General features: G+C 44.2%; 1 protein-coding gene across 10 annotated transcripts; it reads right to left on the reverse strand.

The window, feature by feature from the left end:
- Window positions 1-22,596: 22,596 nt before the first annotated feature.
- On the reverse strand, window positions 22,597-28,174 carry LOC123166292 (uncharacterized). Of its 10 annotated transcripts, none has more exons than XR_006483429.1 (5): window positions 26,292-28,174; window positions 26,047-26,137; window positions 25,600-25,826; window positions 25,413-25,509; window positions 22,597-23,731 (listed from the first exon to the last, which is right to left on the reverse strand). XR_006483429.1 is itself a non-coding variant. In XM_044584071.1 (3 exons), coding segments are annotated over exons 1-3 (786 nt in total). In that variant the 5' UTR covers window positions 26,850-28,174; the 3' UTR covers window positions 25,080-25,508. The 10 variants fall into 10 exon arrangements, 2 of the variants coding, with proteins under 2 accessions (XP_044440006.1, XP_044440005.1); XR_006483428.1 differs by lacking the exon at window positions 22,597-23,731 and adding an exon at window positions 24,366-24,703; XR_006483430.1 differs by lacking the exons at window positions 22,597-23,731; window positions 26,047-26,137 and adding an exon at window positions 24,366-24,703 and having other exon boundaries at window positions 25,413-25,520; window positions 26,292-27,289.
- Between the last annotated feature and the right edge of the window lie 43,915 nt (window positions 28,175-72,089).

Here is a 72,089-nt window from a genome sequence, read left to right on the forward strand (position 1 = left end):
CTGGTTTGCTCTCGCATTTCCCGAATTCCCGCCCAAGGTTGTCATTCTTGTCGGTCGTTGTGACTAGCCGCTTCAGGGGTGCGGTACGTGGGCATGCAGGGCACCTTGTCATGGGCACTACGCCATAGCGCGACCATGAGCGGCGGGAGGCTGAAGCGGAGCTTGACAATGCTAGGTCGCGGCCCGGAACGGCGTTGCTGCGCGTCGTCGCCGGAGAAGAAGAAGAACAACGGTCGGGGGGGGGGGGGGGGGGGGGAGGATGGGAAGGTCGCGGTAGGGCTCAGGTGCTGCACGGCTCGGTGTCCTCTCTTGTACCAATGCTAAGCTGGATAAGTTAGTGGGTCCAACGTTCAGGTTGTTACGTAAGGGCTCACCTGATTCGAGTTTTAAACATGTGTCTTTGGATTAGGCAGCAGTGTCGCACGGCAGCTATTTTTTCCAACGCAGATGTCGCATGAGAGCCATTTGAACCAACGACGTCGTTCTGTGGACAATTCAACTCAATGACGTCGCATGGGAGCTATTTGCCCCAATTGATGGCGACTATATACATATATTACAGAGTGTGCACAAAGCAAATATGTCCAAAAAAGGAGATACAACATTATACGGCGTAGACCAACTGATGATGGTCTCAGCCCATTGGCGTACACCAGAGCTAGGCACGATCGACGTATTGCCAGTTGAGCCGGGCGACCTGTTTGGTGCTTCAACTGGTGGTGTGAACCGTGACGTAAGTACGTACGTACACAATGCTTATCCCCGGAGCAACGACAGCTCCATCCGCGAGGCGAAGGGGCAGACCGTGAGCTGCCACGGCGAGCACTGTCGCCGCATGTAGAGGTAGCCGTTGGGCCCGACCCGTATCGGCCCCATGTAAGCGTCGGCGATGTAGAGGTAGTCGGACTCGTAGTGGAACCGTGGGCGACGCAGACGGTGGCTCTGGCTCGGGACGGCCCTCGTGTCGGTGTCGCCGATGGCGACGCACAGGGACATCAGTACGACTGCTACGGCGAGCCAGGCCGTCAGCCGCGCGAGCTTCGTTGCGCCCGCCATGTCTGCCCTAGTAGTAGTATTATAGTACAATACTGCGTAGTAATACTTGCGCGTGAGATTGCTCGTTCGTGAGGGTGAATCTGCTGTTATTGACGGGTTGCGTCGTGCTTCTTCCGCTAGCGCACGACGGTTCCTTTGAGCCACGCCGAGTCGGAATGTGTCTACGAGTCGGAACCGGTGACCCAATCCGTTGCGTAAATAGGCGGCCTTGAAACTTGAAAGGAGACAAGCATACTACGCCTCGGATGGAAGAAGAATCACGTGAAGTAATCACCGGTTTTGTTCTAGAGTTGGCCTACCACGAAGGTTGTGTGACAGCACGAGCTATACTCGTGACTCCATACAAAATGGTGCAGGCGTGCAGCTATATATACCAACATGCCCTGCCGTCCCATTGATAGTTCGATCACTGAAGCCGCAGACTACTTTTGGTTTAACAAATCTTGCCGTCCAAGGAGGTATATATAGGGGGGCGTAGGTCTTAGAAGTGTTATGTCTTCGTGAGATACTGGAGTAAGCCAAATAAATTAGACGCATTTTTGTGAATGGCAAGGCAGCCTTGATACTCTAGGACCGAGATGGTGGTTACCTGTTCAAAGTCACAGACGTGTTAGACGTTGACGGTGTAACCTTCATCTTGAATAGACACCTGCATACCTTGAAGAAGAATAGGAAGTTGCGCGAGATGATCAATCCCTAGAGAATGTCAGTTCATGGTGCTCAAAATTGGGGCAGAGAAGGCATTCTCGAATAGGCCAAGAGCCACGGATGTGCAGCCCATGGGAAGGAACAAGGCCCCGAAAACTGAAGGCTTTTCCAAGCGCTACAGGTCTTCAGCCCTCCAGGCTGACAAGCTCATAATCCCATTAGCGTCGGGCCTACAAATCTCTTCCTTCGAAGCAGACCTGCTAGGAAGGGAGTTTGTTCCTATGAAAATTTCTAGGGACCAGAATAGAGTAGCAGATCATCTGGCAAATCATGATAAAATTGATCATAGTACGGCTTGTTGGCTTCACAAAGGCCATCCATGTATAGCTGAACTTTTGTCGGCTGATTGTAACTCCACACTTTTGGAATAAAACTCCCATTTCACTCGCAAAAAAAAGCAGACCTGGTTTTTATATTTATCATGAATAGTGTATCCACCATCCAAATATGGATAGACTTTGTTGATTACTACTGTATTATCAAAGAACTAATTGCATGTGTGTTAAATTAATAAATTAAAATTAAATGGCAAATATCTTAAATCATGAGGATACTGTCAGTAGCAAGGAACTAGGAAAAAGGATATTAGGAATGTAGTTGGAACCAGCATCATGCTTATTAATGCATATCATTTCCCTGAACTAGCTAATATAATGACACTATGTACTCCCTCCGTTCCTACGTATAAGTCTTTTTAGAGATTTCAATACAAACTACATTCGGATATATATAGACATATTTTAGACTCTAGATTCACTAATTTTGCTTCGTATGTAGTTCTTTATTTTGCGATACACAACATGCCATATGGTATAGTACCATACGTTCATATTTTTGGATTTCTTATACCTTTTTGTAGTTGAGTCATAACACGAGGGGCAACGATTTATTGTGGTTGAACATGGGGTGTAGACTGCTGTACACGACGTGGTGCAGAAGTACAGCCGCAGAGGATCCTGATGAGCTGATGGATCCACTTTGCTCAATTGATCCCGAGCCAGACCTAGTGGCCTATGGTGTGGCCTATGGCGCGATTGTGTACAAGTCAACAGCCATAGAAGATCCGGAACCATTGGTCCGTGTCGTTGGTGCCAGCCCGCGCGTGGGACGCGGGCCCGAGCAGACCGCTGTCGACCACGAGCCTGGCGATGTGGCATCCGTGCGCTGGTGGGCTGGACTCTTAGCGGGTGCGCGATCCAGAGGAGATCCCCACTCACGATCCAACGACGCTAGACGTACAGGAGTTCTAGGTGGCAGTGGATCCTCCTCGTGCGCCTGCCTCATTTTCTTCGAGCACATGAAATATTGCTTCATTTTCTCCAAAATCTTCATCATTTTCTGCACCAATTTCTTATGCGTTTTCTCCAAGCGCCTGCACAGGTGAAGGCACAATACCGGTAATGGTAGATTTATCAGTTTGGTCAGTACAACTGTCGCCCCCGATCAATATTTTGGAGATTTGGTGGAAGAAGAAGAATCTCTTTTTCGAGAAGTGCTTCAGCATTAGGATGAAGGGACTCAAATGGAAAAAATAGATTCATCAAATAAGACATCTCAAGACCCTGCCACTAGAAACATCTAAGCATTTGACCCCTTTATGAATTGGACTATATCCAAAAAATACACACTTCTTTCACCGAAATGCAAGTTTGTGTGCATTGTATGGTCTAAGATTGGGCCAGCATGCACAACCAAACACACGAAGTGATTTGTAATCAGGAGTGGTATTGAAAAGACGTGTGATAGGGGTTTTAAATTTGATGACTTTGCTAGCTAGGGAGCAAGTTAATGAGATATGTGGCAGTCAAGAATGCTTCATCCCAAAACTTTAATGGCATGGATGCATTTGCTAGCAAGGCTAGTCCTACCTCAACAACATGACGATGTTTTCTTTCGGCATAACCATTCTGTTGATGTGCATGAGGGCATGAAACATGGTGTGATATGCCAAGTTGTTGAAAGAAGGTGTTGAATTTCTTGTATTCACCTCCCCAGTCAGTTTGCATAGCAATGATCTTGGTGTTAAGTTTTCGTTCAACAAGATTTTTAAAATTCTTGAAAACATGAAACACTTTTGGTTGTGTAAGAAGATAAATCCAAGTACATTTGCTATAATCATCAATGAATCTTACAAAATATGAGTGTCTACTAACTGAAGTAGGAGCTGCCCCCCAAACATCTGACAATACAAGTTGTAAGGGTGCAATGGAAATACTGGTAGAAATAGGGTATGGTAGCTGATGACTTTTAGCTTGCTGACATGGATCACAAACTAACTCATTGCTAGATTCATGAGAGTGGGGAAGTTTATTCTCACTAAGAACAAGTATAACAATAACTGATGAAGGATGACCTAGTCTACTATGCCACTTGGCTAAAGATGGCTTGACTGCAACAAAATCTTGTTTATTGGATGACGATGATGAAGATATGAGTGGGTAGAGACCTCCCACGCTCTTGCCCCTAAGAAGGATTCTCCTCGTGTCCAAGTCCTTAACCAAAAAGAAATAAGGATAAAACTCAATGAGCACACGATTGTCAAGAGTAAATCTATGAACAGAGAGAACATTTTTTTGATATTTCAGGGACATATAGAACTCTATTTAGATTAAAAAAATCATGGGGTTTTGAAAATTGAACTACCAATGTGAGTAATTTTCATACCAGAACCGCTTGCGGTGTGCACTTGGTCACCTCCATGGTATTTGTCTCTCATGGTTAGCTTGTCCAACTATCCCATGATATGATTTGTAGCACCGGTATCTGCATACCAGTTTGTGTTAATGCCATAGGAGTTGGTGGCAGCGTTAGCCTCCTTTTCCTCATACTCATCCTCCTCATAGCGATTCCAGCACTCACGGGCGCCAACTCGATGATGCTTGAAGCATATTTGACATTCAGGGTAGTCCCTAGACGGTTGGTGATGCTGCCGTTGTTGAGGGCGGCCTTTGGAGTTCCTGTCGCCACCGCCAGAAGAGGAAGGAGATCGCCTCCCTTGACCACGCCCTCTGTTGCCACGAGCACGTCCTCTTGACTTGTATTGCCCGTGCCCCCTGTATGCCAGATTTGCTGATGAGTTGAAGCCGCCTTCTCCCCCATCACCCAACATCTCCATGCGCTGGTCGAAGGCATCAATCTTTCCAAAAAGCTCGTCCACTGTGATAGACGTTTTGACAGCGCCGATGGCTGCCACCACTGGATCGTAATCCCGGTCGAGTCCAGCAAGCACGTAGTTGGCCATCTCAGGATTAGAGCCGGGCGGCCTGCTGCTGCAAGTTCGTCGCCGAGATTTTTCATCTTGGCGATGTAGGAGCTGCTGCTCATGGTGTCCTTCTTTGTGGTGGTGATGGCGATTCTAATTTGTGATTCGAGATTGGGACTGCGATGTGAAGATTGTTGTGACGGCAGTCCAGAGATCGAAGATGTTCTCCTTCCTCACGACTTGCGCGAGGATTTCCGTCGAGAGAGAATTCAACAGGTAGCTAGGAACCTGTTGATCCTTCGAGAGCCACGGTCCATAGAGCGGGTTTGGCACCATGACCATGGTCTTGTCCTGTTGCTGCTGCTCCATTTGCTTTGGAGGGGCCGCATCGGTTCCGTCCAGGAGCCCTGTCACTTGCGCTCCTCGCGGGGCAGGCATAGCTGGGCCTTCTAGAGGAGATAGTTTCCCCTTGATAGTTTCTCGGACGGTGGCAGCCCGAGGTTGTGGACGATCGGAGTTGAAGAGGGAGACAGGATCGATGGCAGGTGGTTTGGTTGTTTTCTGTAGCTAGATTGGAAGAGGATTGGCTCTGTATATCATGTAGGATTGAAGCGTTCCTACTCTCCAGGAGGAGAGCCGCATTGTATATATATATATTGACGAGAGACAGAAAGATCCCCTGTCGTGGCTTACACGGTTTGTCGCCGATCGCTAGGATTCAGTGTTTACAGGAGATACGGGAGAGAAAACTTGCAGGAGAGAAAAGGAGGTTGAGATTACAAGCATATATCTCTTAACTTAAATGTGACGCCCCCGATTCGACCGTACACTAATCACACACGCAAATGTGTACGATCAAGATAAGGGACTCATAGGAAGATATCACAACACAACTCTAGACACAAATAAAATAATACAAGCTTTATATTACAAGCCAGGGGCCTCGATGGCTCAAATACAAAAGCTCGATACACAAGAGTCAGCGGAAGGAACAATATCTGGGTACAAACATAAGTTAAACAAGGATGCCTTAAGAAGGCAAGCACAAAAACAACAACGATCGAAGAGGCAAGGAATCCTGCCTGGGACCTCCTAACTACTCCTGGTCTTCGGTGGCCTCCATGTAGTAGTATCCGACGACGGTGGCATCTGGCTCTAGTGATCCACCAACTAGTTGCAACAACTGGAAACAAGAAGAAGGGGGAAATGGGATAGCAAAGCAACCGTGAGTACTCATCCAAAGTACTTGCAAGCATTGGATCTATACTAAGTATGCATTGGTACCAAATAGAAGGGTTGTATCTGTGGACCGAACTGCAGAATGCCAGAATAGAGGGGAAGGCCTAGCCTATCGAAGGCTAGCATCTTCAAGCAGCCCCAAGCATCTTGCAGCATTCAGAAGAGTAAAGAATAGCAGTTTAATTAACAAGCATGTTGTAGAAACAACGCCCAGAGATCCTTCCTTGACTCCCTGCGAGAAAGCAATCCCGGAGCCAACATATCCATCACATATCTTAAGTATCCAGTTCTAGTTGTAATAGATCAAGATACAAGTCTGAACGTCCATTACCATGGATATGGTATTCGAGTAGATAACTGCCCTGCAGGGGTGCACCACGTTACCCAACATGCTTGATTACTCTGGCCGGACACACTTTTCTGAGTCAATGCCCGGCCTCGGAAGATCAACACGTCGCAGTCCTACCTAGCCTCAGCAGAGAGGTCCCCGCCGGTCTACATCCTAAGCACTCCGGGGTCTTGGGCCCATCGCCCGTTGCACTACGGGTCGTTGCGTGTAGGGCGGACCTAGGCACCACCTCTGGGGTGCCGGCCCAGCCGTGCCGCAATGCTGAACTGGACGTCTGACAAAGCTTCGGCTGATACTGCGACGCTGAGGCCCATAACTATTCCCGCGTGGTGGTTAGTGCGTAAAGGCCAGAGGCTAACTCAGAACAAATACCCAAACCTTTAGTGTATTAGAAGCTCGTGGAGACGAGCAGAACTCATGATCGATGTGACCCCGTCGCCCCGTCTCGTGGACATACGGCAAGTGCCCAGAATGCCCGGCCGTGCCACGTAATTATCTCGCGGGTGCTCTCCGGGCCCGCCCGACTTTCACGCCAACTCACGGGTACCCCTCAGGACCGACCCGACTTTAACAATGGTCTGAATTAAAGCCAGTGTAACTGTGTGTCCAAAACATCAAGGGGGAATCCGAGGAATCACCCTCGGTGGAATCCACTTGATGTAATCGTCAAGGTGAACGTATGAAGAATCACGCTCGAGGTTCACACTTGAGGGGTTGCACGATAGAGTCGTATTGGGAGTGGTGAAGGAGGAATCACCCTCCATGGCCACGACCGAATAGCTACACTACAGAGTTATCATCAGGAGTGCATTACGAGGTATCACTCTCGGCACTCGATGGTACCTCTGCAGAGTCGAGCAACAAAGGGGGTGAGGTGATGTGTCGGTCTCTGGTCGTCGATCACGTTGATCGAATCGATGATGAAGTGTAGCGACCAAACCTCAAACAGTCTAGTCTCTCTGCATCAGTGTCATTCCTGGATCGGTAATGCTGACACGCATAGTACTTTGAAGAATTTATAACAGAGTAGCAGTCACACACTTATTACATCAAATAGTTCAAGAGAACTCAATACAATAAATATGGCTTAAGGCCATCTAAAATACGATAACAGCGGAAGGCTTGGAAGATAAAGTGAGTCCATCAACTCCAACGGCATCACTGAGTATAAGACCACGACCTAAGGCTCCTTACTCGTCGTCTGAAAAGTCTGCAACATGATACCTTGCTGCCCAAAAACGGGCCAGCACATGGAATATGCTGGCAAAGTAACACATAGAGAGTAATGAACAGAATAATGCTATCACTACATGCATATTTGGCTGGTGAAAAGCTCTATGGTTACAGTTTTGCGAAAAGCCAATTTTTCCCTACCACAAAGGAATAAATTTTATTTAACTATCATTGTGGTTGTTAAACATTGAGAAGGTACCTCCAACTCAATCCCAATTAAGAACGTGATTAACCCAATCAAATTAAATTAAGTAACATGATGATGAGATTCACATGATAATCCAAGAACTAGATACTCAAGATGTCCATAACCGGGGACACGGCTAATCATGATTAGTTTGTACACTCTGCAGAGGTTTGTGCACTTTTCCCCACAAGACTCGATCGCCTCCGCTTGATTTCTCGCACTACATGGTGTTTGAGAAACGGATGACCGAGACACAGTCTTTCAGAAACACTACTCTTTACTCCGGGTGGACAGTTACACCTACTTTCCCCTACATCTGCTAGCCCACCTCTTCAAGAGGTCATGTAACCTACTCAACTATGCTAGAGCCCATAATAGCTTGTGGTTCCACACGAAAGTTTCTAGCATGAATAATCTCATGATCCCTTTGAGTCTGGGTGGCGGTCCATAGGATGATCACACGGGTACTCCGGGATATCCAACAATACAGACAACACTGGTTTCTCCAGGTGCCTCAATCCACCCAGATGTAAATTAAAGTAGCCACCTTAAGTTGAACCATAAATTAATAATCTCACATCTGTCATGAAGAATTCACTCAAATTCAATCCACGTCTACGAGCATAGCATAGCGATATAAGCAAACGTAGAAGTAACTCCCAAAGGTTTGATAGTAAACAGGACAATAGGTACTACCTCATCTACTTCCCAAAACCCACATATAAATCAGATCCTAATCATGCAACTGTTTGAGGATTGATCTAATGCAATAAAACTGGGTGATGAAAAGTATGGTCAAAGTGTTACTTGCCTTGCTGATGATCCATGAAACCTAGAGACTCGTAGTAGCACGCTTCGCACTCCGGGTACTCTATCGCAAACAAACAATACATACATAAGCAATCAAGCAAGGGTGCACGAAATAAAACTCAAAATAAGAGATCTAACCAGAAAGTTCAACTTAAGAACTCCGGTTTGCAAAAAGAATCAATTCAAACGAAGCAACGAAGGTCAAACGGCAAAAGAAACAAGCTTTGTTTACTAAACTGGATCTAAGTCAAATTTTACAGTAGCAAAACTTGTTTGAGTTGGCTAAACGGAAAGAGAATTTCGAGACGAAACTCTAGGCGCTTGAATCGCCTGATTCCAATAAACGAGCGAAAAGTTATACTAAAACGAAAAACAGATCGGAAATCGCGATCAGGAATAATCGCGGAAAATCCGAGAAAATGAAAAACTGACGAACAGGCTAACGATCGAACGTTCCCTGTCTGTAAAAAAATGAAAACCGTTCGTTAAAATGAACGAACGAACGGGCATTCGCTATTTAACTAAACCGGAAAAAAAAACTGATCTAATATAAAAAAAGCATCTCGGTTTCGAAATAAAACCGAACGGTTTTTCGAGAAAAACCGGCGGCTACCTCGGTTCGCGTGACGGCGGCGGCGGCGAGCGGCTCCGGCAGGTGGCGGCGGGGCTCCGGTGGATGGCGGGTCGGGCAGCGGGGCGACGCGGGCGGCGCGGGGCGGCGGCGACTTGGGCTGAGGCGGGGCTCGGGCCACGGCTTTAAAGGCCGGCCGGGCTGAGGTTTCTGGGTCGGACACGGCCCGTAAGGCGGTTGACTTTTTAAAAAAAAATCGGACGTGCAGAAAAAGTAAGAAAAGAAATACTAAACGGACTCCAAAAATCCCGAAATAAATTTTCCCCGTCCTCTAAAAATAAGTCGGATAAGATGAACATTTATTTGGGCCTAAAATGCAAATTTGAAAAACGCGTATTTTTCCTAATTCGAATAAAATCAAATATTTGTTTTTAATATTTTCCTCCAATATTTCATTATTTGTGGAGAAGTCATTTTATCCCATCGCATATATTTTGATATGAAATATTTTCGGAGAGAAAAATAATTTAAACAAATGATCCTATTTTCAAAATTTGAGAAACCCAAATATGAAAATAACGAAATCCCCAACTCTCTCCGTGGGTCCTTGAGTTGCGTGAAATTTCTAGGATCGCAAATCAAAATGCAATAAAATATGATATGCATGATGATCTAACGTATAACATTCCACATTGAAAATTTGGGATGTTACAAACCTACCCCCCTTAAGATGAATCTCGCCCTCGAGATTCGGGTTGGCTAGAAAATAGGTGAGAGTGGTCCTTCTGTAGATCTTCCTCTCGCTCCCAAGTGGCTTCATCCTCGGTATGGTGACTCCACTGAACTTTGCAAAACTTGATAACCTTGCTGCAGGTGACTCGGCTGGCATACTCAAGAATCTTAACTGGTTTCTCCTCATAGGTCAAGTCACTATCCAGCTGAATCGCTTCCAATGGCACTGTGTCTCTCAGTGGTATCTCAGCCATCTCTGTGTGGCACTTCTTCAGCTGGGAAACATGGAACACATCGTGAACTCCCGACAATCCTTCGGGCAATTCCAACCTGTAAGCAACTTCCCCCATACGCTCCAAAACTTTGTATGGTCCTACAAAACGTGGCGCTAACTTTCCCTTAACTCCAAAGCGCTTTACTCCTCGAAGTGGTGATACTCGAAGATAAACTCTGTCTCCGACTTCGTAAACTGTCTCCTTGCGTTTAGAATCCGCATAACTCTTCTGCCTGGACTGGGCTACCTTGAGCCTATCACGAATCAGCTTCACTTTCTGTTCAGACTCTTTAATCAAATCTGGTCCAAACAACTGGCGGTCTCCAACTTCGTCCCACAAAAACGGTGTCCTACACCTCCTTCCGTACAGAGCTTCGAAAGGGGCCATCTTCAAAATGGATTGTAACTGTTGTTGTAAGAGAACTCTGCATATGGCAAATTGTCGTCCCAACTAGATCCATAATCTAGCGCATAAGCTCTCAGCATGTCCTCCAAAATCTGATTGACTCTCTCGGTCTGTCCGTCTGTCTGTGGATGAAAAGTTGTACTGAACTCTAGCCTGGTACCCAAAGTCTCGTGCAACTGATTCCAAAACTTTGAAGTAAACTGGGTTCCTCTATCTGATACAATGGTCCTCGGAACTCCATGCAGACATACGATCCTGGTCATGTATATCTTTGCCAACTTAGCACTTGTATAAGTGGTCTTTACTGGGATGAAATGAGCTACCTTCGTCAAACGATCGACTACAACCCATATCGTGTCATAGCCTGAACGAGTCCTGGGCAATCCTGTGATAAAATCCATGCCTAGCTTATCCCACTTCCATTCGGGTATCGGCAACTTGAGGGAGTCAAGATCGTCATCATCTAGCTCAAGTGGACCATATGCAAGGCAAAGGTTTGCTCTTGATAGGTTTTCTATTTTACCGGTCTCATGATGGTAGTTGGGAGACCGGGTTATAGGATCGATTGCCGTACTATCAAGGGGGGCTCTCGATGAGTAGCTTGATCGTATCGTTCATAGAGAGCTCAAACCATTGCATCCTTGCATCATCTTTATTGGTTCTTGTTTGGTTCTTCTCTTTGTGAGTTTTGGAGCTTATGGTCATCTTGATGACAAGCTCGAGTTCATCGAAAACGGAGTTCACTCGCATCTTCTATGATGTTTTCGATGTTGGAGGTTATGCCGGTTCTTCTCGGTTGGAGGTTTTACTTCTCGGTCGCTGTTTTGATGCTACTCGTCTTTCTCAATCCAACAAGCTTGAGTTTGCTCAATTCGGAGCTCATATGAAGAAGTTATGGCAGCTCTGGTTTTCTCCCTGCGGTAGTACCGCGGCCAGAGCGGCAGTACCGCTTATTGCCCCAAGCGGTAGTACCGCTGTCCAAAGCGGTAGTACCGCCTATGGCCATAAGCGGTAGTACGGCTACGGTTCCGCGCTGGTACCACCTCGATTTTGGGTCTTGCATTTTTCGTGTCGAGTTTTGCAGTAGTTGCACGGCAGTAAGGCACGGCAGTTCCGCCTGTAAGCGGTAGTACCGCTCCGGTCGGGCGGTAGTACCGCTACTGCATTTTTGGTCCCGTGTTCTGCTCCTCCAGCGGTAGTATCGCTGGGGTGCGCGGTAGTACCGCTTATATGCGGTACTACCGCCCCAAGGTTCATGTTTGGTTGCTCCTTTTCCCTGCTTCTTCCGCCAGAGCGGTAGTACCGCTCGTGGAGCGGTAGTACCGCTCGTGTGCGGGCTGAGCACATAACGGTTGGATTTTTCCCCTTCTATAAAAGGGGGTCTTCTTCCCCAATGAACCTTATCTCTTGAGCTCGTGTTCTTCCCCCATTGTTGACCTTCTTCGAGCTTGCTAACTCTCAATCCCTCCATGGATTCTTGCTAGTTTTTGAGGGAAAAGAGAGAGGAGATCTAGATCCACATTTCCACCAATCACTTTCTCCTCTTTCTGAGGGGAACCCCTTGGATCTAGATCTTGGAGTTCTTGGTGTTCTCCTTCTTGTTCTTCCTCTCATTTTCCTCCCTAGCATTAGTTGCTTCGGTGGGATTTGAGAGAGAAGGATTTGGGCACTCCGTGTGCCCTTGCCATTGCATTTGGTGCATCGGTTTGAGTTCTCCACGGTGATACGTGGAAGTTACAAGTTGAGAAGCTTATTACTCTTGGGTGCTTGGTGCCCTTGAGCTTGTTCCTCTTGGGTGCTTGGGCGCCCTAGACGGTTGGTGGTGTTCGGAGCTCAATCATTGTGGTGTAAAGCTCCGGGCAAGCGTCGGGGTCTCCAATTAGGTTGTGGAGATCGCCCCGAGCAATTTGAAGGGTTCCGGTGACCGCCCCCAAGGGTTGCCAAAGTGTACGGGTTCGGTGACCGCCCCCAAGGGTTGCCATTTGTACAGGTTCGGTGACCGCCCTCAAGGGTCCCTTAGTGGAATCACGGCATCTTGCATTGTGCGAGGGCGTGAGGAGATTACGGTGGCCCTAGTGGCTTCTTGGGGAGCATTGTGCCTCCACACTGCTCCAAACGGAGATTAGCATCCGCAAGGGTGTGAACTTCGGGATACATCGTCGTCTCCGCGTGCCTCGGTTATCTCTTAACCGAACCCTTTACTTATGCACTTTACTTTGTGATAGCCATATTGTTTCTTGCCATATATCTTGCTATCACTTAGTTGTTTATCTTGCTTAGCATAAGTTGTTGGTGCACATAGGTGAGCCTAGTTGTTGTAGGTTTTGTGCTTGTCAAATTAACCGCTAGGTTTATTCCGCATTTGTTCAAGCCTAAACCGTAATTATTTTAAAGCGCCTATTCACCCCCCCTCTGGGCCCATCGCCCTATGCACACCTGCACGTTGCGTACGCGGCCGGAAGCAGACCTAGCCTAGTGGCGTTCCAGTCCAATCCGGCGCGCGCCACTCAGTCGCTGACGTCACGAAGGCTTCGGCTGATACCACGACGCCGGGATACCCATAACTACTCCCGCGTAGATGGTTAGTGCGTATAGACCAAATGGCCAGACTCAGATCAAATACCAAGAACTCGTTAAGCGTGTTATGTCGAAGTAACCGCGGACGCCGTCCAGGGCCAGGCCCACCTCTCACCTAGGCGGTCTCAACCTGCCCTGTCGCTCCGCCATAAAGTAAAAGTCGGGGGCCGTTAGGAACCCAGGCCCACCTCTACCGGGGTGGAGCCACCTGTCCTTTCAGCCCCCTCATTAGAATCACTTGCGGGTACTCCTCGAGCCGACCCGACTTTAGTCACCACATGTGTCATGTATAATGTATATAGAATATACCCGTGATCACCTCCCAAAGTGATCACGGCCCAGTAGTATAGCATGGCAGACGGACAAGAGTGTAGGGCCACTGATGGAACACTAGCATCCTATACTAAGCAGTAGGATAGCAGGTAAGGATAACAACTGTAGCAACAATGACAGGCTATGCATCAGAATAGGATTAACCGAAAGCAGTAACATGCTACACTACTCTAATGCAAGCAGTATAGAGAAGAATAGGCGATATCTGGTGATCAAGGGGGGGGCTTGCCTGGTTGCTCAGACAAGAAGGAGGGGTCGTCAGTGATGTAGTCGACCACAGGGGCATCAGCATCGTCACGGGGTCTACCGAAGAGAAGAGGGGGGAGAAACAGTAAATACAAAGCAAGCAAGTGCATAACAGGACAACAGGCAGAGCTAGACGTGTTCTAACGCGGTATGAGGTGATACCGGTGAAGGGGGGAAACATCCGGGAAAGTATCCCCGGTGTTTCACGTTTTCGGACAGATGAACCAAAGGTGAAATGTTGCAGGTTCACTATGCTAGGGTCGTGTGGCGAACGAACGGACTGCGTATTCGGATTCGTCTCGTCGTTCTGAGCAACTTTCATGTAGAAAACATTTTCATCTGAGCTACGGTTTATTTTCTATGAATTTCTAAAGGTTTAAACATTTTCTGGAATTATTAAATTAACAGAAAAGGAATATGACGTCATCATGACGCCATGCTGACATCAGCAAGTCAACAGCGGCTGTACAGGTCAAACCTGACATGTGGGTCCAGTGGGACCCACATGTCAGCCTCTGTTAGTATTAAATAGAAATAAACTTAAACTAATTTACTAATTAAGCTACCGGGCCCACCTGTCATAGGCTTATTAGGGTTTTTAGTTTATTTTTTATTTACAGAAATCATTTAGTTAACTAGAAGGGCCGGTGGGGCCCGCGTGTCAGTGACACCGGATGGCCACGTCAGCGCGTTGACTGGTCAACCCAGCCAACGGGGCCAGTGGGGGCCACTGGCAGTGAGCCAGGGGTGGTCCCCACGCATTGCCACGTCGGCGGCCGGCGTTTAAACGCCGACGCACGCTCCGGCGACCACCCGAGACGGCGGCGTTGCGCGGAAACGGCGCACAGGGGGCCATTTGGCCCGCGGTTTCTTTCTACGGGACGGGCGCGACACGTCCGTTGGTGGCCGCGAAAAGCACGGGGATGGCCGGAAACGGCCGCTACCTCGACGGCGGCGGGTGGTGCATTCGGGTGAAGCTCGGGGTCGGCGCTACGGGGCTCGACGGAGTGCGTGGATGGGTGCATCTGGCCCGCACAGACGTGCTGAGCACGAAGCCGGGCTCAGCTGAGCTCGACGGCGAGCATGGCCGCGACGGTGAAGCGCCTGGCGGCGACCGGAGCTCGGCAACGACGGCAGCTATCTACGGAGCGCTAGGGGGCCAACGAGGAGCAGCAGGGGGAGGAGAAGCTCACCGTGCGGCACTCACGTAGGCCCTCGACGGATTAGTAGCTGCAGATCGGCGCCGGGGAAGAAAGGGATCGCCGGCGACCGAAGTTGAAGACGAGCTCGGTGTGCTCGTTGCAGGGGCTCCCAGGTCCAACTGGTGGTGGCAAGCGGTGTAGGGGACGGTGGCGGAGCGAACAGGCATGTTGGAAGGACGCGTGGAGGACGGTGGCCGCGAGGGCGACGGCGGCCATGGCGGCCGTGGCGTTCGGATGCGATGGGGAGGGGATCTGGGGTGCGAGGGAGAGAGCGAAGCGGGCGAGGGGAAAGGACTGGCGCGAGTGGGGTGGCAGAGCAAGTGGAAGGGGAGCCCGAGGCGTCGCCCTTATCCTCTCCCGGCGAGGCCTGCGAGGTGGTCGGGTGTCGCCGAGGTGCCCGGTCGGTCGAACAGTGGGAGGTGGGAGACGAAAGGGGAGGGGTAGTGGGCCACATGGCCTGTTGGGCTTAGCCCGGAGGGTTAGGCCGAGGGGTGGGGGGTCAGGGGCCTTTTCTCTCTCTCCCTTTTTCCTTTCTTTTGCTCTTTTCTTTTCACAGAAAAATGCTATGCAATATTTGTGCTGCCAAAAGGAGTTCTGAAAAATGTGGGACTAGGCCAAATAAATACATTACAATATTTGGCACCTGCCACAAAAAGTTTGGGAGGAGTTTGAAATGATTTGGATTTTTCACAATTGGAAAAACATTTAAAAATGCTGATTTGGAACTGCTTTCATTCCCAGGGGAAATTAGCTACCTCAAATGATGTTGAATCACTCATGACATTTAGTCAGTGAGTATTTTCAACCCAACGAACATTTTTGTTTTACTGTTTGGAGGAATAATTTATTTGACTTTATTTTAAAATTGAATTTGAATTGGTTTTGAATCAACGTGAGATTAGCAACAGTAAGAGTGATGACATGGCGCCATTAACGGAGATTACTGTAGCACGACACTGGGGGTGTTACAAATAGTCCTCGACGAGAAGCGTCGCAATATACTTCATAATCCTTGCGTTGATCTGGCAGAATCAACACTGGCGCTGTAACCAAACGTTTCTTCAATTCCTGGAAACTAGCCTCACATTCCTCAGTCCAAATGAATTTGGTGTCCTTCTTCAACAACTCCGTCATAGGCTTTGCAATCTTCGAGAAATTCTCGATGAATCTCCGGTAATATCCTGCGAGTCCAAGAAAACTCCGGATTTCTCCAACTGTCGTGGGTGCTCCCCAATTTGTCACAGTGTTAACCTTGGTGGGATCTACTGCTATTCCTTCTCCGGATATGACATGTCCAAGGAATCCAACTTCCTTTAACCAAAACTCGCACTTGCTGAACTTGGCATATAACTGATGTTCTCTGAGCTTTCCAAGTACCAAACGCAAATGCTCCTTATGCTCTTCTTCATTCTTCGAATAGACCAGAATATCATCAATGAACACTACGACGAACTTATCCAAAAACTCCATAAACACTTTGTTCATCATGTTCATGAAATAGGCAGGTGCGTTAGTCAGGCCAAATGACATAACGGTGTACTCATATAGCCCATACCTTGTGGTAAAAGCTGTCTTGGGTATATCCTGCTCTCGAATCTTCAACTGGTGGTATCCTGATCGCAAATCAATCTTGGAAAATACTTTAGCTCCTTGTAGTCGGTCAAACAGATCATTGATCATCGGCAGTGGGTACTTGTTCTTGATTGTTACTTCATTCAATCCACGATAATCAACAACCATCCTCAACGATACATCTTTCTTCTCCACTAGAAGTACGGGTGATCCCCAAGGTGACGAACTTGGGCGAATATATCCTTTATCCAGTAACTCCTTAATCTGCTTCTTAATTTCTTCCAAATCCTTAGCGGGCATCCTGTACGGTCTCTTAGATATTGGCCCAGTGCCTGGCAAAAGCTCAATCAAAAACTCGATGTCTCTATCCGGTGGCATGCCTGGCAACTCCTCTGGAAATACGTCAGGGAATTCCTTCACCACTGGTACTTCCTCATGTACAACTCCTGATAAGGAATTCACTTGAGTCCTCTTCGGCACATGTCGGGATACATACTTAATCCTTCTTCCTTTTGGGGTAGTAAGCAAAATCGTCTTACTGGCGCAATCGATGTTTCCTCCATACATCGATAGCCAATCCATTCCCAAAATCACATCCAAACCTTGTGACAACAAAACTATTAGGTCTGAGGGGAAAACATGCCTACCTATGGCCAATGGCAACTGAAAACATCCTTGGCTTGCCATATACTCTGCTCCTGGCGAGGTTACTAACATAGGTGTTCTAAGAACTTTGGTGGGCAACTTAAACTTATCCACAAATCCTCTTGATATGTATGAATGTGATGCACCAGTATCAAAAAGAACGATTGCAGTAAATGACTTAACCAAGAACTTACCTATTACTGCATCAGGCTGTGCTTCAACCTCCTCCACATTAACGTGGTTCACCTGTCCCCTGTTGAAAGGGTTCGGCTTCTTCCCCGAGCTTCCATTGCCATTTCCATTCTTTGCTTCTGGACAATTAGTGGCATAATGTCCAGTCTTCTGGCACTTGAAACAGGTAACGTGGCTTAGATCCCTCTTGGCTGGGGTTGATGGGTTGGTACGGTTCTGTCCGTTGCTTCCTCCATTCCCATTGCCATTCTTGGGGCCACTATGATTGTGCGAACTTCCTCCATTGTGATTGTGACCTCCATGGTTATGCTGAAGGTGTCCTCCCGAGTTCGGGGTAAAACGAGGCTTCTGGTGAGCTCCTGTACTGTACTTTCCTTGTCCATACTTCCTCTTACGACTCTCAATCTGCTGCTGCTTCCCTTCAATCATGAGAGCTCTATCTACCAACTCCTGGTAGTTGTTAAAAGTTGCCACCATCAACTGCATGCTCAGCTCATCATTCAGTCCTTCCAGAAACTTCTCCTGCTTAGCTGCATCCGTAGCAACGTCATCTGGGGCATAACGTGCTAACTTACTAAAATCCTCCACGTACTGGCCAACGGTACGTCCTCCTTGGCGTAAGTTGCGAAACTCACGCTTCTTCATGGCCATAGCTCCTGCTGAAACATGGGCAGTACGGAAAGCTTGTTGAAACTGGTCCCATGTGACAGTGTCAATGGGGTGAGTGGCTGTGTAATTCTCCCACCATGATGATGCGGGTCCATCAAGCTGATGTGCGGCAAAACGCACTCTCTCCGCATCTGTGCATCCTGCAGTGGTCAGCTCCCTTCCAACCTTGCGGAGCCAATCATCTGCCACAATCGGCTCGGTGCTACTGGAAAACACCGGCGGATTCAGCCTAAGAAATCAGGCTAAGTGATCAACAGGTGGTGGTGGTGGTGGGTTGTTGTTGTTGTTGTTGCCTTGGTTTTGAACTAGCACTTGCATCAGGGCATTCTGCTGCTGAATCAACTGAGTGATCTCCGGCGGGAAAACAAATCCGGTGTCGCGTCTCGGAGGCATCTGAATAGAATAGAATGAGGTCTAGAGGGAAAACACTACCCATATGCACATGAGACAAACACAATCATATCACTCCAATCAATTCAAACAAGGCATACAATCAATCTAACTATCGTTGCAAAGTGCTTGGACTATAATATATACATGGTGGAATACTACTACTAATTTGGTGGTCTACTAGAAAAATTGCTCAGTCGAAGACTCCATGATATATGCTCCGGCTTCATCCTCCAAATCATCCTCACTAGGGTCCGAGTCGGTGTCGTCAATGATGATGTAATTCTCCGGGCAAGTAGAATCGTCATCATCTCCTCCTGGTGCTGGGTCTCCCATGAAAACTCCTAGCTTCTTTGTCAGGTCGTCATTCTCCTCCACTAGTGCGACGATTTCCTCCATATAATCCTCGCGTGTAGCCTTGAGTTCTTCCTCCAGTTCCATGATCCTAGTCTTTGCCTTCTTCAGTTCTATCATGTCTGCGCACATCTGGTTTTCCTGGCGACGAATGTGCTGGTTTAACTCCTGGATGAAAGCTGCAATAGATCTATCCTTCCTGGTACTGATCATCTCCCATTGCTCGTCTCGGCGCCCACAAATCTGATAGATAGTATCATTGAGACCATTGTGGTACACTTCTCCAATGCGTCCCATGGTGATGTGGGTTGCCATGCTCTTTCCTAGACTCCAGATTGGTGCATCAAAGGAAAACTCTGTGGGCTCAGTGATTGGCGTGAACGTCCTTCCTAGAACTTGAACTTGGATCATCCAGCGCTCCTCTTCTGGTACTGTGGCGTTGTAGGTTCCGGTGAAGCTTGGTATTCCGATGTTCAGGTACTTAGTAACTTCCTTCAAGTGTCGTCCAAAAGGTGTATCCTCATCTGGTTGCGCGAACTTGTTCCTTGCATCCGCCATCCTAAAAGAGTGGAAGAAAGGAGAGGAGTCAGAAATGAGAAAAGAGTAGTGATCTAGGGCTTTAGCTAGTGGTCGTGTCCTACAGTCAGCGTGTGCTCTGATACCATCTCTGTAGCGACCAGACCTCAAACAGTCTAGTCTCTGTGCATCAGTGTCATCCCTGGATCGGTAATGCTGACACGCATAGTACTTTGAAGAATTTATAACAGAGTAGCAATCACACACTTATTACATCAAATAGTTCAAGAGAACTCAATACAATAAATATGGCTTAAGGCCATCTAAAATACGATAACAGCGGAAGGCTTGGAAGATAAAGTGAGTCCATCAACTCCAACGGCATCACTGAGTATAAGACCACGACCTAAGGCTCCTTACTCGTCGTCTGAAAAGTCTGCAACATGATACCTTGCTGCCCAAAAACGGGCCAGCACATGGAATATGCTGGCAAAGTAACACATAGAGAGTAATGAACAGAATAATGCTATCACTACATGCATATTTGGCTGGTGAAAAGCTCTATGGTTACAGTTTTGCGAAAAGCCAATTTTTCCCTACCACAAAGGAATAAATTTTATTTAACTATCATTGTGGTTGTTAAACATTGAGAAGGTACCTCCAACTCAATCCCAATTAAGAACGTGATTAACCCAATCAAATTAAATTAAGTAACATGATGATGAGATTCACATGATAATCCAAGAACTAGATACTCAAGATGTCCATAACTGGGGACACGGCTAATCATGATTAGTTTGTACACTCTGCAGAGGTTTGTGCACTTTTCCCCACAAGACTCGATCGCCTCCGCTTGATTTCTCGCACTACATGGTGTTTGAGAAACGGATGACCGAGACACAGTCTTTCAGAAACACTACTCTTTACTCCGGGTGGACAGTTACACCTACTTTCCCCTACATCTGCTAGCCCACCTCTTCAAGAGGTCATGTAACCTACTCAACTATGCTAGAGCCCATAATAGCTTGTGGTTCCACACGAAAGTTTCTAGCATGAATAATCTCATGATCCCTTTGAGTCTGGGTGGCGGTCCATAGGATGATCACACGGGTACTCCGGGATATCCAACAATACACACAACACTGGTTTCTCCAGGTGCCTCAATCCACCCAGATGTAAATTAAAGTAGCCACCTTAAGTTGAACCATAAATTAATAATCTCACATCTGTCATGAAGAATTCACTCAAATCCAATCCACGTCTACGAGCATAGCATAGCGATATAAGCAAACGTAGAAGTAACTCCCAAAGGTTTGATAGTAAACAGGACAATAGGTACTACCTCATCTACTTCCCAAAACCCACATATAAATCAGATCCTAATCATGCAACTGTTTGAGGATTGATCTAATGCAATAAAACTGGGTGATGAAAAGTATGATCAAAGTGTTACTTGCCTTGTTGATGATCCATGAAACCTAGAGACTCGTAGTAGCACGCTTCGCACTCCGGGTACTCTATCGCAAACAAACAATACATACATAAGCAATCAAGCAAGGGTGCACGAAATAAAACTCAAAATAAGAGATCTAACCAGAAAGTTCAACTTAAGAACTCCGGTTTGCAAAAAGAATCAATTCAAACGAAGCAACGAAGGTCAAACGACAAAAGAAACAAGCTTCGTTTACTAATCTGGATCTAAGTCAAATTTTACAGTAGCAAAAACTTGTTTGAGTTGGCTAAACGGAAAGAGAATTTCGAGACGAAACTCTAGGCGCTTGAATCGCCTGATTCCAATAAACGAGCGAAAAGTTATACTAAAACGAAAAACAGATCGGAAATCGCGATCAGGAATAATCGCGGAAAATCCGAGAAAATGAAAAACTGACGAACAGGCTAACGACCGAACGTTCCCTGTCTGTAAAAAAACGAAAACCGTTCGTTAAAATGAACGAACGAACAGGCTTTCGCTATTTAACTAAACCAGAAAAAAATAAACCGATCTAATATAAAAAAAAGCATCTCGGTTTCGAAATAAAACCGAACGGTTTTTCGAGAAAAACCGGCGGCTACCTCGGTTCGCGTGACGGCGGCGGCGGCGAGCGGCTCCGGCGGGTGGCGGCGTCGGGCGAGAGGCGGCGGCGGACGGCGGCGGGGCTTCGGCGGGTGGCGGGTCGGGCGGCGGGGCGACGCGGGCGGCGGGCGGCGCGGGCGGCCGCTAGGGTTTCGGGGCGGCGACGACTTGGGCTGAGGCGGGGCTCGGGCCGCGGCTTTAAAAGCCGGCCGGGCTGAGGTGTCCGGGTCGGACACGGCCCGTACGGCGGTTGACTTTTTTTTAAAAAAAACGGACGTGCAGAAAAAGTAAGAAAAGAAATACTAAACGGACTCCAAAAATCCCGAAATAAATTTTCCCCATCCTCTAAAAATAAGTCGGACAAGATGAACATTTATTTGGGCCTAAAATGCAATTTTGAAAAATGCGTATTTTTTCTAATTCGAATAAAATCAAATAAAATCAAATATTTGTTTTTAATATTTTTCCTCCAATATTTCATTATTTGTGGAGAAGTCATTTTATCCCCTCTCATATATTTTCATATGAAATATTTTTGGAGAGAAAAATAATTAAAACAAATGATCCTATTTTCAAAATTTGAGAAAACCCAAATATGAAAATAACGAAATCCTCAACTCTCTCCGTGGGCCCTTGAGTTGCGTGAAATTTCTAGGATCGCAAATCAAAATGCAATAAAATATGATGTGCATGATGATCTAATGTATAACATTCAAATTAAAAATTTGGGATGTTACATGAAGCAAGGGCAACAAGGACAAGGTGGGGTCACTGATGGATCAGTAACCAACCTATACTAAACAGTTTAGGATAAGGAGGTAGAACAATGAGCAGGTTACAAAAGCAGGCTATGCATCAGAATAGGAGCAATCATTAACAATAGCAAAATCTAATGCAAGCATGAGAGAGAATGAACTAGGCGATATCGGAATGATCAAGGGGGTTGGCTTGCCTAGAAGCTCTGTCGAAAGGGAAGGAGGGTCGTCGGTGACGTAGTCGATCACAGCGGCATCAGCAGCGGTCTCGGGGTCTACCAGAGAAGAAGAGGGGGAAGAAACAGTAAATATATAGCACACAGATGCATGACATGACTACAGGCAGATCTAGAGGTGTCCTGACGTAGTGCTACATGATGCCGGCAAAGGGGGATAACATCCGGGAATGTTTTTCCGAAGTTTGGCATTTTCAGATATACGAAACGGAGGGGGATGGTTCCATGTTCGCTATACTAGGGACGTGTGGCGGACGAACAAACCGCATATTCAGATTCGTCTCATCGTTCTAAGCAACTTTCATGTATAAAACTTTTTCATCCGAGGTGCGGATTATTTTCTATGAATTTCTAAAGTTTTTTTTTTAAATTATTATTAATTTGAAATTAATGCTTAAAACGCTATGGTTACCCAGCCCTGTGTAGATAGATTGTAGACAGAGGCTGACAGTGGGCCAGGGGGTCATAGTTGAACAGGGGTGGGGCCTCCTGTCATAGGCTCATTACTTAATCATCTAGTTAATTAGGTAATTAAGTTAAACTAGTAAGCTTGCACGTGCAATGCACGTCTCAGCTGACACATATAATCATATATATGATAACCTTACCTCTCCCCCACCCAAAAAAGAGATATAGGATAACCTTCTTGAAATTTTGAATTTCACACAAGTGTATAGTACTTAATTCTTGTCTCATACATAATTCAAAACATCATTCTTCATGAATCAATATTTTATGTACAGATCAAGAAACCGAGTTATTCCATGTATAAGCTTTCTCATCTAAGGAATTAACCATATTAAAAGATCTTAAGATTTGCTCCACTACTCTAACTTTATGTACCTGAACATTCCAAATGGAAATCAACCATTGTGCAAATACAAAACGTAAGAGCGTAAAAGAAATTACCATGTTTCAAGTTGCGTCTCTTCACCCCCTCGCGTCGCCTCCCCTGGGCAACGCCAGGGGACCCCAACCCTATCACCGCCAGGTCCATCCCATATCCCCTCCTGCCGCCGGCCTAGTCCGCGGTGGCGGCAGCTCGACGCCAAAGGGAATACATATTTATGTACATACATGGTAGTCCATAACCATGTTGATATCACGTCCATCACCCAATTCTTTTTATGTTGAAGCAAGGTTACTTGCAAATTGCAATGCAACACGTAGTTGAGCGTGAACAGTTGGATGAACTGGCATGACCTGACTCAAAGCAGAAAGCGGTAAAAAAGAATCAGAGGTTCATATGAAAGTCCTAAGACAACAATAGCATCCCAAAGATGAAAAAAGCGATCCGCATATTGTAGATATGAATATTTGAGAGCAGTGCTGCTGTTAGTCTACCATTCAAGGGCATGATCATAACCAATGTACTGTTAATAGGCTTGTAAATCATTTTTATTGATTTTTTTGTATTAGTCAAGAGTTCGAGACATGCATTGCGCAAGAAGACAAGACGACATGGTGTATATATAAGTATGCTTCAAATATTATCCAACATCATGTCTTTGTAACAATTCATGTCTGCAGTTAGAAGTTTCGCAAGTTGCCAATGCAAGTGTGGGCAGTAATCTGTTTCCACATTATCCAACATCATGTCTTTGTAACAATTCCATAAAACGATGGCACCAACCCGAATACAATATGTTTTCACATTAAATATTTCAGAATCGAGTGCAGTGCTGCACTCAGCATAGCCATGAAAAAATAATGAGTGAACTACGGAGAAAATACCCCCACTGGGCTTCGTGTTTAAAATGATGACAAAAATTTAGAAAATAATATTTAGATGATGACTACTTCAATAATATTTAAAAGATGACAACAGGGAGGCATGTATCTTCACAACTTCACCACCCAGAATTTTTTTACAAACTACTCCCTCCATTTCTAAATTTAAGTCTTTTTAGAGATTTCAATGAGGTCTGCATACGGATGTATATAGACACACTTTAGAGTGTAGATTCACTCATTTTGCTCCGTATATAGTCCATACTGGAATATCTAAAAAGACTATTATTTAGGAACGCTTGCTAGTTCCTTATGTGACTTCGTCTATGTAACAAAAAACTGTAGCTGGTCTAATTTTGGGAATCGGAGAAATGATAGTCAACATGGGATTGCAAATCACGATGACGAATTTGATCTGCCTCATCAAACACCAATATATGTTCCCTACGAAAGAAGTAATGATTTTAGATTGTCTACATCACATAATTTGGAATTTAAGATAAATTATAAATCAGGTTGTGTCCAATAATTTGGTCCTATGAGAATTTGAAGTTTGGAGTCTTGTCCAAGTGCTGGACTCACTGAGCAGAAGTGCGAACTAAGATATTCAAATTGTTCCCATTATTTTTCTTGCTAAATTCCGGTGCACTTAACAATAGCACCGCCACTAAAACTATGTTGCTTTCCCCACCTTCTTGATCACATCCCAAGTTTGACCAGCAAAATCATTAGTGGGAAAGAGAATAATGCACAACCCACACCATCCTCAGACTCCATTTGTCCCATTACAGCTACCAAAACTGAATGTGGTAAGATACACTATCAGGGAACTGGAACTTTAATCATTGTTACCGTCGACATTTCTTTGCAGCGGCACTTGACATAACCATATGATGTGCTAGACAGTCAAGATGTAACGAATACCAATTCTCATATCACAGTTTGCAGAGCTAAAAATCAAAATGAATGGAATCTGGCTTAACAGAGTGTGATGATTTTTTCAATAGAACCGACTGATCCATCAATGTTAGTGCTTTTTTTCTCTAATACGCCGGAGTGTGCGTATCATTTTATATAGAAGAGGGGGAACATCAATGTTAGTGTTAATCACACCATTACTTCATTTATTTTAGGAATACTGGAAACACATTACCGTACTGATTCCTTTGGACTGGTTGCCTCTGCAGCTTTGTGTGCTCGCTTTCAATGGTTCAACATGAATAGGATTTGAACAAAGGCCAATGTTAAATCTAGCAAAAAACTGAAACAAAATAAGATCATATATGGATGAACAAGGCACGCAGTATAAGATCAGGGAGAGGCTACGCCATGTGTATCACCATCGCGTAGAGGAACAGCGACAGCGGCTTCCCTCACGCGAGGTCGAGGAACAGAGGCGAGGATTCGTCGACATATCGACATTTTCAAATGCCCCGCCGGAGAAATCCATCTTCGCGGCCGAGCCCGCTGTGTCCCACGCCACCACCGCTGCTCCAGGGAGGAGATGGACCCCGCCGCCGCCGCTGACGCAGGCCAAGCGCGTTGCGTCCGAGCTGTCGCCGCTGCTCTACATGTATCAAAATGAAATTTGCACAAGAAATTGGAGTAAAATCTAGCAGGTATTGTTTACTTCAGAAACCACAAGCTTCATCTCGTTAATACGTTTTTCTAGAATTACACTACATCAGGCAGACTCGGCTAGCTACTGATCTGTACGACGGCAAAACTGAACCGAACCCCTAAACACATGGAGAAGATGAACAGAAATAGAAAGGGGATTGCATCACCTTACTGCTGTCGTGTTGTCCACGGTAAGCACTGGTCGACACCAAACCCATCCAATCAGCCAGAAAAGCACCTAATCCAAACCCCAATGGTCTGCATCAACGGCAACACGTGAAGATGCATACAGAAGCATCCACCACTACGGTCCCTACCATGTAATCCCCGCATCCAACCAACCGGCAAATCTATCAAACAACACCAGAACACAGAGGAAGGAAGAATGAAGGAGGGAGCAAATAGATCGTACCAATCCATCGGTAGACAGCCGCATCAACCAAAACAAAACCGAACCCCAACGGGCCGGCCGAACAGCGAGTCCGCAATGGCGCCGGCGCCGTCCATCCCACCGCAACAGCCGCACACAGGGAGTCGTGAGAACCAGGGCAAACCCTAGACCTGAGACAGCCGATGCCGTCGGTGAAGACGCAGGGTGATTTGCCCCGTGCTCGATCTGGATGGCACCTATGGCGCACCACGATGTGGGGGCAAGCGGCAGGAGACACGGGAGGAGAGGACGGCGGGCGGCGACGGCGCGGGAGGACGGGTGGCGGCGGGGCGGCGGGGCGGCGAACCACTTGGGCGGGGAACGGCGCGGGCGCGGGAGGAACGGCGTCCCCGCCCGTGCGCTGGCGTCGGATAGGAGGATGAGGATGGGGCGAGAGGTCGTGCGGGGGGCGTGCGTGCGTGCGTGCGTTGTTGGTAGTTTTTTTCTTTTTCGAACGGCAGCGGGGTCAGCGATCGATGCATTATTTAGTTGCTTATAATGCGTGTTTGCAGCGTTAAACACGGGAGGATTAAGAGCCATTAGATTTTGTAAGTGGATGGGTGTGATTGTCTGGTTCTCCGCCCTCTCGTTTTTTTATAGTGATAGTAGATAGATAGATAGATAGTAGATAGATAGTAGATTAAACCAAATTAATTAAGTTAATTAATTAATATATATTTTTAAACAATTTTTTGTTTTATTTACAGGGGCGGGCCGCACTGGTCGGTGGCCCAGGCCGACCGGGGCGGGTTGTCGGGCGCTGGGCTAACGGGGCTGCGGGCTGGGCAGCCCCGGGCGCTGCCAGCAGGCGAGGTCGGGGGAGGGGCGCCCAGCACCGGCGAGCGGCGGGGACGGACCGACAGGAAGTGACGGCGGCTGGCAACGAGCGCGCGGCAGGTTGCGAGGCTGCAGGCGCGCGCCAGGTGCAGGGTGCGGCGGCCGGGCACGCGGAGCAGCGGCGCGGGGCGGGGCGGTCTGCGACAGTTGAGCGCACAGTTGCGGGCGGCGAGCGAAACGGCTGGCCTGGCGGGAACAGAAGGAAGCGAGGCGCGCGCTGGTAGGGCGCGGCCGAAGCAGAGGAGGGCGGCAAGTGGCGCGAGGACTGGCGGGTGCGGCAGGGCGCTGTCGGGGTGGGCGAGCAGCAGGCCCGTAGCAGTAGAGCAGCTTGCAGCGACGCAGCAGCAGGCCCGCGGGCGTGGGCGCGCGCACGAGGCCCAGCCAGGGGCACGACTAGTGCGCGGGCAGGGGAGCCGAGGGTGCGGGCACAGACCGCAGCAACGGATAGCGGGTGCGGGAGCGGAGTTCGATCGCGGCATCGGCGAGTGTAGGAGCGGCGGCTATGGCGACAGACGAAAAAGGGGGGGAGCGGGGAATCGGTGCGGCTCACCGAGAGGGCGCACGAGGGCCCGATGGTGGGTTTAGGGGCTGCAGTGGGCGTCGGCGTTGAAGAAGACGGTGGCGACTGAAGTGGAGGAAGAAGGCGATCCGGCGAGGCAGAGGGGCTCTGAGGTCGAAGAGGTCCGCGCGGTAGACGTAGTCGACGACGGCGATGTGTACGGACAAGCAGCTGGGCCGCGGGGAGGCCGGAGGGCGCGCGGGCGAGCTCGGCCATGATGACGATGGCGCGGGTGGAACTGGGGAGAGAGGGGGAGAGAGAGAGAGAGCGCGACGAGGGAGAGAGGGGGAGGCGGAGTGGATGAGAACGGGAGGTTTATCGATCGCCCAGAACTCCACTGATGAATAGACGGCGCCGATGGGTGGGTGCGCGATGACTCACGCAATCGCGAGCTTGACAGGTGGTCGTCGTCGCCGGGATAAGCAGACCGGCCGGCCGGCCCCAGCCAGGATCGCATCCACGATCGACATGCTGCATCGAAACGCACAGTGAAAAGTGGCGTCCGATCTTCGATCTTTTTATGGTTGGTCGTTGGGCAAATCATTGTTGGAATTAAACACGAACACGGCCTCCCAATATTGATACGTGTCCAAGTTGATAATGTATGTACGTATCCGAATAGCGCTGGAGTTAGCCTCCGAGTAGGATTGGTCTTGTTAGCTGCTAGTGCTATTTATATATGTGCAACCAGCTTTGTAAACTTGTACCAAGCACAGTGAAAAGTGGCGTCCGATTTTCGATCTTTTTATGGTTGGTCGTTGGGCAAATCATTGTTGGAATTAAACACGAACACAGCCTCCCAATATTGATACGTGTCCAAGTTGATAATGTATGTACGTGTCCGAATAGCGCTGGAGTTAGCCTCCGAGTAGGATTGGTCTTGTTAGCTGCTAGTGTTATTTATATACGTGCAACCAGCTTTGTAAACTTGTATCGATCAGAAGCAATAAAGAATCAGGAACGTCACGTTCCTGTGGCAATACCTTGGCTTTGTGTGCGTGATGGCGTTTGGCTTTCGGCCGGCTGACCGTAGTGTACGCTCACGTATTTCTGGTGTTGCTTGCCGTAGCTATCGATCAAGAGTTCATCGACTAGCAGAAGGCTACCTTTGCACTTTGGTACATCGTGCATCTCGGCGTAAAGTATTTCGTCGGGCTAAGCCAGCTTGGGGCTGGAACCAAAACAGTCAGCGTCGCTTTGCTTCGTCGTCGGTCGTATCACCGTCGCCGGAAAGTACACGGCGTCGGGTCTGGGCCAACAATTGGTATGTAGAGCAAGGTTGATCTTCTAGTAACGGAGGATCATGGCGGACGACGAGAAGAACAAGCAGCTGGCGGAGTACTCCGGTGCGGCTAAAGTTTTGCTGCTCCGGTGAGTTCGTCGTACCCACGATTTGATCGCGAGAACTTCGGGGTGTGGAAGGCCCTCATGGAGTGTGGTCTCCGCGCCAACGAGCTATGGGACGCGGTCGACCCATGAGGCGACGCATTCAAGAAGGAGGGAGCCGAGCACCGGAAGGATCGGCAGGCGGCGTCGGCGATTTACTCGGTGATGCCCATGGATGTCCTCCAGCACCTAATCGCCAAAGCAACGGCGAAGGAGATGTGGGATACGCTGAAGCTCATGTTCGAGGGACACACCCGCGTCAAGCAAGCCAATCTCCAAACTCTCCTAAGGAACTACGAGACTTTGGTCATGGGCGACAATGAGTTCGTGGATGCGTTCGCTTCACGGGTGGCTACTCTCGTCAATCGGATCCGCGCGCTTGGAGAAAACCTCACGGAGACCTTGGTTGTCCGGCGGTTCTTGCGCGCAGCCCCTCCCCGGTACCTGCAAATTATCACGGTGATCGAGCAGTGCGTCGATCTCGAGACTCTCTCCATCGACGATCTTGTCGGACGGTACAAGGCCCACGATGAGCGAATGCGGTGCAATCTTGGGGACGGGAGGAACGACGAGCTTGTGATGCTCACAAGGGCGCAGTGGGTCGCTTTGTCAAAGGAAAAGCAAGACGGATCCACGAGCAGCAGCAAGAAGAAGGGGAAGCAGCGTTCGGTGAGAAAGAACTTTGCCGACTCGGATGACGACTCAGACGATGAGGCTGTACCACCACCGAGGAGGAAGTTTGACATCAGGAAAGTGAGGTGTTATAACTGTGGCCTCCTCGGCCACTTCAAGACTGACTGCGAGGAAGCACCGAAGCAGAAGGCGCTCATGACCCAGCAAGGAGATGATGGAGATATGATGTTGATGTGTAAACTGGTGGACGACGAGGATCCAGACTCTCAAGCGTTGACTAAAGAAATTGTCGAGCTTGCGGAAGAAAAAGTTTGCCATCATCTTCATGGTTCGGAAACTCGTATCTATGCTACAGATGCGGGGGTGGTTCCGAAGCTTATGTCGATGCTATGGGCATAAGTGCTAACTTTGCTAGAGCAGATGCAGCGATAGCTGCGTGTGCTCGACCATGGAGAAGTAATCTTTGTGCCGTTCAGAGGTCCATAGATGGCCACAAAAATAACACTGAACATGGTGCCTCGCTGAGTAGGCCGAAAGCACCGGCCGCAGGCACCAAAGCTGGATCCCTTGTGCGGAGTAAGGGCGCCTCGCACCCAGCAGCGAGTGCTGCACAAGGAGCCTCCAAGGCAGCTACGTGTGGTGGCCTAGCCACAAGATAAGGCTCGCATGGTGGGCTACAAACAAGTCTAGCAGGAGGGCTTGGTGGCTCACGTGGTGAGCTAGGGCCATCTACACCTAGTGACGTTGCAAGTGATCCAGGAGATATGCAAGGTTCATTACCAGCGCATGTACGTACAGTTTTGCCATGCTTGGCCACTATAATGCAAGAAGATGGGAACGGCAAGGTAACATCCGTACCCGGGAATGAAAGTCTAGCTTTGCCAAAAGCAATGTGCGAAGCAAACGGTGAGGAGTTACCCCTGAAGGTACAAGGAGCCATGCAAATAATGTCGTCTCCGAAGGCACAAGAGACGAGGACAACGCCACCTACACCTGTACTGCTACAACCGGTGTTACACCTGTATTCGGAGAAGACTCTTGGGACGATTGACCCGGCAAAAGTGAAAGGGAGTGGGCGACGGTGTCTAGCAAGCGCCGAGGAACCGGCGAAATTTGAGGACGCAAATAAGGAGAAGTGTTGGCGTCATACTATGAAAGAAGAGTTGGGGTCGATCCATGACAATAATTCATGGGAGCTTATGGATCTTCCCAACGATGAAAAGGCTATGGAGCTCAAGTGGGAATTTAAGGTCAAGAAAGATGTTGAAGGGTGCATGAAGCACAAAGTGAGGTTTGTAGCCAAAGAGTATGTGCAAGAGGAAGGTGTGGATTTTGAAGAAGTGTTCGTTCCCATTGCAAAGATGGAGTCGGTGAGATTACTCATCTCTCTCGCGGCTCAGGAATCATGGAAAGTACATCACATGGATGTAAACTCCGCGTTTTTGAATGGCTAGATAGAAGGAGATGTGTATGTGAATCAACCATCGGATTTCATCAAAGAGGGAGAAGAGCACAAGGTATTGAAGTCACACAAAATCTTGTATGGGCTATGCCAAGGACCTCGGGAGTGGAACAACAAACTTGATCGGACATTGATTTCTCTTGAATTTGAGAAAGCCCCACTAGAGCATGCAATGTACAAGCGAGGTGAAGGGAGGGATCGTCTACTAGTTGGCATCTACGTCGACGACCTATTAATTACTGGAGCAGATGAAGAAGTGATTGCAAAGTTCAAGCTACAGATGAAAGAGCTTTTCAAGATGGATGATCTAGGTCTTTTGAGCTACTACCCCGGGATAGAGGTACATCAAAAGACGGAGGGGGTCACACTATGCCAGGAGGCATACACAAGGAAGGTACTTGAAAGCCCTGTCATGAGAGATTGCAATCCAGTTGACACTCTAATGGAACCTCGTCTAGCGCTGAGCAAGAAAAGTAAAGCAGCCGTAGTTGATGCAATAGAGTATATTGCAGCGGCCACTGCGATGCGTCAAGGTGTGTGGCTAAGGAAGCTACACGGTGATCTCACGGGTCGAGATCCGGAACAAGTGGTGCTCAATGTTAATAGCAAGTCTGAAAATTTTCTACGTGAGGATCCAGTGCGGCAGGATAGGAGCAAGCACATTGATACGGTGTATCACTACATAAAAGACTGCGTAGAAGAAGGTAAGATGAAGGTCAACTACGGTTGCACCGATGATCAGGTGGCGGACATGCTAAGCAAGGCTTTGGATCGAGAGAAGTTCTTGAAGATGCGAAGAAGGATCGGCGTCGGAGCTGTGACATGACGACGTCGTGTTTAGGGGGGGTGATTGTTGGAATTAAACACGAGCACAGCCTCCCAATATTGATACGTGTCCAAGTTAATAATGTATGTACGTATCCGAGTAGTGCTGGAGTTAGCCTCCGAGTAGGATTGGTCTTGTTAGCTGCTAGTGCTATTTATATACGTGCAACCAGCCTTGTAAACTTGTACCGATCAGAAGCAATAAAGAATCAAGAACGTCACGTTCCTGTGGCAATACCTTGGCTTTGTGTGCGTGGTGGCGTTTGGCTTCCGGCCGGCTGGCCGTAGTGTACGCTCACGTATTTCTGGTGTTGCTTGCCGTAGCTATCGATCAGGAGTTCATCGACTAGCAGAAGCCTACCTTTACACTTTGGTACATGGTGCATCTCGGCGTAAAGTATTTCGTCGGGCTGAGCCAGCTTGGAGCAGGAACCAAAACAGTCAGCGTTGCTTTGCTTCGTCGTCGTTCGTCGTCGGTCGTATCACCGTCGCCGGAAAATACATGACGTCGGGTCTGGGCCAACAATCATGAAAGACCAACTCCGGGTAGCTACACAGTGCGAAGAGATCAAAGCTAGATATTTTAATACTACTATCTTCTGACGTGAAGTCACCATGAATATATGATGTGCTTGTGACAGGTCGATCGAAGTGATCAGGCGTAAGTAAATATCGTGTCGCCGGTAATGTAACCAGCATGCATCCATGATTTTTGTTACACGCTTGGATGGACGCATGGATGATTGCGCGCGCACACACGTGTGGATCTGAGACACTAGTAGAAAAGTCTTTAGTCCCGGTTTTAGAGGGCCTTTAGTTCCGATTCTGAAACCGGGACAAAAGGGTCGGGACTAAAACCCAAACTTTTAGTCCCGGTTGGCTTACGAACCGAGACTAAAGGAGCTCCACGTGGGCGCTGTCTGGAGCTCCACCTTTAGTTCCGGTTGGTAACCGGGACTAAAGGAATTTTTTTAGCATTTGTTTTTCCTGAATTTTTTTGAAAAAGAAATGTTTGAAATTTTTTCTGATTTTGAATTTCCGAATTATTTGACAATTTAATCTCTAATCACCCCTCATCACTGCTTAAGTATGAACCACTCATTTCAAATCGTCTAACTTCCGGCTGGTCACCATCCTCTCGCTACCCCAGCCTTCATACTTCCCGGCTGATCACCCATTCTCTCACTACCCCAACCTAAGCACGCTTAACTTTCAAGTTCTATTCCCCCCAGTTTTCAAGTCTGCACTTGTTGTTTTCCTGACAATAGTAAGCTGTCAATCCTATTAATCCTTAGGAGTTGAACTTGAGCATGAAGTCACACGTTTCACCGTTTCAGTTTGAAACTACTATTCTAAAAACAGATTATTTACTAACACTAATATTTCTTGAATAAATAGTTTAACCATAATTTGACCAGAGTTTGACAAAAAATTCAAAAAAAACTTAAATTTGAGGATAACTTTTTTTCCTTTCAGAATTAGGGAATTCAAAAGATTTGCAAAATGGCGTAGGACCGTAGAAATCGGAACCGGGTTTTCGTGCTGAACATTTTGATATATTATAGGGTTTTTTCGATATTGTATGCAAATGTTATAGCCATTTTACTTTTTCATAACACTTTTTTGCAAAATATGTCGACATTTATGTTTTTTAATTTTCCTAACTAGTAGATGTAGTAACATAACTACACCTCAAAGGATTTTAATTTTTGAAGTTTTTATCATATTTTTTGTTTTTCTCAAAACTGAAATGGCGAGGGGGGGGGGTAGAGTTTGAAAATTGCACAACCCCTTTAGTCCGGGACGGTGTCCAATTCTACCATCGACTACATCTTCTAGCACCGTCCCAGCCAGAGACACAACTAAGGTTCACCAAGCCAGAGTCACGTTCTATTAAAGTGGCAAAAAGAATTACTTTTTAATATGGAAAAAAGAATTACTTTTTACTATGGCAAAACTAATTCTATCAACTATTATTAAAGGATAAACAACTATTAATACAAAACAGTAGCAAAACTAATATTAATTAATTATAAATATTTATCTACTGTTGTCTAATAGAAGCATCACTACCGGAATCGCACCCTATGCCGACGGCCCTGGCCGTCGGCATAGCCCTGTGACTAGGAGCAACATGTTAAACTCAAATTATTGAAACTACAACATGTTAAAATCTACAGAAAGAACTAACTAAAAATAATTGAAAACCACAATTAAAGGACTAAAACAACTATATAAGCAAAACATTACTGTTTTAACTAAAATCCTAATTTAGATTATTCTAAAAATAACCAAATAAATCTTACTGTGACAACAATCTAACATGTGACTAGGAGCAAAACGAATTAAATTTAAAACTATTTTTAAACTCAAATTATTCACAATCTAGGATTTGAAGCAAATTTGAAAAAAAAATCATATTTAAATCATTCAAATTTGAAAACTAATGGCACAAACAAAAACTAGACAAAAATTTAAATCTAATGCAAAAAGAATCACTCAAAAACATCAAATATACTAAAAGATATAAGCAATTTAAAACAGAAACTAAAAACAAAAAACAAATTTCAGAACCCCTTTAGTCCACCCACCGGGACTAAAGCCTCAACCCCTTTAGTCCCGGTTCGTGGCTCAAACCGGGACTAAAATGCGTCGCACCCTTTAGTCCCGGTTTGTGGCTCCAACCGAGACTAAATGTCTTATTTGAACGGGAACTAAAGCCTGCCCGGTGCGGTAGCCGCTCGAATTGGGACTAATGCTCACATTAGTCCCAGTTCGTAATGCAACTGGGACTAATGTGTAGATTGAGCTTGGACCAAAGCCCTGTTTTCTACTAATGAGAGCTCGCCGTTCTACTATATGTAATCTTGTTTTGAGAGAGAATCTAGCTTAATTACAGTGTTCGTCCGATGGGAGACATGCAATCTCTGCTGTGTTGACTGGAACATTTCAGTGCTTGTACCAGCGGAGACATGCAAGCGAATCACCAGTGCAGCCATGCATGCACGGGAGATAAGTTAGGTGCGACGCGATGAACAGGAAACGCATGCGACCATGCAGATACAAGTAGCTAGCTAGTGTTGATTTTGGGATCGATTCCAAGAACCGGGAGATATATATTCTCCAATAATCGAGATGTCTATTCGAGTTCCGTAGCCAACTTGGAGCCCCAACTTGTGGGTGTCCACAAGATATCGCGATTATCCGAAGTCAGTGACGACGTAACGTAATAGTACAATCAGAGGGTATTTGGAATGGGACGGTGCCAAATTACACTAGAATTTTCTGCCTCATCACCCCACGCAGAATTGCTCACCACGTATTAACTCTTTTTTTTAGTTGCACGTACGTATAAACTCTTAAGACCGTGAGAGCTCGATCGATGCATGTATGAAATCCCAAATGGCCTGTCTGGCACCGCGCGCTAGTCCGACTGAAATCGACGTCGACTATGCAAAACCGGTCGCAGGGACACCTCCAAAGCCATCCCGAAAGCATCGCCGTGCTGTTCCCAATAAGAGACTTGTACGGTCATTAGGCAATCCGAGACTTTCCGCACGCAAGGTAAAAGAAGATGTGCTCCAAGATAACTTTTGACCGCCGGTGAGGCATCTCCCTTCGCGAGACCACACACGCAAACGCCGGCGATGGGTCGGTCGACGCCGGAGAGACGAGGGGGACTCCTCTTTCGTCTTGGATTTCGGTTGCCTAGCTGCTTCGGCAGCGCGGTCGTTTTCTCTAGCCATTTTCCTAAAAATGGCAGTGCGCTGCGCTTTCAACGTGGCCCGAAGGTGTGGCTCCATCTACTTGCATACGGGAAGGAGCTAGGCAGACACCGATGGAGACGGCGAGCATCTCGGTTGGTTTCGATGGGGATAGGATGTGTTGCATCGCGAGTATGCTTGGTGAGACCCTTTTGTTTCTGTTAAGCTAGATGGAGTAGTACTAGCTCGTTCTGGCTAGCCGCCGTCTGTAGGAAATCTTCTCACGGTGTAGACATTCTACTTCAAGTAGGCCAAATCGCAGATAGAAAATTGGGAGGGAATAAAAAGATTGAGTCGATACGGAAATGCTTCAGGGGAGAAGTTCCCTCTCCAATAATGCCATTAGTTAATTCCATGGGTTTGCTAGAAAAATAATTCCACGTACGTCGATCAGTGAGCAGCATCCACATATTACACTGCTAGCAACAGAAGTTGGTATATGAACATGAGCTCATGTTGCTGTCGATCGTGATTAGTTTGAACATCAGAGAGAAATGTGCAAGCCAGCCAGTGGGTGTGATTTGGGTGGGGTTAGGTTAATTTGGAGCTCACGCCTCTAGGTAGAGTAGATTAGTAGTATTTGCATGCAGTATTCGAGGCTGCATTATCCACGTACAATATGCTTTATTAGTCGAGGAGGATCAACCCCATCCAATCGTCCATGAGTCATGCGTGTGTTCGTGTTTTCTAATTGCTTGGATTAGGTTTGCTAGCTGGCGTACATGGTGAGCCACATGATTAAGTAAAGCATGCAATGTTCGAGACTGGAAATGTTACTACCGGCAGCATATAATATGCCACGCGATTCGATGGCCACTTAGTCGAGGAGGATCAATCCGATCATGTTAGCTCTGCTCCTTTTTCTAACCGCGAGAAGTCCAGATACAACTGTCTGTGTCGGCAATCCCTCATCTTTTATTCATTTATATATCAGATCCATGATTTGCTATGACTAAACATGACGCACAAGCCGGCCACCGGATGCTGCCGTCCATTCTCTGTCTTCTTCCAAGCTCAGATCAAATCACCTTCTCTCTTGGGTCTGCTTTATGTTCACCATTAATCTATTTGTATAACAGAGCACTATCGATTTTTTCCCCTGACAGGGCATGGCACGGAATGTAACTTTCTAGATGGATGCTTACTGGGCTAAGATTTTCTGTCAGCGAAAAAATTGTCCGGCACCGCATGGTACAGAATAGTCTTAGATCGTAAGTCTGAAACTTTCTGTATCCCGACAGCAAAAATCTAGTAATCTGCCGACCTTATTAAATCTGTCATTTGATTATTAGCTGGGCTGAAATGTTGTCGATGGTCTGTTGTGTAATTGTAATCTACGGAGACTTCCCAAAAAAAAAATTGTCTATGAACACTAAAACAACGGATGCGGGACGCATTCTGCATGCCACCGTTGTATAAAAGGCTGGAGATGCCTTAGGTGTGATCGTCACAGGTCCATTTGTTAATCTCCTTTGGTGGTGAATTTTAGGGTATATGCAAGCACGCATGCGCATGGTATGGTTGCAACTTTTGCCCCCACATTGCCAGCTGCGGCAATACTAAAGAAACAAAAGAATATATCCGATAATCCGTGCTCATCTACATCCCGTTTGCATCCAAAGGCCACATTTAATCATATTGGTTGAACAAACCTCATGCAATCGTTCTAGCCCGTTACATCCAAAGACCATAAGATCTCGCGCACTGCAGTGATGACCGCGCCCGGTTTGAATCCGTAGCTCTAAAGATACCTTGCAAAACATTTGGAATAGATTATCTGTTAAAAACACACTCGTTTCAGCCATTTGAAATTCCCCAAAGAAGGGCGCAAACTCCCACACAGATGTGGCCCTTTTGTTTTTCGTGAATACCGCCCAATTAATTCTCGAACTAATTTGACATACTTGTTGATGGAGACAAATTATAAGTAACGTGAATTGTGCACCAAATCAAGTTAGCCAATGGGCAAGACATGATTAATGATGAATTATTTTCCTTTTTATCACAATAGCAACTTTTTTTACCTTGCCAGTTACGTTTTGCCAGATTATCTTTGGTAAGAACTACATTTCTTTGAAGAAATCACATGAGAACTTTAATCTAGAATGAACTTTTGTTTTTGAAAATGTGTCTGTGGAAAATGTGCCTCGAATTCGTAAGGTCCGCATGCATGCACTTTTATGGTGAACTTACCACTAGTATTCAACCTCCATTGAAACACATCTCACATTTGTGTCAGATCGATCGCGAACTAAATGTAGCCTTTTTGTTCATTTATCACCAAGTAAAGCCCTGCGAAATTGAATGTTCCGTGGCTAGCTCCAAGAACCGAGGCCACCAATGCCTCCTTTCTAAACGCAATATTGTAAAGGGTCGGATATTATAGAGCAAATGGAGTGTCACCCGGCCTGATATCTTTTCAAAAATGTGTTGATTAGCTATTACCAACCTTAAAGGAACCTTGATTAAAGAAGAAAGATTTGACCTTCATCAAGCCCTTCAAAAACGTTGAATCGGTAGGCTTTGCTTCTACTACGGATACCATTTTAGAATGTAGGTATTTGTTGTGCAACAGCTCTTGCAAACACGTTCCTTGCTAAGAAACATATACACCCACTTGTTGGGTAAGCACCTGTTTTTGAGAGAATTCCTTATTTGCCCCTTTCTTAAAATTTGCTTCCTTATTTGGCCTAAAATAAGATTTTCTTCCCTGTATGACACCTAAAATAAATTTTGTTCCTTATATGACACTTCCGTTCATTTTAGGCACTGATGGTGTTAAGTGTGTGGTGAAAATACCATTTTGCCCCTAGTGGATTGTGTGAGTATACTGGATGTAGTAAAAAAGCAATCGATTCACCCATGTTTTAGGAATGTGCAACGGATGCTGCGCATGTTTATCTATATCTATATCTATACCTACTAATAAAGGGGCTATTGCTTCTTACCACCGTAATTTCATCCGTTTTTTGTCCGTCCACCTTACCATATTATATTTTTTGATTTTTTGTACCTCGTTCGTTTGCTTTGCCATTCTTGGAACGCCTAAAGAAAAAATTTGCAAAAAATCTATACCTACTAATAAAGGGGCTATTGCTTCTTACCACCGTAATTTCGTCCGTCCACCTTACCATATTATATTTTTGATTTTTTGTACCTCGTTCGTTTGCTTTGCCATCCTTGGAACGCCTAAAGAATTTCTTTTGCAAAAAAAAGGCATAACCCCAGATTCGAACCGGGGACGCTCAGATATAGGCCTAGCGCCGCTAGCCAATTCAGCAAGGTTGCCTTGCGTGTTAATGGTAAGAAACTTATTGAATTTGAACGTTTATTCTCTCCAACACATGGGCTGAGCTGGGCCACTCCAAGGATGCAGCCAACCAAACAGATTTATTTGTTGTCGGCTTACCTCGCCTTTTTTTCAATTTAAATCCACTGATTTATATGGGCCTATGAGTTGTATGATAATCAACAAGGAGCCTCGTCGATTAACTAAGGAAAGATGAGATGTGGGTCGGCGTTGTGGCTGCATGGTACACGAAAATAGAGGGGCATGAGAAAAAAAAGAAGAAGGAAGGAGAGTGTCTGCTGCTAATTGCATGAGAAATAAAGAATGAATGACAAAGGAAAGAGAGAGAAAGGAAAGACTATAATTGCATGATAATTATGAAGGAATGAGGAAGGAAAGAAAGAGAAAAGAAATATATAAAGAATGAATGAGAAAGGAAAGAGGCCAGGTCGAGAGAAGGACCTGGCTCACTGGCGCTCGTGCGCTCGTACGCGGGAGCGAGCGCTCTCCCATATTAGGAAGGACCATCCCGCGCGCCAGCCAGGACAACCAAAAAAGAAAGCTGAATGCACGCGCATAACTATCCCACCTGCATTTATTAGGGGATCAAAAATTTTAAAAACCTGTAACTTTTGATTAGAATATCAAAATTCAAATCCGTTTTCACCGTCAGGTTTCCCGCGACGAGTTCTTCAAAACTAGATCCCATATGAGTAGGTTTCGATGAACTTTTTTTTAGAGCAACTTTGTGTGCTATAGAGGCAACTTTAGTGCTATAGGGAAGCAACTTTTCTTTTTGGCCTAGTAGGACTGACTATTAGGTTGGTTTGCGTAAAAAATGAGAAAAATCACACAAAACATAAGGCAACTTTAGTGCTACACACAAAAGCAATTCATTGCACTGTGTGTATCTGTGAATTTTGCTAACATTATTCCAACTTGCGTATCATGACTGCTCAATTGCCTATTGTTGATGGTCAGTTCCTAAACTTGATGTTCAATTGCCTGTACATGCTATAAATTGCCTACTATTGATATATAGTTGCTTGCTATTGATAATTAGTTGCCTACAATTGCTGCATAGTTGCCTAACTTTCCAAAATAGTTGCTTACAATACTATGAAGTTATTTATCATTGTTTTCTAAGTTGCCTACAAACACTTTGAAGCAGCCAAGATTCATCATCATGTTGCCTACCATAACTAGCAATAGTAGACATAAGAGCATCACCGGTAGATGACTTCATAGTATTATAGGCAATTTAGAAACAAGGACATACTGGCGTGAACAATAGGCAACTTAGAGGTACTGGCGAGGAAGTTAGGAGAAAATTAGACAAAATTAACTAGGACACAGAATGAAGTGAAGTTGCCTGCTTTTAGCATTAAAGTTGCCTCTTGTAGAAGGAAAGTTGTGATGTTATCTACCTCTATTTCGAAGTTGTTTTGTATCATTAGTTAGATGCTTATTGTTGCTAATTAGTTATTTTTAATGGTGTGAAGTTGCTTCTGTTTAGCACTAATGTTGCCTCATCTAGCATCAAAGTTGCTTTTAAAAATATTAAAGAAACATATCCATGTGGAGTTTTGTTTTGAAAAGCTCGTCGCGACCTGACTAACCAACTCATGTGTGTTTTCCATCATTATATCTGAAGATTTCAATGATTTTTGTAGGCAACTCGACTAAAAATTAAGAATTTTTGTAGGCAATTGTATGATCTGCCCTGCTATGAAACTTCTGATAACCCCCTATGCAATTTCTCATCTAACACCGCGACCTGACTAGCCAACAACTGTGCGCTCAGTAGCGTTGACAACTTAGGTCCCCTGATGGACAACTTTCATACTATTTTACGCAATTGCGGATCACCCGCGGGAAGCTTCGTAGCGATGTAGGCAACTTGATTTCTGAGGCAGACAACTAAGAAACCATGTTAGACAACTTCCCACTTTACGGTGAGCAACTTTCACAGCATGGTAGGCAACGAACTATGTAGCCACCTATTACCTATTGCACACAACTAAGTAGGAGGCTACTAGGCGAATTCACTTATACACATGGTGCAATTCTTCTAGCATCGAAGTTGCTCATGTTTAGCACTAAAATTGCCTCATCTAGCATCAAAGTTGCTTTTTAAAAAATCATCAAAACATATTCACATGGGATCTAATTTTGAAGAGCTCGTCAAAAGGAATCCGGCGGTGAAAACGGATCATCATTCCGACACGCGGTGTGAAAGTTATAGTTTTTTGAATTTTCTTGTACGAGAATTAATGCACGTTACGTCATTGCTGGGTTGACACGGTTGGTCGGATGAGGTGAAGGAAAATCAACGCACTGTAGTTGAAGAATCTTTCCATATATAGAATAAGTGGGTGAGCAGTTTACCAAATCTAAAATCAGTCTCTTGCATCGTTCGGTCTATGAGTGTGCGCTCGGGAGCCCGAAAAAGTGCAGCTGCACTTTTAAGTAAGGAAAGACTATAATTGCATGATAATTAAGAAGGAATGAGGAAGGAAAGAAAAAGAAATGAAATATATGTTAATTGCATATAAAAGGAGTCGCTTCTGAAATAAAGAATGAATGAGAAAGGAAAGAAAGAGGAAGTGGTCGTAGTTGCCTATCGCACGTCCTGATCTGATCCGGCCGGGGTGCATCTCATTAACGTAAAAACGTAACAATTTTGATCGGTGCATTTTTTGTTACTTTTGCACCCAGTCATCCATATATTTACAATGCATATGTGACTAAAGTTCGATAGTGCCCCAATGGCATTCATGATGTGTCAACAAGGAGATCAAAATGACTTAAATGGCGGTGGATTTACTAACGCTACAGCATGATTGTGGCGAGCTCAATATGGCTGCCTTTTCGCTATATACTCCAGATCAACGAGGAGGACCTCACGATTCCCGCCACATACCGCCTTACGCCAGCCATCCGCGCTAAACCCGCTGGCTCCAATCACCAACACATGAGGAAGCGGACTCATTCTTCATCGTTTACTCTGTAGCTACGCACCCGCGTTGTGCCTAAGTATGATGAAAAGTACATCGTCCTGGGATTGATCACATTCGTCATGAGTAGATTGACAATATGAGCCCCATTAGCGATGGCGATGAAAAGAAATGGCAACAAAATTAGATTGGTAGCTAGGAGCGTGCAAGGATTTTGTTTCTCCCGTTGCAACGCACGGGCACATTTCCTAATGTACTCCTATATTTTGTTCCACAGTGGTGCCATGAGTTACGGTCGTCAAAGTGGTCGAGTACTTCCCGGCCGTAGACTGCACGTACTTAACTTGGTTCCGTCGAGACACAAGGTAACTGACTCCGCCGGAGTTGAGGGGCACATACACACCAAGCAGGCAGGCAACCAGGTGAATTGATTCCACGTGAACCTAGTACTAGTACATGCACGTATACACGATCATCACGTACAAAGCTAACCTCCCCTAAGCAGGACTCGGATGATTATTTCAGTCCAAGCCGAACATAGACTCTCCATCGTGGTTAATTCCAACAGAGCCACGAAGGAAAGGCTCAGGCTGCAGGCGTCCGTCGTGCACCGTAAGAGAGAGGAGTCAGAGGTACATGCACGTGTAGTCAATGATCGACGTGGTGTCCGATTGTCGCCGTCCTTGTCTGCCGGCCGTGCGTGAGGTCTACCGCGATGTGTTAATTGGAGGATTTAGTAGTATGTGACTGTAATATTGTACTTTGGAACGTGATTAACTAATCAAAATTTGGTATTGTACTGATATGCAGTACAACTTCTGATGTTTTGTATGGTCTTTACACGCACAGACCAGATATCTAAGGAACAGAACATTGGAGCATACATATACATGTGTATCGGTTCAACATCCCTAAAACACGGGTGAATTGATTGCTTTTTTTTATTACATCCAGCATAGTTACACAATGTACTAGGGGCAAAATGGTCTTTTCACCTCACACTTAACACCATTAGTGTCTAAAATGGATGGAAGTATCATATAAGGAACGAAATGTATAGGTGTCAAATAGAGAAGAAATTTTTATTTGGACCATAAGGAAGCGAATTTTAAGAAAGGGCCAAATAAGGAATTCTCTCCCTCCGTTTTGTTTTTGAGATTTTCAATGCTCAAACCAATCGATCAGCCAGGTTACCTTAACCGTACATAGCTCATCTATATTTGGTGGTCAAGCCAAAACATAAACTAACCCCGAACCAAATAGGGTTTAAGGCCCTGTCTGATCCATAGGAAAAATAAATAAAAAATATATAATTAGGAAAAATCTACAGAAAAAATGAAGAAAATCTATAGAAAAGCTATAATTTAAAAGATTTTATGTAACTTTCATTTCTACCTGGGTCTTTGTTAGTTGGGTTTATTTGAATTGGTTCACCTCATTGTACTAAAAAGTATTTTTTACTGTATGGATAAAAGTATATAATATTAAAAACATAACTTTGTTTCAAGTGTAATAAAATACTCCCTCCGTCTCAAAATAAGTGACTCGACTTTGCACTAACTTTAGTACACTGACTCGACTTTGCACTAATTTTAGTACACACTGTACTAAAGTTAGTGCAAAATTGAGTCACTTATTTTGAAACGGAGGGAGTAGCTATTTTTTAAATGTACAAAATTAGCACTTTGCACCATTACATATAAGTGTCATGATAGGTATGGTACCTTGTTGCAACATATCCAACATTTTTTTGTTGAATTGATAGGTTTTGGCTTCTAGAAAGATACCAGCCAGCTTCTGGAAAATTAGCTTTGCATTCTGCCTGCATTTGTCCAAAAAATAGATCGCCTGACTTGAGCTTCTAGAACGACACGAGTCGGTTACTACTTCTTTTCTCTTTCCTGAACAAAGGGACGAAAACCATGTGCAAGCAGTGATGGCATGGCACTCGATTCCGTTAGCAACGAGACACGAACACTTCGAATCAGAGGTACCATATATTCTGAATTGGTGACGCTTTTCAAGTGGATCTTAACTTCCAATGGTTGCTTTCTAGGCTCCTGAAAAGCTATTATTAACATTTTGTCCTTGTGAACCTATATAACCGTAAGAGCAACTCTAGCAGACCCCGCAAAAACTTGACCCACAAAACGCGTTTGCAGTTTCACGAAGATCGCGTTTGCGGGTCGAAAACTAGCACGGCCGAACAGATACCTTAAAACAAACTGTAAAACTGGAATAAAGAGCTCCTTCCTCCAGTCTGGCTGTTGCCGTCCCTTTCTCCAGCCGGCCGCGCCGGCCACGCCCCATTGCCCGCAGGCCATGCCCCGTCGCCCGTCGGCCGCGCCCCATCGCCCATCGGTCGCGCCCGTCTCTGCCGGTGTCGCCCCATCACCGCGCCGGTCGCGCCCAGCCTCGCCGGCCACGCCCCCTCGCCTCCGTCGTCCGCGCCCAGCCTTGCCGGCCATGCCCCGTCGCCTCTGTCGTCCGCGCCTTGCTCTATTGCCAGGCGAGCCGTGCCCCTTTGCCTGCGGCGTCGGGAGGATTCCGGCGGCCAGGCTGAGGTCATGGGAGGCCACGACGATGTCGAGCTTGTCCAATTCGAACCAGCGGCGATCGATTGCGGCGTCTAGCGGCCTTTTTCGATATGCGGTGATGAATTCCGGCGAGTTTAGGGCGGATTCCGGCAAACTCCGCGGCGGCGTGTTTGCTCCGACGAGGTTTGACCGGTATACGGGGTCCCCTATATTCGGCCTTCCAACCTCCAAAGATAAGGGTTTCGGGTGTGCATTTACGGTGGCCCTTAAAAATTTTACGGGTTGGACTACTTTTACGGTTTCTATTATGGACACTTTTTTTGCCCAAAACTGTAAAACGCAAAATTTTTGCGGGTTTGACCACTTATGCGGGGTCTGCTAGAGATGCTCTAAGGCCGTAACGGTATATATGAAAGCTACCCTTGGAGCTCAAGGATGCACGGCTCTAACATGTGATCGACTATTATGAAACTCAATGACAGATTGGACCATGGCAATACTATTCTTGAGCTTTTTCTGTGGTGTTTTCTCTAAATCCCATGGTAGACTATTCTTGAGCTTTTTAGTTGGGTAGGATTATCGGTAGATAATTTGTAGATGGCTGCAAGCAAAAGAAAATTTGGTTTCATTACAAACAGCAGCTGTAATGCCAGTAATGAAAATCAGGGATTTAACCCCATTTGTCAAAAAGTAATAATACGTGAAAGCCGCCTCCTGAGGACAGTGAAGCTGCATGGCCCACCAGGTGTACTGACATATATAAGCGCGTGTTAGAAGAAGAAAAAAAAGGGTGTAGTTGTATGGGTGTCTACACGTGATTGTGAAACTAAGCAAATGTCTACACGCCTCTGTGGCATCCAGAAATAAGCATGTTGGGAGAACATGGACGTTCTCAGAGTTTAGCGAATGTTGGCCGTCGGATCGATTTTTTGATGCGTTCTGAAACATCGGATCTCGCTCCCAGATGATCCCGGCCGTCCGATCAAAACTCGACACTGCTACAATGAATAGTGCATACTCTGCTGTGCCACTGCCAGTAATTTTTGTGCCCCGCCGAGGGCATTTTCGGTTTTTCACGACTTAGGTCAACATGTCTTGACCGCTGGTGAGGGAGAGCGATTGCCCTGCTCCCATTCGTCGCTCGGAGGAAGCCCAGCCGCCGCCCCGTCCCCGCGTTCTCTCACGCTCCACCCCGACGCCCCTTCTCCACCCCTCTCGCCACGGCACCGTCCGCTTCCGCGCGCCTCTGCCGTCTCCTCCTTCTCCCCGGTGGCTGCCTCCATCTCCTCTGTGTCACCATCTGACCCAGACACGGTCGCAGTCCGCCGGCGCCGCAGGCGGAGGAGACGCGGCTAGGATCGAGGAGCACGAGCCATCGCCGCCACCTACCCATCGGCGCTGTGAACGAAGCGACAAGAGAGGGAGGTCGTCGTCGGCCTTCTAAATCCCGCTTTTCCCCCGTCACTCCCCCTCGCGCCGTCCCCGCCTCGTTCCCCTGCCACCTCTCATAGTGCCATCGCCGCCCCATCTCCTCCCACACTTCTGATCTCCGAGCTCGAGATGCAGAGGCGCGCCGGTGCTCGACCAGATCAACACGGTATTGATTGATTTTAGATCCCATTTGCCTGCAAATCTTCCGTTCTTTCGTTTATGTGATGGATCCGCTGTTGCATTCGTCCATCTGTAGGTCCTTGTTTGATTTGTCCCGTCTCAATTCTGGTTACCTGCAGCTTATCCATGATTAGGACGTTTTTTTGCAGGTTGGTCTGCTATTTGCAGGTGATCGTTGGTCTGGCCGGTTCATTATTTGATTTGTGCCAGCTTGCTACTCTTCGTCCACAACTTTGCAGGTCGACCTCTTTTCTTCTCCCCTTCTCTGCTTTTAGGCTAGGCTTGAATTTTTGCAGCCATGTATTTTCCTTAGATTGCCTGTGTAGAGCTGCTATTAGATTCGGTTTATTTTTGCCTGTCGTTTCTGTTGGTGTGCATCCTGGTCAATGGGTGTGTTTGTTTCTTGTACTCCTATATTGGTAGATGGCTAGAGTATAAGAATATTATTCCCTGCTTGTATTTTTGTGGTCTCCTTTTCGTCTGAGCTTGTTTTTTGTGTGTGGAATATAGGTATGTGTTTTTTGTTCCTTCCTTGGATCCTGGTAGATTTTTTGTACCTTTCTGCTATGTCCTAGAAGTAACCTACTGATTTGTTTGCTGGTGCTACTCGCATGTGTCATGTTGTTGGGTTCTTCCTTACATGGGCGATTCCGAGCGATCTCTGCTTCACCTCTGCCGCCGGTGGCCGCGCTGGTCATGCTCCCGCTGGTTGAGCTCCTTCCCCTCTTATGTTCATGTACCATTTAGTAGGATTGTCTAGGTTGATGCAAAAATGTCTTGGGTTTCTTCTTGTGCAGCAGATTCTTAGGTAGCTATGTTCCAAAGGAGGACATTTTGGGGGCTTTCTTGTTTTGTTGGTGCCTTGCCGTCAAGTAGATCCTTGGATTTAGCTAGGTTCGTTGTTTCATTGCCGGGTTTTCTACCTATTAAAGAGAAGCTTAGGTCTATATAGATTCCCGAGGTAATATAGTAAATAGGTGATGCCTTGTGGTATGCTTTGGTGCTTTTGGTGGTTAGTGTGAGCCTTCTAATTGGTGTTGTTGGATAACAAAGATCTGTCAAGCTATTTGGCTCTTGAGTTTTTACAAAAACAATTAGCATTTACCAGAGATCCTATATAGAATTGAGGGGATGGGTAAAACTAGATGTGTCCTACGTATCAGCACAGTAGTTTTTGTTGCCTTCCTTAGCTTGTTGGGTACCTGGTTTTTTCCTGTCGAGGAGGACCGATTTGGTCTGAGGGTGTGTCCTTTCTCAAGGAAGTTTTTGTTCCTATCCAGTACTATGAGACGAATTTGTTGCAGGGTAGCCAGGGTAGGTCTTTCTGCATATGCATTTGAATATGAGATGTCTCAAGATTGTTGGTCTACTTATTTTGGTCTTATACTGACTATGTCTTTGGTCAGGACAACTTGTGTGTGCCTCTCAGATTCCTACAGAAGAAATGATACCTTTTCTTTTCTATTGGATGGACAACAACATAACCACAACAATAGGTCTATCAGGTAATTGGCCATCTGTCTTTATCCATGTGTAGTTAGAACTTATATGTCAGATTGTGCTATCAAGTCAAGTTTTTGATTTATACTCTTGCATCTAAATAATGGGGAAACCTGTTTTCTCAAATTTTGCACTTTAGACATGGAATTTTTAGGGAAATTTGTGAATAGTTAAATAAATTCGAGCATTTGATTCACTGCGTGTGCGTGGTGGTCGAGCATGGTAGCGCTGATGGGTGCCGTCTCCGTCGACTGGAGAAGCACAGGTCGCGGCTCACGCCGCTGCTCTATTGGGGTCATCAGCCGTCGTGCTTGCGTTGCGCATACGCTCAGGTACTACATCCCAGGTTCATGTCTCACAAACATCCATACACACAGTTTTGACCCCCTTTTTTCTGCTGCTCAATATAGTGAACCAACCGAGTCGTGGATGCAGTGAGCGTTGGGTGCTGTGTCCGTCGGCTAAGCAGCAAGCCGGAGCTGCAAGTCGTTGAACATGGGGTGCTACTGTGAGGATCTCATGTCTCTCACTCTATGTGTATATCTCTCTGTCCTGTTCCCCTTTTGCTATTCATTCATGCCTGTTAGGATTACTAAGTTTTTTCTTGGTTTTGTAGTTGTGGTTTGCTGTTAAGAATGATTACCCTTTTTTGCGAGAAAAGAATAATTACCCTGATTAGTTAGGATTTAAATGCCAGAAGTGGATTGCTGTTAAGAATCACTGGATGGACTATTTAAGTTTCACTGATAAGTGTTTACCATTTATAAATTTGGTTTCTCTTTTCGGACATTATATAAACTTTGGTGCATATTAATGCAGGTATTAGTAGACCATTTCCTTTCTGAATATGAGCTATGCTATGGATCTTGGGAGCAGGTCATCCTTAGTTTGCTTACAGTGGAGTAGGTATGGGAAGAGGTGAACTGAATCATCAATAGATTGAAGCTACGGTATCTGAATAGCTTAATTAAACTTATGTTTATTCATTTGATCTTTGTGTGTTTGCCAATGTTTGCAGTGGCGGAGAGGTGGAACTGGGAGTGGAGGTCAACATATTAAACGCACGCAAGAACTCATCTCTATGTACAAGTTCTCGGTACTGATGGTTTGCTTACTACTATTCTTCTTTAAGATGGGAGCATTGTCCATCATATCTCTCTCTTTCTGTTTATGCTACTTGACGTGGTCATGTGGTTGATTGCTGGACTAAACGGTTTAAATACATGAACAATTGAAAGTGGAGCCTGTCTTGCATTTTCATATCCGAAGCATATTTCAGACCAATATTTGAGAGCTGGCTGCTTGCTACCTCTACAAATATACATGCTAAAGTGTGTAGTATGTTATCTTTCAACGGGAGGTATAAGGGAAAAAGTAGAGTTAGGAGTACAACTTCGCGTACATTATTAACAACTTTCAAATTTATATATTGGCTCAGGCTCCTGGCCGTCTATTACATGTGTTAGATTCTTAGTTTTTTAGTTTATATCCTGGTTATTGCTTTTTACTCATTTTTTCTCATTCCTAATTCCAATGTACATGTGAACTCAAGGTGGCTTGATGTTGTTTGTTCTCCTGCAAATTAGCGACCAAATATTAACAGGTCCATTGTGCTATGAGCACACCTTTTTTCAGTTTTTGTACAAATGTCATATTTGTTGAAATATTTTGTGATGGAGTATCGGGTGGCCTGCCTTTGATAGTAGCACCCATTGGATAGTTTTCTATTTGTGAGTTTTTATTGCCTCTTGATCCATGGCACTCGATGTTAACATGTATATGACATACACGTAAACTGAGAAGGTTTCTTTTACTTGAGAACTCAAGGGATTATGTTACCTAGCCTAAAGGGAATATTCTTTGTAGATATTATTTTATTTACATGTATATTAGATACACATTTATGGCTCATACCTGATCCATATGAACTCAGAAGCTTTCTTTTCTTCTTAGGCATGTTGATATCTATCTCCATTGATATGGCATCTCCTTTTTCATATTACTTAACAGTATGTTTTCCGGGAAGTTAAAATATCCTAAACAATCTTGAACACATAACTTGAATGGACATGTATTATTTTAATGAAGAGTTCAATCCATGCATGTTTTTGTCATCTAATTTTGTATTCTCAGCTGCATGGAGGTGATAAATTTTAGTTTTCTATTCAGGCAGATCTGGCCTCCAGAGCAAACGAAACGGACGGCCAGATCTCCTTGTTGGAGGAGGGGGATGGAGGGATGGAGAAGCTCTCATCGTGGAGGGCGGTGTGTACGACGCCTGCGACCACGCCTGCAACATCTGCCTCGAGGCCTTCTGCGACAGTGACTCCTCCACGGTAGCTACCTCTGTCTTGCGGATGTAATGGTGATTGGCGATGTAAATATTTCGATTCGGTGGTAGATGTGTCTGAAGTTGAATATATTTTGGTTTTTTGTTTTGAATTGTCACAGGCTACAAGCTGCAAGCATGATTTGCATCTCCGGTGCATCCTTGAGTGGTGAGGACCATGCTTTCTTGCCTTTGCAATTTCCCCAAAAGTTATGTAACCATTCGACAAGGTGAGATCTCCTAATACCCCCTTACTGTTTTCTTTGTTGGCTGATGTGATTTTACTCTGTTTGTGGGAGTGGGAGTGGTGTTCCTTTGCAACCATGAATAGTGAAGTACATGGCTTCACGGCTTGGATAGTTTCCACTATAGATTTAGATGGCATTGGTTGTGTGCGATAATGTTGTCACTTGGTGGTCTTGATAGGATAGTGCCTCATCCTATACGACATGCTTAGACCATTTGAATATATATTTTTGCGGACAACACACTTGCTTAGACCATGATTTATAAGATTTTCTTTATGTCACATGTTGGTCTGAGGGATTCACTATCTTCAGTGAGGCCAATCGTTTTGTCTAAATGATCGTGTTACATCAAAATTTACATGGACTGCATCACACTGCAGTGTCTTTTGGTTAGACCAGCCTGTATAACAAACTATATGCTGGCCATCAGCATGTTTTGGCCTTTTAGGTATATTAGATAAGTATATCTAAGAAATGGTTGATGTTTTATGATGATCGAGAAACGTAATGGTTTTTGTTGTGGAGCTACTATGAATGTCATACGAATCAACTTAACCATAAGTTTTGTTTTGGTTCAGATACGAAAGGTTGTTTATATGAAAAGAAAAGACGCTTCCAGGTAAACCCGGGCATGGGCAGCCCGGCCCGAGCCCGGCCCGAGCCCGGCCCGAAAACCCGGGCCGGGCCGGGTCGGTCTTGACATTCGGGCTGGGCTTGGGCTTTATTTTGCAGCCCAGAAAATAGTTCAGGCCGGGCTCAGGCTTCTGTTTTTCTGTATTTCAGGCCGGGCTTACACGTGCGTATACTAAAAAACAGCATTCAGGCCGGGCTTTCGGGCTTCGGGCTTGATTTCGGGCCGGGCTCGGGCTTGAAAACAGGGAGTATTTCGGGCTTCGGGCTGGGCTCGGGCTTGAGAAATGAAGGTCGGGCTTTTACAAGCCCGGCCCGAAACCCGGCCTGGCCCGACGTTTGCCCGGGTTTACTTCCAGGAATGTATACACCAACTGCAGCATAGGATTCTGAATGTAAATCCTCCACACACAAACATGTTGCCAGGATTCCATTCATCCAAATTCCAACTGATAAAATATTGTATAGGTATTTAAATTCAATTTTTTGGTAGCCTACCAAGATGACCGCTTGGTAAAATTCAAGCAGAACAAAGTTTGCGTCATTTTGTGCTGATCTTATTGTTAACACCAATCAAGTAATAAACTATATGAAATAATAATTGTGTTCCTTGCTTTGCGCTGTATGTAATAAACTATATGAAATAATAATGTCGTTGGAAAAATGTTGTCTTCTCTTGCATAGATCTGTGGCTCCATCCCATGGATGTTCAGGCTATGGCAGGAGGGGCAGCACCGGCTGAGAGGTGCTACTGCTGGACCATGACCACGGCGCCACCAAGCAGTCCCTCCTCTTCGCCTCCCACGACAAAGATTATCTGGTCAGAACCCCTCTTCCCCCTTCTCTCTCTCTATATGAGCTGCTCCCCTCGATTGATTCAGACTTCAGAGTTTCCTCTATACATTTCCTCCTTCCGAGACTCTGCCTTGGAGTGGATGGAACATAACATTTTTCTTTTGGGGAAATTTGTTTCACAACATATGTATGTTATGTACCAAGAGGTGGCAAGAAGAACACTTTGCACTATATTGTACTGTATGTGTCTGCACTGTATTACAAGAACAATCTTTCAGTTTTTATTTAACTAATAGAAGAAGAATATAGAGTGAGTGATCACTAACATGTTCATAATCTGAAAGATAGAAGCAATAATCCGTAGAAGAAACTATATGTTTTGAGGAGGCGGAGTCAAGCGCGAGAGCATGAGGTGTATGCACCTAGTGGCTTTCTTCATACAAGCACAAGAGCATAAGGATCATGGCATGTAAGGAGTCGAGCAACGAGATGACCCAGTCAAACTATCAAGTAGTATTAGACATTGGCATAACTAAGTACGCTATTTATCTCGCAATGTCTTGCTGGCTCGCTTGAGCTATGTCATGACCCAACTGTTGTATCTATTTAGTTGTGATCCATTGTATTGGCTTACTTTTGGACTATGCTTTGGTTATAGCGCAACTACTTAGGTTATTTATCTCGCACCTCTCCAGTGGCTTCATTTGTCTATAATGACTCGAAATTATGTGTCTACTATGTGATGAATTATCGTGTTGGTTTACTTTTGCCAAAAATGATGCTTTGCTTTTGTATGATCGATTGCACTGCCCTTTGGCATTGCTTGGAGGGATGTTATGTATTGGGCACAATTATGTCATATATAAAGGCAATGCCATACTTTTGATGTAAATTTGATACATTTAACTAATTCAATTCGCAACTACTGTCGCAACAATAGATATGTTGTATACACGTCCGGGCAATGTGTTGAGCCAGGCACCACGCGCCAAGGCGCGTTTCCTATCTAGTGAGCGTTAATCATGGAGGCCATTAGACCATGTATTTTGCATTTTGCATTAGTCTTCACAGACAGACAGGAACCTTTTGCGGTCATTCTTCTAGGTTGGGGGCTCTGCACCTTTGTCCTCAGTGCTGTTTTTTGTTTTGCAGGACACTCCTCACTTCTTATACTACGCGTGCTCTACCTTGGCCTACCCCAGATGATCCGTTAGAACTGAGGAGTGCATGTGAGGAGTGTCCTGACTTTAGTTCTAACATGCTCTATTAGAACTGGGTTTTGCTGGCCCACATTGGGTCTCTTTCGAGTGTTTGACAAAAAACTACCACTTTAGGGGTTCGCGTCCCACAGAACTACCACTTTTTTAAAAGTGGCAGAAACTACCAAAAAAAACTTAATCTCGTGACTAAAAACTACCAAGTTGACGGAATGGTCGCTTTGACCGATTTAAGCGCGATTCAGACAGCAGGGGCCCACGTGCCAGGCTGGCGGGCGGCCTAACGGCTAACGGTGCGCGCGTGCTGCCGTTAGAGTGATAACCCACAAGTATAGGGGATTGCAACAGTTTTCGAGGGTAGAGTATTCAACACAAATTTATTGATTCGACACAAGGGGAGCCAAAGAATATTCTCAAGTATTAGCAGTTGAGTTGTCAATTCAACCACACCTGGATAACTTAATATCTGCAGCAAAGTATTTAGTAGCAAAGTAGTATGATAGCAGCGGTAACAGTGGCAAAAGTAACAGTGATAGTTTTGTAGTGATTGTAACAGTAGCAACGGAAAAGTAAACAAGCAGAGAACAATATGTGAAAAGCTCGTAGGCATTGGATCGGTGATGGATAATTATGCCGGATGCGATTATTCATGCAACAGTTATAACATAGGGTGACACAGAACTAGCTCCAATTCATCAATGTAATGTAGGCATGTATTCCGAATATAGTCATACGTGCTTATAGAAAAGAACTTGCATGACATCTTTTGTCCTACCCTCCCGTGGCAGCGGGGTCCTATTGGAAACTAAAGGATATTAAGGCCTCCTTTTAATAGAGTACCGGACCAAAGCATTAACACATAGTGAATACATGAACTCCTCAAACTACGGTCATCACCGGAAGTGGTCCCAATTATTGTCACTTCGGGGTTGCCGGATCATAACACATAGTAGGTGACTATTGACTTGCAACATAGGATCAAGAACTCACATATATTCATGAAAACATAATAGGTTCAGATCTGAAATCATGGCACTCGGGCCCTAGTGACAAGCATTAAGCATAGCAAAGTCATAGCAACATCAATCTCAGAACATAGTGGATACTAGGGATCAAACCCTAACAAAACTAACTCGATTACATGATAAATCTCATCCAACCCATCACCGTCCAACAAGCCTACGATGCAATTACTCACGCACGGCGGTGAGCATCATGAAATTGGTGATGGAGGATGGTTGATGATGACGACGGCGACATATTCCCCTCTCCGGAGCCCCGAACAGACTCTAGATCAGCCCTCCCGAGAGAGATTAGGGCTTGGCAGCGGCTTCGTATCATAAAACGCGATGAATCCTTCTCCCTGATTTTTTTTCTCCCCGAACGTGAATATATGGAGTTGGAGTTGAGGTCGGTGGAGCTCCAGGGGGCCCATGAGGCAGGGGGGGCGCACCCCCCACCCTCGTGGATAGGGTGTGGGCCCCCTGGCCTTGATTCTTTCGCCAGTATTTTTTATTATTTCCAAAAATAATCTCCATGAAGTTTCAGATCATTCCGAGAACTTTTATTTCTGCACAAAAATACCACCATGGAAATTCTGCTGAAAACAACGTTAGTCCGGGTTAGTTCCATTCAAATCATGCAAGTTAGAGTCCAAAACAGGGGCAAAAGTGTTTGGAAAAGTAGATACGACAGAGACGTATCAAATCCCCCAAGCTTAAACCTTTGCTTGTCCTCAAGCAATTCAGTTGATAAACTGAAAGTGATAAAGAAAAACTTTTACATACTCTGTTTTCTCTTGTTGTTATAAATATGTAAAGCCAGCATTCAAGTTTTCAGCAAAGATTATGACTAACCATATTCACAATAACACTTAGGTCTCATGTTTACTCATATCAATGGCATAATCAACTAGTGAGCAATAATAATAAATCTCGGATGACAACACTTTCTCAAAACAATCATAATATGATATAACAAGATGGTATCTCGCTAGCCCTTTCTGAGACCGCAAAACATAAATGCAGAGCACCTTTAAAGATCAAGGACTGACTAAACATTGTAATTCATGGTAAAAGAGATCCAGTCATGCTCAATATAAATTAATAGTAATGGATGCAAATGACAACAGTGCTCTCCAACTGGTGCTTTTTAATAAGAGGGTGATGACTCAACATAAAAGTAAATGGATAAGCCCTTCGCAGAGGGAAGGAGGGATTTGTAGAGGTGCCAGAGCTCGATTTTTGAAATAGAGATAAATAATATTTTGAGTGGCATACTTTCATTGTCAACATAACAACCGAGAGATCTCAATATCTTCCATGTACACATTATAGGCGGTTCCCAAATAGAATGGTAAAGTTTATACTCCCCCTCCACCAACAAACACCAGTCCATGGCTTGTCCAAAACAATGGGTGCCTCCAACTAACAACAGTCCCGGGGGAGTTTTGTTTGCAATTATTTTGATTTAATTTTCTTAGAGCATGGGACTGGGCATCCTGGTGGCCAGCCATTTTCTCGTGAGTGAGGAGCGGAGTCCACTCCTCTTGAGAATAACCCGCCTAGCATGGAAGATACCGACAGCCCTAGTTGATACATGAGCTATTCGAGCATACAAAACAGAATTTTATTTGAAGGTTTAGAGTTTGGCACATACAAATTTACTTGGAATGGCAGGTAGATACCGCACAAGCAGTATTCCCGCTTAGTACAAGTGAAGGCTAGAAAAAAGACTGGGAAGCGACCAGCTAGAGAGCGACAATAGTCATGAACATGCATTAAAATTAATAAACATTGAGTGCAAGCATGAGTAGGATATAATCCACCATGAACATAAATATCATGGAGGCTATGTTGATTTTGTTTCAACTACATGTGTGAACATGTGCCAAGTCAAGTCACTCAAATCATTCAAAGGATGATACCACCCTACTATACCACATCACAATCATTTTAATAGCATGTTGGCACGCAAGACAAACCATTATAAACTCCTAGCTAATTAAGCATGGCATAAGCAACTATAATCTCTAATTGTCATTGCAAACATGTTTATTCATAATAGGCTGAATCAGGAACGATGAACTAATCATATTTACAAAAACAAGAGAGGTCGAGTTCATACCAGCTTCTCTCATCTCAAGCAGTTCATCATATATCATCATAATTGCCTTTCACTTGCACGACCGAACAATGATAATAATAATAATAATAATAATAGTGCATGTGCATTGGACTAAGCTGGAATCTGCAAGCATTCAATAAACAGGAGAAGACAAGGCAATATGGGCTCTTGGTTAAATCAACAATAATGTATATAAGAGCCACTTCAACATTTTCATTATGGTCTTCTCCTATCGACCCCCAAAGAAAAGAAAAGAAATAAAACTATTTACATGGGAAAGCTCCCAACAAGCAAAAGAAGAACGAGAAATCTTTTTGGGTTTTCTTTTAATTACTACTACTACTAGCTAAATGCTACAACTATTTTTTTTGTTTTTCTTAAGGTTTTTCAAACACACAAGAAGAAAACTAAAAAAAGGAAAATAAACTAGCATGGATAGTACAATAAAAAAGTATGAGCACCGACAACTAGCATGAGCGTGTGAACATAAATGTAATGTCGGTGAGAAATACGTACTCCCCCAAGATTAGGCTTTTGGCCTAAGTTGGTCTATGCCCATGGATGGCCTGGCGGATATCTGAAGTTGTAACTGGGGTCGTACTGAGATGTAGCCTCGGGTTGCCACTGGTTGGCAATCTCCTCCGGATCCCACTGGTAAACAGAATGTCGTGAAGGATCAAATTGTGGTTCCGGCTCTGGCTCTGTAGCTGGTGTGGGGTTTTGGTAGGTGTGAATGACCTCCGGCGGAACAAGGTACTTGCTTGCAGATAAGTCAAACAAAGAAGGAGCCGGCAAAGTAATAATCTCAGGGCGAATTTTATCAAATATCAGTTTGTACTTGAGCGTCTTTTCCCTATTCTTAACGACAAAATCATGTGCTACCATATTCTTATAGTCTAGAAACACCGGGGGCAGCAACTTTTCTTCTTTCTCATAATGCCTAATAGGTATGTTAAAATGTGAAGAGAGGCGCGAGGCGAAAATACCTCCCAAGATGGGGCCCTTCGTACGGTTAAGATTTAACCGCTTTGCAACAATAGCGCCCATACTAAATGTGTCATCATGGAACAAGGCATGGCACAAATTGACAATACCAGGGGCACTAAGGTTGCCATAGTTTCCGCGACCAATTAAGCATCTACTAGCAAATAATGCAAAGTAACGTAGAACAGGAAAGTGTATGCTAGTAATTCTTGCGTCGGAAACTTTCCTCGTTTCCCCTACAGCAATTGTATCAATAAACCCTCCACATCGTTACGATGTGGTTCCTCTATGCTGCCCGAAAAGGGCAACTTGCAAACCTCACAAAATTCATAGAGGGACATCTCCTTATACTCATCATATAAATAGAAATCCACCGAAGGTGGTGACCTCCTAGCATGGAAATGAAAATTTTGCACAAAAATATTAGTGAGTAGGAGATACTGTTCGCGTTGGTCGCGGAGGAAGTCGGTGAGGCCTGCATTCTCAGCCAACTCATAAAAATCATCATAAATCCCGGCTGCTCTCAAGAAATCATCACAAGGCCATTCACGCGGCCAAACCTCCGCGGTGCGAGGGAGATTGTATTTGGGCCTCTTGTCTTCTTCACTTTGCTTATCCTTCGAGCTTCGGCTCGAAGAGCCCCTCAAAAATCTCGTCATCATTTTTTGAAAATTTCTGAAATTTTTAGTAACTTCAAATATAAGTGAACCAAACTCAACAAAATTAATAGTAACTACTCCCACAAGTGCCTAGAGACTATATCATGCATTAGAACTACTTGGAACCATCCAAATTTGACATGCAAGCTCAAGAACAGGGTCACCTAGGCACCAAAATTTTGCAATGAATAAAGCACTAGAACGAAAACTAATTGGACCATTGGAGGAGTCACATACCAAAGAACAATCCCCCAAAGCAGTTTTGTGAGTGGAGCTTTGAGCTAGGAGATCGAAAATGGCAGCAATGTGAGCTAGAACTCGTGCTTGAGCTGGTTGGTGATTTTTTTGGGAGGAAGAAGCAGTGTGTGTATGCTGGGATAAGTGTAGGGGAGCCACCATGGACCCACGAGGCAGGGGGCGCGCCCTGGACCCTCGTGGCCAGGTGCTTGCTCCCCCTGCTGTGTTCTCAGTGCCAGATATTCTCAAATATTCCAGAAAAAATCATATTTCAATTTCAGGGCATTTGGAGAACTTTTATTTTCAGGGTATTTTTTATTGCACGGATAATTCAAAAAACTGACAAAAAAACTATTTTTGCTTTATTTAATCTAAATAACAGAAAGTAAAAGGAGGGTACAGAAGGTTGTGCTTTCTAACTTCATCCATCTCATGCTCATCAAAAGGAATCCACTAACAAGGTTGATCAGGTCTTGTTAACAAACTCATTTCGAATAACAACAAACCGGAGAATTTTCGAATAGCACTAGGTTACCTCAACGAGGATATGCACGTCCCCATTAATAAGAATATCATATTTCTTCTTGACAGTAGGAAGAGGAAATTCAAAACCTCCAATAATAATCGATGGAATTTTTCCAATAGAATTGATACTGTGGACCTTAGGTTGTTTCCTCGGAAAGTGTACCGTATGCTCATTACCATTAACATGAAAAGTGACATTGCCTTTGTTGCAATCAATAACAGCCCCTGCAGTATTGAAAAAGGGTCTCCCAAGAATAATCGACATACTATCGTCATCGGGAATATCAAGAATAACAAAGTCCGTTAGAATAGTAACGTTTGCAACCACAACAGGTACATCCTCACAAATACCGACATGTATAGCAGTTGATTTATCGGCCATTTGCAAAGATATTTCAGTAGGTGTCAACTTATTCAAATCAAGTCTACGATATAAAGAGAGAGGCATAACACTAACACCAGCTCCAAGATCACATAAAGCAGTTCTAACATAGTTTCTTTTAATCGAGCATGGTATAGTTGCTACTCCTGGATCTCCTAGTTTCTTCGGTATTCCACCCTTAAAAGTATAATTAGCAAGCATGGTGGAAATTTCAGCTTCCGATATCTTTCTTTTATTTGTAACAATATCCTTCATATACTTAGTATAAGGATTCATTTTGAGCATATTAGTCAAACACATACGGCGCTCAAAATCCTCATCATCCTTTTTCTTGGATGGTTGGGAGGAAAAGGCATGGGTTTCTGAACCCATGGCTCTCTTTCTTTACCGTGCTTCCTAGCAACAAAGTCTCTCTTATCATGATGTTGATTCTTTGATTGTGGGTTATTAAGATCAACAGCAGGTTCAATTTCTACATCATTTTCATTACTAGGTTGAGCATCAACATGAACATCATCATTAATATTATCACTAGGTTCATGTTCATCACCAGATTGTGTTTCAACATCAGAAATAGAAATATCATTGGGATTCTCAGGTGTGTCTACAACAGGTTCACTAGAAGCATGCAAAGTCCTATCATTTTTCTTTGGGACAATTGCATTTTTACCCCTAGTTGGTTCCTACCCACGGGTTTTGCCCTTACTTTTCGAGCTTGCTCAGTTTTGCCCTTACTTTTTCCGTCGTGGTCCCTCGAATGCCCTTTGACCGTTCGACCAAAACTTTGAAAATTCATAACTAATTCATATGAACTTAGAAAAATGAAAATAAGATATCAAAATGTTCAGATAAACATTACCTTTATGTGCATATCATTTACATTCAGGACAAAAGCAGCCTTTAAACTACCTGAGGTAATTATTGTTATTAACATGATTAAAAATAAAAAGGTATAAACAATTTTTTTTCATGAAAAAAAATTACATGCAAATGTAGGTGATGTTTTCTGAACATCCAGATATCTTATTTGCATTTTTCTGAGTTCATATCATCTTGTTAAGAATGTTCTAACGACTTTGACAATTATTTGGAAACTTCATAACGAGTTGATACGAACTCAGAAAAATGCAAATAAGATATCAGGATGTTCAGAAAACATCACCTACATTTGCATGTAATTTTTATTCATGAAAAAAAATTGTTTATACCTTTTTATTTTTAATAATGTTAATAACATTAATTACCTCAGGTATTTTAAAGGGTGCTTTGTCCTGAATGCAAATGATATGCACATAAAGGTAATGTTTATCTGAACATTTTGATATCTTATTTGCATTTTTCTGAGTTCATATGAATTAGTTATGAATTTTCAAAGTTTTGGTCAAACGGTCAAAGGGCATTCGAGGGACCTCGACGGAAAAAGTAAGGGCAAAACTGAGCAAGCTCAAAAAGTAAGGGCAAAACCCGTGGGTAGGAACCAACTAGGGGTAAAAATGCAATTGTCCCATTTTCTTTTTCTTCCTTTTGGAAGGACTAGGTGCATCAACATTGGTTCTCTGAGAATCTTGCTCAATTCTCTTAGGGTGACCTTCAGGATACAAAGGTTCCTGAGTCATTCTATCCCCTCTAGTCACAACTCTAATAGCATTATCATTCTTCTTATTATTTAATTCATTGATCAAATCATTCTGAACTTTAAGCACGTGTTCTACTTGAGTGGTAACCATAGAAGCATGTTTACTAATGAGTTTAAGTTCACCTTTAACTCTAGACATATAATCACTCAAGTGTTCAATCATATAAGCATTGCGTTTTAATTGTCTACCAAAATAAGCATTAAAATCTTCTTGCTTAACCATAAAATTATCAAACTCATCTAAGCATTGGCTAGCAAACTTAGTAGGAGGGATTTCAGCTTTATCATATCTATAGAGAGAATTTACCTTTACTACCTGTGTCGGGTTATCAAGACCATGTATTTCTTCGATATGTGGTAAATTAAGGCCATGTATTTCTTCAACAGGAGGTAAATTCTTAACATCTTCAGCTTTAATACCCTTTTCTTTCATAGATTTCTTTGCCTCTTGCATATCTTCAGGACTGAGAAATAGAATACCCCTTTTCTTCTGAGTTGGCTTAGGAGTTGGTTCAGGAAGTGTCCAATTGTTTTCATTCGTCGACATATTATTCAATAGAATTTCAGCTTCATCAACTGTTCTTTCCCTGAAAACACAACCAACACAACTATCCAGGTGGTCTCTGGAAGCATCGGTTAGTCCATTATAAAAGATATCAAGTATTTCATTTTTCTTGAGAGGATGATCAGGCAAAGCATTAAGTAATTGGAGAAGCCTCCCCCAAGATTGTGGGAGACTCTCTTCTTCAATTTGCACAAAATTATATATATCCCTTAAAGCAGCTTGTTTCTTATGAGCAGGGAAATATTTAGCAGAGAAGTAATAAATCATATCCTGGGGACTACGCACACAACCAGGATCAAGAGAATTAAACCAAGTCTTAGCATCTCCCTTTAATGAGAATGGAAATAACTTAAGGATATAATGGTAGCGAGTTTTCTCATCATTAGTGAATAGGGTGGCTATATCATTTAATTTAGTAAGATGTGCCACAACAATTTCATATTCATAGCCATAGAAAGGATCAGATTCAACCAGAGTAATTATCTCAGGATCGACAGAGAAATCATAATCCTTATCAGTAACAAAGATAGGTGAAGTAGCATAAGCAGGATCATATTTCATTCTGGCATTCAAAGAATTTCCCTTCAGCTTAGCTAATAATTTCTTAAGATCATTCCTATCATTGCAAGCAAGAAAGTCTCTAGCAGTTTCTTCATCCATAACATAACCCTCAGGCACAACAGGCAATTCATATCTAGGGGGAAAGTCTTCATCATCACTTTCATCAATATTATCAGTTTCAATAATTTCATTCTCTCTAGCCCTAGCAAGTTGTTCATCCAGAAATTCACCTAGTGGCACAGTAGTATCAAGCATAGAAGTAGTTTCATCATAAGTATCATGCATAGCAGAAGTGGCATCATCAATAACATGCGACATATCAGAATTAATAGCAGAAGCAGGTTTAGGTGTCGCAAGCTTACTCAAAACAGAAGGTGAATCAAGTGTAGAGTTAGATGGCAGTTCCTTACCTCCCCTCGTAGTTGAGGGATAAATTTTGGTTTTCTCGTCTTTCAAATTCCTCATAGTGATCAGCAGATATAAATCCCAAGTGACTCAAAGAATAGAGCTATGCTCCCCGGCAACGGCGCTAGAAAATAGTCTTGATAACCCACAAGTATAGGGGATCGTAACAGTTTTCGAGGGTAGAGTATTCAACCCAAATTTATTGATTCGACACAAGGGGAGCCAAAGAATATTCTCAAGTATTAGAAGTTGAGTTGTCAATTCAACCACACCTGGATAACTTAATATCTGCAGCAAAGTATTTAGTAGCAAAGTAGTATGATAGCAGCGGTAACAGTGGCATAAGTAACAGTGATAGTTTTGTAGTGATTGTAACAGTAGCAACGGAAAAGTAAACAAGTAGAGAACAATATGTGAAAATCTCGTAGGCATTGGATCGGTGATGGATAATTATGCTGGATGCGATTATTCATGCAACAGCTATAACATAGGGTGACACAGAACTAGCTCCAATTCATCAATTCAATGTAGGCATGTATTCCGAATATAGTCATACATGCTTATAGAAAAGAACTTGCATGACATCTTGATACGTCTCCAACGTATCTATAAATTTTTTATTGTTCCATGCTATATTATATTCTGTTTTGGATGATTAATGGGCTTTATTATACACTTTCATATTATTTTTGGGACTAACCTATTAACCGGAGGCCCAGCCCAAATTGCTGTTTTTTGCCTATTTCAGTGTTTCGCAGAAAAAGAATATCAAACGGAGTCCAAACGGAATGAAACCTCCGGGAACATGATTTTCGGAACAAACGTGATCCAGAGGACTTGGATTCCACGTCAAGAAATCAACCAGGAGAGCATGAGGCAGGGGGGCGCGCCCTCCACCCTTGTGGGGCCCACGTTGCTCCACCGACGTACTTCTTCCTCCTATATATACCTACGTACCCCCAAACTATCAGATACGGAGCCAAAAACCTAATTCCACCGCCGCAACCTTCTGTACCCATGAGATCCCATCTTGGGGCCTTTTCCGGCGCTCCGCCAGAGGGGGCATTGATCACGGAGGGCTTCTACATCAACACCATAGCCTTTCCGATGATGTGTGAGTAGTTTACCTCAGACCTTCGGGTCCATAGTTATTAGCTAGATGGCTTCTTCTCTCTCTTTGGATCTCAATACAAAGTTCTACACGATTCTCGTGGAGATCTATTCATTGTAATCTTCTTTTGCGGTGTGTTTGTTGAGCCCGATGAATTGTGGGTTTATGATCAAGTTCATCTATGAACAATATTTGAATCTCCTCTGAATTCTTTTATGTATGATTGGTTATCTTTGCAAGTCTCTTCGAATTATCAGTTTGGTTTGGCCTACTAGATTGATCTTTCTTGCAATGGGAGAAGTGCTTAGCTTTGGGTTCAATCTTGCGGTGTCCTTTCCCAGTGACAGCAGGGGCAGCAAGGCACGTATTGTATTGTTGCCATCGAGGGTAACAAGATGGGGTTTATATCATATTCCATGAGTTTATCCCTCTACATCATGTCATCTTGCTTAAAGCGTTACTCTGTTCTTATGAACTTAATACTCTAGATGCATGCTGGATAGCGGTCGATGTGTGGATTAATAGTAGTAGATGCAGGCAGGAGTCGGTCTACTTGTCACGGACGTGATGCCTATATACATGATCATACCTAGATATTCGCATAACTATGCTCAATTCTATCAATTGCTCAACAGTAATTTGTTCACCCACCGTAATACTTATGCTCTTGAGAGAAGCCACTAGTGAAACCTATGGCCCCAAGGTTTATTTTCCATCATATTAATCTTCCAACACTTAGTTATTTCTTTTGTCTTTTATTTTACTTTGCATCTTTATTTCTCTTTATCATAAAAATACCAAAAATATTATCTTATCATATCTATCAGATCTCACTCTCGTAAGTGACCGTTGAGGGATTGACAACCCCTTTATCGCGTTGGTTGCGAGGTTCTTATTTGTTTGTGTAGGTGCGAGGGACTCGTGTATGATCTCCTACTGGATTGATACCTTGGTTCTCAAATACTGAGGGAAATACTTACGCTACTTTAGTGCATCACCCTTTCCTCTTCAAGGGAAAACCAACGCAGTGCTCAAGAGGTAGCAAGAAGGATTCCTGGCGCCGTTGCCGGGGAGATTCGCGCCAAGTCAAGATTTGACTCCCGACAACGAGTCATTTCTGGCGCCGTTGCCGGGGAGTATACGCACAAGTCAAGGCATACCAAGTACCCATCACAAACTCTTATCCCTCGCATTACATTATTTGCCATTTCCCTCTCATTTTCCTCTCCCCCACTTCACCCCTACCGTTTTATTCGCCCTTCCTCCGTTCAATCTTGTGTTACCATGTGCCTTCTTTTTGCTTGCATCTTCTCTTGCTAAGAGTTTATGGATCCTCATCCACTTGCTAATCTCTTTAAGAGATCCAATTATGATGAACCTATTGCTAGTGAGTTGAGTGCACTAGATTATCTTTATGAGGTTTTGCTTGAAATTCGTGAATCTGAAAATTGTGATGAAGAAATTTATGAAGAGATTCACGATAGCTCCTTGAATAAAAAGCATGATTGCAATGATTTTACTATAAATTCTCTTGGTGTCAATTGTGCTAATAATATGCAAAACCCTAAGCTTGGGGATGCTAGTTTTGCTATGTCTACTACTTGTTGCAATGATCATGATTGGGGTGATACTTCTTATGATCTTGAAAATTTATTTAAGCACCATGATGAATATGAGATTGATAATAGTGTTTGCAATAATATTGAAAGTGGGTTTGAAAGAGTGTCAACTTTAGATCCCACATATTTGGAGAATGTTCAATCTTATGGTACTTTTGATAAAGTGGGTTTGGAGAGGTCATGACTTTAGTTAATGATAATCCCACTATTTTGGAAGAGTGTCAACTTCGCATGCATGTGGATCATGTTGAGAATATGTTATGTGATAGCTATTTTGTTGAATTTTCCTATTATCCTACATGTAATTATTATGAGAGAGAGGAAAATATGGTCGTAGATATTTTCATCTTACTAAATTACCTCTCGTTATGTTGAGATTGCTATTGTTTCTTTCCGCTTCCTTGCATATGCTAGTTTTTGCTTGCTATGATAATTTGTTTTTCTATAAGATGCCTATGCATAGGAAGTATGTTAGACTTAGATGTGTTTGTCACGTGTTTTCATGATGCTCTCTTCGCGCTTCAATTCTTGTCTTTTATGCGAGCATCATTAAAAGTATTAATGCCTAGCTAGGGGCGTTAAACGATAGCGCTTGTTGGGAGGCAACCCAATTTTTATTTTAGTTTTTTGCTTCTGTTTAGGAATAAATATTTGATCTAGCCTCTGGTTAGATTTGTTTTTATGTTTTAATTAGTGTTTGTGCCAAGTTAAACCTATAGGATCTTTTTGGATGATAGTTATTTGATCTTGCTGAAAATTCCAGAAACTTTCTGTTCACGAAAACAATTGTTTAAAATCACAAGAACGTGATAAAATACTGATTCCAATTGCAGTAGATCAATAAACAAATTATCTAGGTCTTCCTATTTTGGTAGATTTTTCTGAGTTCCAGAAGTTTGCGTTAGATACAGATTACTACAGACTGTTTTGTTTTTGACAGATTCTGTTTTTCGTGTGTTGTTTGGTTATTTTGATGAATCTATGGCTAGTAAAATAGTTTATAAACCATAGATAAGTTGGAATACAGTAGGTTTAACACCAATATAAATAAATAATGAGTTCAATACAGTACCTTGAAGTGATATTTTGTTTTCTTTCGCTAACGGAGCTCACGGGATTTTGTGTTAAGTTTTGTGTTGTGAAGTTTTCAAGTTTTGGGTAAAGATTTTATGGAGTATGGAACAAGGAGTGGCAAGAGCCTAAGCTTGGGGATGCCCATGGCACCCCAAGATAATCTAAGGACACCAAAAATCCAAAGCTTGGGGATGCCCCGGAAGCCATCCCCTCTTTCGTCTACTTCCATCGGTAACTTTACTTGGAGCTATATTTTTATTCACCACATGATATGTGTTTTGCTTGGAGCGTCTTGTATTATTTGAGTCTTTATTTTTTAGTTTTCCACAATCATCCTTTCTGTACACACCTTTTGAGAGAGACACACATGATTCGGAATTTATTAGAATACTCTATGTGCTTCACTTATATCTTTTGAGCTATATAGTTTTTGTTCTAGTGCTTCACTTATATCTTTTAGAGCACGATGGTGGATTTGTTTCATAGAAACTATTGTTCTCTCATGCTTCACTTATATTATTTTGAGAGTCCTACAAAACATCATGGTAATTTGCTTAAATTGACAAATTAGTCCTAAATTAATAGGCATCCAAGATTAGTAAAAATTATCTTATGAGTGTGTTGAATACTATGAGAAGTTTGATGCTTGATAATTGTTTTGAGATATAAAGATGGTGATATTAGAGTCATGCTAGTTGAGTAGTTGTGGATTTGAGGAATACTGGTGTTAAAGTTTGTGATTCCCGTAGCATGCACGTATGGTGAACCGTTATGTGATGAAGTCGGAGCATGAATTATTTATTGATTGTCTTCCTTATGAGTGGCGGTCGGGGATGAGCGATGGTCTTTTCCTACCAATCTATCCCCCCGAGGAGCATGCGCATAATACTTTGCTTTGATAACTTGTAGATTTTTGCAATAAATATATGAGTTCTTTATGACTAATGTTGAGTCCATGGATTATACGCACTCTCTTCCTTCCACCATTGCTAGCCTCTCTAATAGCGCACACTTTTCGCCGGTATCATACACCCACCATATACCTTCCTCAAAACAGCCACCATACCTACCTATCATGGCATTTCCATAGCCATTCCGAGATATATTGCCATGCAACTTACCACCGTTCCGTTTACTATGACACGCTCCATCATTGTCATATTGCTTTGCATGATCATGTAGTTGACATCGTATTTGTGGCAAAGCCACCGTTCATAATTCTTTCATACATGTCACTCTTGATTCATTGCATATCCCGGTACACCGCTGGAGGCATTCATATAGAGTCATATTTTGTTCTAAGTATTGAGTTGTAATTGTTGAGTTGTAAGTAAATAAAAGTGTGATGATCATCATTTTTAGAGCATTGTCCCAAGTGAGGAAAGGATGATGGAGACTATGATTCCCCCACAAGTCAGGATGAGACTCCGGACAAAAAATAAAAAAGAAAAGAAAAAAGAGGCCATAAAAAAAGGAGAAAAGGCCCAAATAAAAAAATAATGAGAGAAAAAGAGAGAAGGGACAATGTTACTATCCTTTTACCACACTTGTGCTTCAAAATAGCACCATGATCTTCATAATAGAGAGTCTCCTATGTTTTCACTTTCATATACTAGTGGGAATTTTTCATTATAGAACTTGGCTTGTATATTCCAATGATGGGCTTCCTCAAAATGCCCTAGGTCTTCGTGAGCAAGCGAGTTGGATGCACACCCACTTAGTTTCTTTTGTTGAGCTTTCATATACTTATAGCTCTAGTGCATCCGTTGCATGACAATTCCTACTCACTCATATTGATATCTATTGATGGGCATCTCCATAGCCCGTTGATACGCCTAGTTGATGTGAGACTATCTTCTCCTTTTTTGTCTTCTCCACAACCACCATTCTATTCCACATATAGTGCTATATCCATGGCTCACGCTCATGTATTGCGTGAAGATTGAAAAAGTTTGAGAACACCAAAAGTATGAAACAATTGCTTGGCTTGCCATCGGGGTTGTGCATGATTTAAATACTTTGTGTGGTGAAGATAGAGCATAGCCAGACTATATGATTTTGAAGGGATAACTTTATCTAGCCATGTTATTTTGAGAAGACATAATTGCTTAGTTAGTATGCTTGAAGTATTATTATTTTATGTCAATATTAAACTTTTGTCTTGAATCTTTCGGATCTGAACATTCATACCACAGTTAAGAGAATTACATTGAAAATTATGCTAAGTAGCATTCCACATCAAAAATTCTGCTTTATCATTTACCTACTCGAGGACGAGCAGAAATTAAGCTTGGGGATGCTTGATACGTCTCCAACGTATCTATAATTTTTTATTGTTCCATGCTATATTATATTCTGTTTTGGATGATTAATGGGCTTTATTATACACTTTTATATTATTTTTGGGACTAAACTATTAACCGGAGGCCCAGCCCAAATTGCTATTTTTTTGCCTATTTCAGTGTTTCGCAGAAAAAGAATATCAAACGGAGTCCAAACGGAATGAAACCTTCGGGAACGTGATTTTCGGAACAAACGTGATCCATAGGACTTGGAGTCCACGTCAAGAAATCAACCAAGAGAGCACGAGGTAGGGGGGCGCGCCCTCCACCCTCGTGGGGCCCACGTTGCTCCACCGACGTACTTCTTCCTCCTATATATACCTACGTACCCCCAAACTATCAGATACGGAGTCAAAAACCTAATTCCACCGCCGCAACCTTCTGTACCCATGAGAACCCATCTTGGGGCCTTTTCCGGCGCTCTGCCGGAGGGGGCATTGATCACGTAGGGCTTCTACATCAACACCATAGCCTCTCCGATGATGTGTGAGTAGTTTACCTCAGATCTTCGGGTCCATAGTTATTAGCTAGATGGCTTCTTCTCTCTCTTTGGATCTCAATACAAAGTTCTCCACGATTCTCGTGGAGATCTATTCGATGTAATCTTCTTTTGCGGTGTGTTTGTTCAGACCGATGAATTGTGGGTTTATTATCAAGTTTATCTATGAACAATATTTGAATCTCCTCTGAATTCTTTTATGTATGATTGGTTATCTTTGCAAGTCTCTTTGAATTATCAGTTTGGTTTGGCCTACTAGATTGATCTTTCTTGCAATGGGAGAAGTGCTTAGCTTTGGGTTCAATCTTGCGGTGTCCTTTCCCAGTGACAGCAGGGGCAGCAAGGCACGTATTGTATTGTTGCCATCGAGGGTAATAAGATGGGGTTTATATCATATTGCATGAGTTTATCCCTCTACATCATGTCATCTTGCTTAAAGCGTTACTCTGTTCTTATGAACTTAATACTCTAGATGCATGCTGGATAGCGGTCGATGTGTGGAGTAATAGTAGTAGATGCAGGCAGGAGTCGGTCTACTTGTCACGGACGTGATGCCTATATACATGATCATACCTAGATATTCTCATAACTATGCTCAATTCTATCAATTGCTCAACAGTAATTTGTTCACCCACCGTAATACTTATGCTCTTGAGAGAAGCCACTAGTGAAACCTATGGCCCCTGGGTCTATTTTCCATCATATTAATCTTCCAACACTTAGTTATTTCTTTTGCCTTTTCTTTTACTTTGCATCTTTATTTCTCTTTATCATAAAAATACCAAAAATATTATCTTATCATATCTATCAGATCTCACTCTCGTAAGTGACCTTTGAGGGATTGACAACCCCTTTATCGCGTTGGTTGCGAGGTTCTTATTTGTTTGTGTAGGTGCGAGGGACTCGTGCATGATCTCCCACTCTATTGATACCTTGGTTCTCAAAAACTGAGGGAAATACTTACGCTACTTTACTGCATCACCCTTTCCTCTTCAAGGGAAAACCAACGAAGTGCTCAAGAGGTAGCACATCTTTTGTCCTACCCTCCCGTGGCAGCGGGGTCCTATTGGAAACTAAGGGATATTAAGGCCTCCTTTTAATAGAGTACCGAACCAAAGCATTAACACATAGTGAATACATGAACTCCTCAAACTACGGTCATCACCGGGAGTGGTCCCGATTATTGTCACTTCGGGGTTGCCGGATCATAACACATAGTAGGTGACTATTGACTTGCAAGATAGGATCAAGAACTCACATATATTCATGAAAACATAATAGGTTCAGATCTGAAATCATTGCACTCGGGCCCTAGTGACAAGCATTAAGCATAGTAAAGTCATAGCAACATCAATCTCAGAACATAGTGGATACTAGGGATCAAACCCTAACAAAACTAACTCGATTACATGATAAATATCATCCAACCCATCACCGTCCAGCAAGCCTACGATGGAATTACTCACGCACGGCGGTGAGCATCATGAAATTGGTGATGGAGGATGGTTGAGGATTACGACGGCAACGGATTCCCCTCTCCCGAGCCCCGAACGGACTCCAGATCAGCCCTCCCGAGAGAGATTAGGGCTTGGCGGCGGCTCCGTATCGTAAAACGCGATGAATCCTTCTCCCTGATTTTTTTCTCCCCAAACGTGAATATATGGAGTTGGAGTTGAGGTCGGTGGAGCTCCAGGGGGGCCACGAGGCAGGGGGTGCGCCCAGGGGGGCAGGCGTGCCCCCACCCTCGTGGACAGTGTGTGGGCCCCCTGGCCTTGATTCTTTTGCCAGTATTTTTATTATTTCCAAAAATAATCTCCGTGAAGTTTCAGATCATTCTGAGAACTTTTATTTCTGCACAAAAATAACACCATGGCAATTCTGCTGAAAACAGCGTCAGTCCGGGTTAGTTCCATTCAAATCATGCAAGTTAGAGTCCAAAACAAGGGCAAAAGTGTTTGGAAAAGTAGATACGACGGAGACGTATCATAGACCGCCGCTCGGTCACACATGGTCGGACCAGGTCAAACCTGGCCGGCCGGCTCCCCGTCCCCCACCCTCTCTCACTCTCCCACGAGCTCGTCCCTAGCCCTAGCCGTCGCCAGCCATGGCGGCTGTGGATGCAAACTCCGGCTGCGATTCAGGCATACCTCCGGACGTGGTGGGCAGCTTGGCGCAACAGCCTTCTCAGTTCGAATCTCATCCTTCGCAGAGGTTGGGTTGGTCGGCGCCGGCGCGACCACCGTCGATGACAAGAAGCACAGGTCAAGGTCGGTGGAAGCTTCCTCGTTCTGCAGGCGGCGGTAGGTACGCATCTCATCTATTCGATTCAGAGATTTCAATTTTGGTAAGAAACAGTCTCACAGAAAATCAATATTGTGCATACTTAGGTTCAGTTATCCAGTTTTTAGTTAATAAAGGTTATTCATTAAATAATTTTCATAATTGATGACCCAAAGAGGGCAATTTGGTTCCATTTCAATGCCAAAGAATCTGTGGTTCGAAATCTGTACCAGTCAGACATATCACATTTGACAACGCTTTCTCTTATTGGGAGTGAGGGCTTTGTGGCTGATGATTATATGTACTATGTATTTGATGAGGAGAAAGGATTAGAAGGTTTAGATCAAATATGCTGTGAAGATGATGTGCAACAGATGTTAATCCACTTTCATAATGAAAAGATTCTGAACATAAGAGTAGTGGGAGCTCTTGAGGCATGTAATGCAGATGAAAACAGAGATAGTTATTTTGCTGAACATTGCATTAACACTCAACAAAGTTGCACTAAGGTGGTGGATATAAGCATGGACAGAAAGGAAGAGCTGAAGAAAAGCATGGAGCGGAGAGAAGCTGGCATTAACCATTTTGAAGGTGACACTGATGTGTCTGAATTTGTTTCTGATGATGAAGCTGCAAATTCATGTTCAGATGGGAACAATGTGGATTTTTAGTTACAGTATTCCTCTGAAGATGAAGCGGCAAAACGAGATACAGCAGTGGTACAGAAACTGAAGGTAGTGAGAAAACCTGGTCCAACTAGTAGATCCCACCATGAGGTTGAGAAAAAGGAGAAAGCAGATTGGTTCATTGAAGCAGATGAAAAATGTTTCCCTGGTGATTATGGCATCAGTGATGAAGAAGATGAGCCTAAAGGATCCTATAAACTACCAAGTGGTAGGAAGAGAAGGAGTAAGAAGTTGAAAGATAGGATATGGTATGATCAAAAACTTCAAGGACCAGTAGAACAGTTCTGTAAGGGCTTGTGCTTCACCACTGTCTATGAGTTCAGAGATGCACTTAGCGATTTTCACATTAGGACTTTGAGAAATTTTCATTACCATAGAAATGCCCCAGATAGGATTATTTTTTGGTGCTCAGAGAGAGCCCAGGGATGTGATTTTTATATATGTGCCTCTAAGTTAGCTCATGAAAAAACATTCTGCATCAAGAAGTGTGATATGTTGCACACTTGTGGA

The sequence above is a fragment of the Triticum aestivum genome, chromosome 7D, assembly GCF_018294505.1.
Source record: "Triticum aestivum cultivar Chinese Spring chromosome 7D, IWGSC CS RefSeq v2.1, whole genome shotgun sequence".
Taxonomy (NCBI): Eukaryota; Viridiplantae; Streptophyta; class Magnoliopsida; order Poales; family Poaceae; genus Triticum; species Triticum aestivum.

What these genes read in the sequence shown, in the direction of transcription:
- LOC123166292 (XM_044584070.1), bottom strand. Translation starts at nt 26,849, where the DNA reads ATGGCTCTTAATCCTCCCGTGTTTAACGCTGCAAACACGCATTATAAG. An exon ending in GGCTGTCTACCGATGGATTG is followed by an intron (nt 25,827 to 26,291) that starts GTACGATCTATT and finishes TGATACATGTAG; the next exon opens with AGCAGCGGCGACAGCTCGGA. An exon ending in CGCTGTTCCTCTACGCGATG is followed by an intron (nt 25,521 to 25,599) that starts GTGATACACATG and finishes ATTTTGTTTCAG; the next exon opens with TTTTTTGCTAGATTTAACAT.